The 72089-nt window shown below is 38.3% G+C and overlaps 1 protein-coding gene across 1 annotated transcript; it reads left to right on the top strand.

Moving 5' to 3' along the window:
- Positions 1-57074: 57074 nt before the first annotated feature.
- LOC137825863 (ABC transporter B family member 15) lies at positions 57075-65159 on the top strand. Its single transcript, XM_068631656.2, has 7 exons — positions 57075-57636; positions 57866-57920; positions 58069-58247; positions 58349-58806; positions 58932-59472; positions 60453-61319; positions 63418-65159. Exons 1-7 carry the CDS (start codon positions 57376-57378, stop codon positions 64828-64830), a joined length of 3774 nt encoding a protein of 1257 aa, XP_068487757.2. The 5' UTR covers positions 57075-57375; the 3' UTR covers positions 64831-65159.
- Positions 65160-72089: the final 6930 nt, after the last annotated feature.

The raw sequence follows: 72089 nt of genomic DNA, 5'->3' as shown, positions 1-72089 counted from the left end.
AATTGCTAAAATCCCAACTCTAAGTAAAGTGTCACCATAAAATGGAACCATCTAAAAATCAACTCACATCATGTCTAGTGTGGGTTTGTGGGGTAGACACACCCTTTCCTAGGCTCTTGGGAGTTTCTATTGATTTATCTTTTCAAATACTATTCTCCCTTTATCTTCTATGCTCTCTATTGTGATAAGAGTTATAGTAAGAACTCTCCTTGCAACTTGACCCTTTCTCAACTTTTGTTGCTCAACTTTTTTGCAAAGTTGAACCAAGTCATTCAAGTCCACATAGGACAAGATTTTTACTTTATCTCTAATCTCAAGATTGAGACCACTTAGAAACCTAGCAAATGGTGGTGATTTCTTCCTCCCTAATTGAGGCTCTCATCATGTATAACTCCATTTTCTGCCTATATTCCTCAACACTCATGCTCTTTTGTTGGAATCTTTGGAGCTTGTCCATTACCTCCCTATTGTAATAGGAGGGAATATGGCAGCGCCTCAAGGCTCCCCTAAGGTCATTCCAATACTCAATGGGAGGGTCCTTATGGAGGCGTATCTCTCTCTCAAGGGCAGTCCACCAATACATAATTGTTCCTGCCGGTTGACTCGTTTTGCTGGTTGACTCTAACGGCAACTTTCGACCCTTCTATCTCCACCTGATAATTGTACTTTCTTGATCAAAGAATCTCTCACCTGCAAAGACAAAAAGGGGCACCTTGACGGTCGTTTGCACTCCGACGCTCAAGTCAGTATAAGGGCAAAAAAACACCAAGTGTATAAAGTAGTTTCAGTCTTAGAAACTGTACGGACCAGTCCTCGGGCGTCGTTGACCACTAGTAGTGAAGGGGCCACGTAAGTTGGGTCCCACGAGCGGCGTGGGTCAGTGTCCCATGAGGCACGTGCGCCAAGGTACCGAAGACTGGTCAGACATCGGTCACCAGGATGTATCGATGTGTCTCTAGGCAGTGTAAAGAGGTCAGACATCGGTGACTTGAACAGCAGAGCTGGGCGACGAGAGGTTGATCCCAGACCACACACCAGTTATCAGTTAGGGAGAAGTCTAGGTCACGAGAGTCCATGCGTGTGGTGTGGACGACGCGTTCAGGCATAACACAAGTATAAAGCCACTGGAAAAGATACAACCTATGAGGGTCACGTTCCAGCGGTGAGCTGCATGTGTTGCATGTGAACAGCTAGGGCGCTCCCAAGATGGGTGACCCCAGAGATCAGGTGCACGACGAGGCATCCAGGTGGTCATCTCGTTAGAGGTTGCACTCCAGTTAGGGAACCCCACATGCTAGGTTGTCCTAAGAGTGGGTAACAACGGCGTTGAGGCCCACCCCCTCAGGAAACCTATTTTAGGTAACGGAAACAGTGGAAACCCTAGGCTATATAAAGGGAAGTAACAAACTTAGTAAGGTACGCTATTCATTTGCGCCGCTTAACACACAGTGACACAGAGCTTTAGGCTTAACAATTTTGGTGTTTCTTAGCCCTAAGATTGACTTGAGCGTCGGATTGCAAAAGACCTCTAGGGTGCCCTTTGTCTTTGTGTTTTCAGGTGTTCTATCGGAGGGAAAGCACGAGCAAACACAGGGATTCTTAGGCGTGAGATTGTCACGGACGTACGAAGACGTTTTCGGTCAACCGGCAGGAACATTTGGTGCCCACCATGGGGCACGATCTAAAACACTGTCCCACCAGCAAGAACCAGAAAGATCCAGAAGATGAGAAATACGAGGCAAGGATCTGTTGCACCAAACGGGGGCGAAAGTCTCACCCTGCAACAGATTATGGAAATGATGCAGGCCCTTCAAGAAGAAGTGGTTGCGTCAAGAGCGAATCAAGAACGCATCCAAGCTGATTTGGTTGCATCGCGGGCAACAAACAGAGAACTGCGCCGATCGAATGAGGAACTGCGCAGGGATCTGCAAAATCAGGCAGGCGAACGCGAGGAGGAAGATCAAGAACCTGCGACGCCGCCTAGGGAGTTCCCGATGCCGTTCTCGCAAGAGATCATGGATGCGTGATACCAGCCACATTCGTAGGGCCCAAAGTTACCTTCACTGGTACGGAGGACCCAGAGGCCCATCTCACGACTTTCCATACGCATATGATGCTAGTTGGGGGCTCCGACACGGTGAGATGCAAGTTGTTCATGAGCACCCTGGTGGGAACAGCGATGGATTGGTTCATCAGCCTCCTTGATGGCCACGTGACGTCGTTCCCACAACTCACTAAGCTGTTCAGAGCACAGTACATCGCAAATCGAGCCCCCCCCCCCCCCCCCCCCCACACACACACACACCTATCTCTTATGATCTCTTTGACATAAGACAGTATTAGGGAGAACGCCTGGTGTGAGTTCCACCAAGTGTTCGGCCACCCCATTCACAATTGTTTGGCGCTGGGACACCAGCTAGATGAGTTGGTGAAAAACGGTTTCCTGAGGGATTACTTGTAGGAAAAGAAGGATGTCGAGGACGTGGCGGTGACAGGGGGACCAGGGGCATGAAATCCCCGTGCATGGTGAGATTCACACCATTGCGAGAGGTTTTCCAGGAGAAGGTTGCACCGCTTCTTAGCGGAAGAGGTACGCACGGGCGGTGATGTCGGTAGAAGCAAAAAGGGCAGACGATGCTTTTGATGTTGACCTTGTCTTCACCAAGGTCGACCTCCAAGACGTTGTTCCCCATGACAATGACCCAGTGGTGATCTCAGTAGTAACCGCTGGGAGGAAGGTGCACCAGGTACTGGTGGATCAAGGAAGCTCGGTGGACGTGATGTTCTGGACGACTTTCAATAAGTTGCAGTTGTCTCTTGACATGCTAACGCCTTATACTGGCTGCCTCTACAGTTTCGCAGGAGACCAGGTGGAGGTGCGTGAGCACTTAGAGCCGAGGACCACCTTCACAGATGGTACCGTGTCCCGTACGGAGAACATTAGGTATCTCGTCGCCAATGCCCCCTCCGCTTATAACATGTGGCTGGGTAGACCTACACTAAATAGGCTGAGGGCGGTGCCATCGACGAGGCACATGAAGATGAAGCTTCCTGACTTAGCAGGAAAGGTGATTACCATCAAATTAGACCAGAAGGAGGTCAAGAGGTGTTATGAGAATAGCCACAAAATGAAGAGAGGGGTATTCATGGTCACTACACGCGCACTCTCGTGCTCAGAAGAGATCACCCAGCCCGAGATCAATCACGCAGAAGTTGCCCGGGGGAAGCGAGCACAGAGAACATAACCCACTATCGCCACCCGCGTAGAGATCGCCCGGGGGAGGCGACCTGAGCCGGCGACGATGTAGGGAAAAGAGAGATTGGAAGAAAGGTCTTCAAGCTTGGCAGCGCTCCCGAACAAACGGCGCAGGATCAGATTGCCAAGGTTCAACCTGTCCACCAGTGGGCGAAAGAACAACATTTTGCTGGTTTAGAAGAGTTATTCACGACAATAGCTAGGTACAGGCTGAAGATGAACCCCGAGAAGTGCATGTTCGGAATAGAAGCAGGGAAGTTTCTGGGTTTCTTGCTCACCGAGCGTGGGACAGAAGAGAACCCAGAAAGGTGCGCGGTGATGAGGCGCGTGGTTGTCCTGTCTGGATTCGTGTCAGCTGGAGGAGACAAGGGCCACTCTTACTTCCAATGTGTATGGACCCACTGTAAAGAGGCGTTCATCAGGCTGAAGGAGTACCTAGACAGCCCTCCAATTTTGTGCAAACTGCAGCCAAGCACACCACTTTGCCTGTATTTTTCCGTGACCGACCAGGCGATCAGTCCAGTCCATGTTCAGGAACAGGACCAGTTTCGGAAACCCATATGCTTCGAGAGTAAAGTATGGCAAGGGCTTGAGGTAAGATACCAGGTATTGGAGAAGGCGGCCCTGGCGGTCCCATGTCAGCTCTCCCCCATGTGGACTGGTCCTTTCAAAGTGACAAAGGTCCTTAGGAACAAAGCATACAGACTTGAGACACTGGAAGGAGGCGCGATTCCTCGCACATGGAATGCAGTCAACTTCAAGTTTAATTTCAGTTAAGCAATAACATTGTACATTGTATTAAGGGACACTCTTTTTCCCTTATAAAGGTTTTTTAAGGAGGTCACCCAATAAATTTCGATTGAAATATTTTCTCGAGTCTTGTACAAAGTAGTTACGAACTTGTTTCCCTTGTGTTAGAGGTCTCGTGAGTGGAAAGGTAGGTTCGTAGAGAACACCTCCCCCCTCGAGTGAGAACGCCAAGGTTGAATGAAATAGTTCACCAGATAAATCCTCCTCGCCCTTGTGCGAAGCTGAGGTAAGTTAAGAACTTGTTTCCCTTGCGTTAGAGGTCTCGTGAGTGGAAGGGCAGGTTCATAGAGAACACCTCCCCCCTCGAGTGAGAACGTCAAGGTTGAACGAAATAGTTCACCAGATAAATCCTCCTCGCCCTTGAGCGAAGCTGAGGTCAGTTAAGAACTTGTTTCACTTGCGTTAGAGGTCTCGTGAGTGGAAGGGTAGGTTCGTAGAGAACACCTCCCCCCTCGAGTGAGAACGCCAAGGTTGAACAAAATAGTTCACCAGATAAATCCTCCTCGCCTTTGAGCGAGAATGAGGTCAGTTGTAAGTTGTCCCTTGGGTTAGAAGTCTCGAGAGTGGGAAAGGTAGGTTCGCAGAGAACACCTCCCTCCCTCGAGTGAGAACGCCAAGGCTGAACAACCTAGTTCACAGTTACACCCTCCTGTGGCTTTAAACAGCAACGGAGGGTCAACACAAGTTAGCAGTCGAGTAAGACAGAAGAGCAGTTTTTAGTCAAATCAAGATTAAGGAAGTTAAAGCAGCTACGCATCCGAGCAAGTAAGTTACAAGCAAATAATAGAAACTGTTCGTTTAGTAACCAAGTACAAGTTAGGAGGGATGAGCCCTTAGAACAATATGCCCGTCTACAACACGGTTTGATGCTGCGAAGGGTAAAGCATCCATCTCGGGGTGCGCGCATGCAACCTGAGCAAGGGCGTTCTCAAACCCCGCGGCATAAGCATCAACAACATCCTCGGTCAGCTGAGCCTCAAATTTCTTGAACCTCTCGGCTTATTGAAGGGGCTCGGCCTCTGCACGACCCAGCTGCACTTCTTGTTTGGTAGATATTTCTTCAAGCCTCGCCATCTTGGCCTTAGTTTCTTTGGCCGCCTCCTCCAGCTCGATAGCCCGGTTTCGCAGGGGCAGGATTTTGGCCTCCAGCTAGACAGCCTCTTGACTCTTGTCATGAAGCCGTTTGGAGAGGTCCTTTTCATCTTGGCAGAGGCTGGCCCACTCCTGCTTCAGGGCAGTCTCACGGTTGGTGAACGCATGGGCCAGCAGGGTCGTTTACTCATTAGCTTTGGCCTCCACCAGTGCCACCTGTTCCTTAACCCTCACCTCGGTCCTGGTTGAGAAGGCGTTGGATTGAGCAAGAAGAGCGCCAAAGCTGAGACCCAGACTTTCCCTTGTCGTGGCCTCATCCGAGTCCTCCGTCACCCCTATTTGGAAGCCTTTGAGGGCATGTTGGAGGACAGCGGGCAGTTCGGGGGCAGATGGGGTTGCAGGGGCGCTCTCACCGCCACCTTCAAGCACAAGGAGGCTAGAGGGCGAGGAAGCGTTTGGCGGTTGGCCCCAGAGCGATGCAGTGGAAGAGTGGAAGGTCGTCGTCGTCGTAGGCCTACGCCTCTTGAAGACTGGCCCGTCTGCGGAGTTCTCATCAGATTCAATCTCCACCACCCTTTTCTCACGAGGAGGCAGAGCGGGTGATGCTTGGGCGGCGGCAAAAGGGACCGCGGCAATAGGAATGGAAGGAGTGGGGGAGGGCACAGCAGCGGCAGAGACAAGGGCGTGAGGAGCACAGGTGCCCACAGCCCCAGACACCCCTTGACGGCGAGTAAGGGCGTCAGCCAGCTTAGCCCGTTTCTCCTTATTCAGCACCATACCTATGCCCAAATTCCAGAATACAAGAGGTTAGAAAGCAATCTAGAACACGGGGGTAAACATACGAATATGAAGAGGTAGAATGTACAAGCATAATAATATAGTAATAGGCACAACCAAGCAAGACAGGGCGAAGACGATACCGATGTAGCCCTTGAGGGCCTCCGCATCATACTCATGCTTGATCAGTTGAACTGTGTTGAACACGGCTCCCAAGCTAGCAAGGACCTGGCAGAACTCGCGATCATGAGGATTTAGTTCCTCAAGAGTTCTAGGTTTCTTGAACCCTAATTTCCTCACCCAGTAGAGTGGGAAGCCATCTAGGAGGGTTCGGTCATGGTTAATGCAACACACTCTGAAGAACTTCCCTTTGAAGCCCTTATATGACTGTTGGAACAGCGTGAGGAGAACTCTCCCTGCCACACCATTAAAACTCACCCAGAGATTCTTCCCCAGATTCTTAGCCTCGAAAAAATGGAGGAAGACGTCCAAGAGGGAGGATGCCCAAAGTGGTTGCACATAATTGAGAAGGCCCTCATGAAGGCCCAGCTGTTGGGATGGACCCAGTGATTTCTGTCAGCAATATGGTTATTGACAGCACATCGAATTGTGATCCATTTGAAATTTTGTATGGATTAAATCCTTTAACTCCAATATATTTGTTAACTATGCCTAACATTTCTGTTTTAAAGCATAAATATACACAGGCTAAGGTTGACTATGTGAGATAGCAACATAAAAAGGTTGAAGCACAAGTTGAAGAAAAAGGTGAAGGTTATTCTAAACAAGTTAACAAAGGAAGAAAGAAAGTAATCTTTGATCCTAGAGATGGGGTCTGGGTACACATGAGGAAAGAAATGTTAACTAGTCAAAGAAAATTCAAGCTCCAATCTAAACGGGATGGACCTTTTCAAGTGTTAGAAATGATTAATGACAATGCCTACAAGACTCAAGAGGGAGGGAATGATGCGGACATCCAAGCCCAAGGGCCACACACAACAAGATTGGAGTATTAAAATAAAATAATATTAATATTTTATTTGGAGTTAGGATTTGAACTCAAGACCAAGTACAGAGTATCAACCTAACCACTGGGACAAATGATCATTCTTGAAATATAAGGATTGTAGTATTGTCTTATTTTCTTACAAACAAGAAAAGACCTTTGTAATTTATACACTATTGGAACTCAGATTAAGGGGACGAATATTTTGATAATTTTAGAGATTGTTTCTCTGCTAGGGTTTTTCCCTGTATCTTGCGATCTTATCAAGAATCCACCAATTCTTGTGGCGATCATCCTTAGGCTTATCAAACTTTGTTTGTGGCGCCTTCCTTTATCCAGGTTTCTATTGTTACTGTTTTGAATTTATTCCGTTCCGTAACCCTAAATTCCCAATTTTATTGTCATGTCTATTTGGATTCATATCATCATCCCCTGTTCCATCTCCATCACCAATCCCTCCTCCTTCCGCCTCCTTCTATAAGTCCCTATACCGCTGGGCACCGACTGCTCTTCTAAATGAGACCTCTAGCTTTACCTCCCTCGAGAGTATAGCTACTTATAGGAAGAAGCAGACCTTTCATAAATCGCGCGTCTTTGGCAAAGACCACGACAAGTTTGTGAGGATGGTGGCTTGCCGAGAAGGAGAGCCGGTGTGTGCTAACGAGTCTTCAAACCCCGAAGGCCCCTTCTGTTTCATTTATTCCGCTGTTTTTCGAAGGCTTGGGCTTTAATTACCCTTCACCCCCTTCGACCGAGCGCTCCTAATAAAGGTGAACGTCGCCTCCGCCCAACTACACCCCAACAGCTGGGCGTTCGTAAGGGCCTTTCCAATCCTCTGCCACTGTCTTGGCCATACGCCAGGTGGATGTGTTCCTCTTCTTCTTCGAAGCGAAAAGTCCAGGCAAGAAGTTGTGGGTCAGCTTCAACAATGTTGCTAGGAAGGTGCTGCTAATGCTCTTCCAGCAGTCAAACAAGGGGTTCAAGAAGCACTTATTCAAGGTGCGAAACAATCGAAGGGACCCCACCCTTTTAGGTGGGTTCCCCCTCTACTAGGCGGAGAAACCAAACCTCCAGAAGCCCAGGTGTCTCGAGGACCATCTTCCTCAGGAGTGGGAAGTATGCGAGCTCCTCTCTGGACTCCATACCCCATTTAGCACATTGGAGCTGCTCAAACTTGAGTTTACCCCCAAGGCTCTTAAGAAATACATCAGTACCCTTCTCATTCCTGTCTTACCTTTGCCTGCATTTTACTTGCTTTATTATTATTACCTACGTTGACTTGTTGTCTCCATGCAGATATGGGCTTCAACAAAGACAAGAAGAAAAAGTTGGCCAACCTGTTTGCCAAGCGCAGGGCGGCCGCTGCTGGTGTGGGCACTTCAACGCCCACAACTCCTCCACCTTCCGCTACCTCTGCCCCCAATACAACCGAACCAGCCCCTGTTGATGATAGGTAGAAAGGGGTGGTGGTCATCGATTCGTAGGAAGAGGACACGTGCACGGGCCTCGTCTACCCAAGGCAGAGGGTGGGCGAAACCGTGGCGCCCTCTCACTCTACATCTGGTGGGCTTACTCTCACCTTCAGGAATAACCCCCTGAGCGTTTCCTCTTCGCGGCACCTTATTGTTCATGAAGGCGGGGGGGAGAGCGCCCCTGAAGACTGCTCAGTGCCCCCTGCTCCCGAGCTCCCTGCGCTTCTCCAGCAAGCCCTCAAGCGCTTCCAAGACATTGGAGAGCTTGAGCGGTAACCTCTTCCAAGATCGTGTGGCCTACAGCCTCGGAGACTTCCTTGTCGCATCTAGCCTTATGCTAAGTAAGGCCCAAGAAACATAAGAACTCAAGGTTAGGATGGGGAAACTGGAGGAGGAGCTGGCCCTCAAGACCAAAGCCTTCTCCAACCGCGAGATCGCCATGTACAATGAAATGGCTATCCCTGCTTATCCGAGAAGGACGTCAAGAAGCTTCTTTTTTACAAGAGCCACGAGGCCGTCCAACTGGAAGCGAAGATCTTGCCTTTTCGCAACAACGTGGTCGACCTGGAGGAGAAGGTCGACGAGATGCAGGAAAAAATGGCCAAGTTGGAGGAGAGGGCCACCCAGCGCGAGGTCCTACTAGTGAAGGTAGAAGGGGAGCTAGCCGAAAAAGTTGAACTCTTCAAGAAGACGGAGGAGGAGCTCACCAATGATGATGTTGATGCTTACGACAAGGGGTTCCAAGATGCCATCGCTCAGTTTGCCTGGGTGCATCCTGAGGTGGATCTTTCCCCCTTCAATGAGTCCAAATGCTTCGTTGATGGGAAACTCGTGCTGAGAGAGTAACCACCCTGTAACTCTGTCTTTTTGAAGAACAATTTGCCCCTTGTACATGTACATATATCTTTATGAGTATTTATCTTTCCTTTAACTGTTTGTCTTAGTTGCCTTGGTCTGCGTTTCTCTGCCTTTACTTGCATTGATTTCAACTAAGAGCGTCGTCGACCTAGGTTCGCCCTTTAGGTAGCACGTTTTAACCTCATATGTTTTATCTTGTGTGCGCGGATCCCTTAACTGGCTCAACCTTTGTTCGAGGATAAACCCCTTTTTCTATCTTGATCTTCTTCTTGCGAAGTAAGGCGATTTGTTGATCTCATCCCTACCCTCCTTAGATCAACAGGAATGTCTTGCTGGTAACACTGGTGAATGATACCGCTCTCGACCTTGGCTTACAAACAAGGGAGAAGTGTATCCTCCCGATTTTTACCCTGCATCATAAGGGTAAGGGTGAACTTAACCGATGAGCCATGTTGTTCGACCCTGGAGTTCCTACACAAGATGGAGGCTCCCTAAGGAAACATATTGTCCCCATCTTGGTCTTTCTAACTCGAGTGAACGGCTCTTACCAACCTCAGCCTTACTGTACGAAGTCAAGGGACAGGTTTGAATAACTGACCGCAACCTTGCTATAAAAAGTCAAGGGGCAGCCCTTTAACGTTCGAACCATACTGTTCTTAGCCTTGGTAAACTTACGCAAGAGGGAGGCTCATCGAGGAACCATACTATTCCTGACCTTGACGTATTATTTTAAGGGAGAGGTTCATTGACTGGCGAACCATACTATTCTTCACCTTGGTGAACTTACACAAGAGGGGCTTATTGGGGAACCAAACTACCTCAGCTCTTGGTGTATCACTTCAAGGGAGAGGTTCATTGACTGGCGAACCATACTATTCTTCACCTTGGTGAACTTACACAAGAGGGGCTTATTAGGGAACCAAACTACCTCCGCTCTTGGTGTATCACTTCAAAGGAGAGGTTCATTAACTGCAATGCACACATATTTCTCAACTAAATAACTGAAACTTTATTTGGGTGACCTCGTTAAAAAACCCTTATGAGGGAAAAAAAGTGTCCCCTTAAAACGTGTACAATCCAAAACATCTTTAACTAAAATAAAACTTAAGATTGGTCGCGTTCCAAGTACGCGGGATCGTGCCACCCTCTAATGTTTCAAGCCTGTATGCTCCATTCCCAAGGGCCTCCGTTATTCTCAAAGGGTCGGTCCACTTGGCAGATAGCTTGTTTTCCAAATGGTACAGGTAGGCCTTCCGCATCACTAGGTCAGCAACCTGAAACTGCCGAGGTCTCAGCTTGGAGTTGTACTTGTACTCTACCCTCCTTTTCAAGGCTTCAGCCTTAATCCTCGCTTCCTCCCTTACTTCATCTAGTAGGTCCAGGTTCACCTTTCTCTCTTCATTGGACTCCTCGACCATGAAATTCTGGAAACGCAGTGAGTTCTCCTGGATTTCCACTGGAATCATTGCATCTGAACCATACACTAAGTTGAATGGTGTTTCCCTGGTTGTGGATTGAGGAGTGGTGTGGTAGGCTCACACGATTCTAGGAACTTCTTCCGCCCAGGTCCCCTTAGCTTTGTCTAGCCTTCTCTTCAGACCTCTGAGCAAAACTCGGTTGGCCGACTCAACCTGTTCGTTCGTCTGGGGTGTTCTACTGATGCGAACACCTGTTTTACTCCCAGCTCTATACATAGTTTGCCAAGTTGTTGGCTTGCAAATTGGGTACCATTATCAGATACCAACCTCTTCGGGATTCCGAAGCGGCACACTATGTTTTTCCACACGAAGTGCTGGATTTTATGGGTTGTGATCTGTGACACTGGCTCAGCCTCGATCCACTTCGTGAAATACTCTATGGCTACCACAAGGTACTTCATATGCCGTACTGCCAAAGGGAAAGGCCCCAGAATATCGATTCCCCAAGTATAAAATGGCCATGGGCTGTAGATCGATCTCAACTCCTCTGGGGATGCCTTGTGCCAATCAGCATGTTGTTGGCACTACTTGCTTCGCTGGGCGTATCTCGTGCAATCTTCCCTCATGGTTGGCCAGTAATACCCTGCACGAATGGCCTTTGACGAGAGGGATCAGCCACCGATGTATATATCCCTTCTTGTAGTTCTTCCATGATGCGCGTGCATTGTTCACCGTCTACACATACCAATATAGGATGGGTGAATTCGTGCCTAAATAGTTTGCCATCGATCAAGGTGTACTTGCTCAAATTTTTCTTGATTTTTCGAGCTTCTATGGGTTCTAACAGGAGTATTTCATCGGCTAAGTAGCGCTGGTAGGTCGTCATCCAGGTTTCTCCTGATTCAACCTGGTAAACTTGCAGCGCTATTTCCCCAGCAACTAGGTACCTGCTTATTCTAAGCGTTTTCACTGTCTCTTGCGTTAGCGATCGATGACTCCTCCTCCTCCCTTCCGATGTGCTAACCTGTTGAATTTCTGCCATATTGTCTGTGGTGGTTCGAGGTGTCTTTAGGGTCTCCTGAATTATCGTCCTCTGCCTGCCCCCCTTGCCTGAACTGGCTAGCTTTGCAAGCAAGTCGGGTCGGGCATTTTGTTCTCTAGGCACGTGGACTAACTCGAACACTTTGAACGACTCCTTCAGGACCTAGACATATTCCAGGTATGCGGCCATCTGAGGGTTTTTAGCTTGGTACTACCTCGTGACTTGGCCTGTAACTAACAAAGAGTCACTCTTTGCCAACAGCCCCTTCGCTCCCATCTCCTTAGCAAACAACATTCCCACGATCAGGACCTCATACTCTGTTTGGTTGTTGTTGGCCTTGAAAGCGAAACGTAGAGCCTGCTCAATCAGCAACCCATCTGGTCCTCCCAAGATAACACCAGCTCCACTACCTTATTGGTTTGAGGAACCATCTACATAGAGCACCCACCTAAAACCTGCCCCTGATTGGTGTGTGGCTACCGAGGAGAGTTCCATTACAAAGTCAACATAGATCTGGCCCTTGATGGGGCCTCTGGGTTCGTAGTGTATGTAGAATTCAGACAGTTCTACCGCCCATCTTGCCATTCTGCCCGCTACATCTGGTTTTTGCCGGCCCTTGCAGATTGGAAGGTCTGTCATTACTATCATAGTAAAGCTCTGGATGTAGTGGCAGAGTCTTCTTGCTGAGAATACCACTGCTAAGGCTGTTGTCCCGACCAGTCTTCAGTCATCGACTCAGAGGTTGACCTTAGACGTCGCGCACCGATGCTTGGTAATGGAAGGGAGCCACGTGAAGTGGGCCCCAGACGCACCTACCAGGGGATTAGTTAGTCTTTGATATTGCCATTCTAAGCCCGATGTTGGAGATCGATATACCTCTCCAGTAGAGGGAGAAGATCGGACATCGGCCATCAGGATGTAGTAGAAGGCCACGTAAAGTGGGCCCTAGAGTTTCGTTAAGATAACAGTTAAAGACAAGAGATATGTGGGAAGCTTAAGTCACGAGGGATCCATGCATGTGGTGTGTATGACGCATGGAGGCGCAACACATATAGATAACTCTGAGAGGTGTTAAGGCCCACTAGAATTAGGGTTTTCAGGGAAGTTTCATGCATGGCACGTGGATACTTAGGGCACCCACAAACAGATGGCGCGGGAGATTAGGTGCACGAGTTGGTACCCAGGAGGCCACTCTGTTATTCGTTGCACTCCAGTTAAGGGAGGTTCATGTGCCAGATACGCTAAGATCCTATGAATAGCAGCGCAAGGACATTCTCCAAGGAACCCTAGACAAGGGTAACAACACAAAGGTAAACCCTAGTTTCAACCTATATAAAGAGTGTCAAGAACCCTAGTAAGGTACGTAGTTTTTAAGACTGAAGCTATTTTATACACTTAGTGTTCTTAGCCCTAATACTGACTTAAGCGTCGGAGTGCAAACGGCCGCTAGGGAACCCCTTTGTCTTTGCAGGCGAGAAGTTTCTTGACGGAAAGGGGCACGGTTCTTCAGCAAGGATAGAAGGGCCAAAGTAGCCGTTGGAGTCAACCGGCGAGGCGAGTCAACGGGCGAGAACATTTGGCGCCCACCTTGGGGCCCTTTAAACCAAGGTTCCACTCACATTTACATAAGGAGTCTTTACCCGCAATATGAGAAGTACGAGGCAGGCAGCTGCTGGATCCACGGGAAGGGCACCCACTAAGGGGACAATGAGACCACGCAGCAGATCTTAGATACGATGCACGCTCTCCAAGCAGAAGTAGCAGCTTCCCGAGCGGACAACGCAGAATTACACAGAGCCAACGAGGAACTACGAACGGACTTACAACAGGTAGGGAACGCGCGGCGGATGAACGTGCACCACCGGTGCCACTTAGGGCACGTCCCATGCCATTTTTGCGAGCAATCATGAATGTCGTGTTACCAACAACGTCTCTAGGTCCGAAAGTCTCCTTCACAGGACTAGAGGACCCAGAGGCCCACCTTACAGCATTTCACACCCAGATGATGCTCACCGGGGGATCTGACGTCGTCTACTGTAAGATGCTGATGAGCACCCTATCAGGCGCGGCGCAGGAGTGGTTCATCAGCCTTCCCGACGGACACATCACTAGTTTTCATCAGTTTGCCGCACTGTTCAGGGAACATTACCTTGTAAACAAGGCCCCCACTCGACTTTCTTACGATGTTTTTTATGTCAAGCAGTACCAGGGAGAATCCATGAAGGACTACCTGAACAGGTTCGGGATTCAAGTGGTCCGCTTGAAGCCCCACCGATGAGGCCAGGATAGTTCATGCCTTTGTCAAGAGAATGCTACCTGGGCCTTTCAGCGAATCATTGCTAAGGGTTTTGATGGAGATCAAGCTCAAGTGGACATGGAGGCCAATCAACAAGATCAAGAAGAGGTAGATGCACAAATGGAGGACGCCCATGGAGGTCAAAGCCCACCTCAAAGGCTTACAAGAAGCATGTTCAAAGCTTTAGGAGCTAGGGGACAATTATTTTCTCTTTTTGTAATTTCTTTGGTTGAAGGTGCTTAGAGGGAAACATTAGAAACCTCTATTGTTATAGCATCTTTTAGGCTTTAGTTAGGAGCTTTAGGAGGGGGGGTGCGTTAGTAGATTGGAATTTAGAGTAAAGAAACTATACTCAAATTTTGAGTGAGCATTGGAGAGCTTTTGAGCCTTCTTCTCTAGTCTTATCTTGAAGGATCCATGGTGTCCTCAAGTGGCGGCAGCACACTCATCTAGGAGCAACCATCCTTCTAGTGGCGTGATCATCCAACCTTACATCCATCTTCATGAGCTTTCTCCTCTCCTTCCTTTCTTCTCTTTTGTTGTTCATGTTTTGAGTTTGTGTTCTTGAGATTTTGGTTCGGCTTTAAGTTTTCCAGCAGCTGTTCTTATTCTTCTTTGTGTTTGGTTCGGTGCATTTCTGTTTCCAGCACTCCTTTTCAGTTCACTTGCCTTTTAATTCATTTTGTTCGGTTCATTTTAGTTCTTGTTCAATTCTATTCGGTGCTTTGATTTTTACCTCTTTTGTTGGTTCAATTTGACAATATGAGGAACTTCCATATGAGTTTGGATTTGGTGCTAGTTTTGGTGAGTTCTTGACTTAGAACATTGATCCAATTCTAAGAAAAAGTGCCTAACAATTGTCCAACTCAAGTTGATTCCTAAGAAAGTCAAGAATCATTCTCTTCTTTGCTATTGGAATCACATCATGTGGTATCAAGAGTTTAGGTGTGTTCTTGTTTAATTGTTGAGTTGTGTAGCACTTTATTTTCAAGAGCTATTGAATTTCTTGCAATTTAAGGTTCTGTTTTAGGCTTATTTGAGTATTGCTTGCTGTTTTAATTTTTGTGCCTATCATATGTTTGAGTATTTTCCTTTTTTGAATCCATACAAGTTTTGTCTTAGTCTTGTTTTTCCATAATTGTCATCACTTCTAGTAGTACTTTTATTGCTTTTGATTGTTTCTTGCTTTAGTGTCATATAATTTTTCTGAATTTGATATTGATCCTTTGTGCCTTTTCTGTTTTAGAATTGAGTTCATACTTGTATTCTAGACCTATACAAGTTCCATTATGTCTTTGCTAGTTCATAATTCTGTTTTTCATTCCTATTAGGATTCCTCTGTTTCTGAAAACGTGCTTACTGTTTTTCCTTATTGCAATTGATTTACTCACTGGAAAATTCTGAAATTCTGGATTTGTGTTAGAAAAGAGTAGAAAAAAGAAGTACTCAAAAATTCAAAGTACACAAAAAATGATAAATAAAATAAAAAAAAGTGTACAATTCTGCCGAAAAGAATACGGTAATCTGGCAGCGATTTTGAAAAATTTATCTCAATTAATTGGATTACTGTTTTTAAGTGATTCCAGTGCCACTATTGAGTTAACATCTTGAAGTTTCTGTGGTTTAAATTTCATAATCCAGTTCGCTCTATATCATTCCAGTTAAATCAGTGAACATCAAGCACAGTTTGCATAAAAAAATATCTTCCAGTAGCTAATTTTAGTTTTCTTCATCTACTCTAGTGTTTTTCTTTAAGTATTCTTTTGTGTGCCTACTTTCTCATTGAGTTCTTTAATTTTCTTGCTTGTCTTTTGTTCATTAATCTTTGAGTTTGTCAAACATCTAGTATTCCTTTTGTTCTAGCCTTTCTTTGCTTATACTTTTTCTTGTTTGTCTTTATTGCTTCATTGGTTTTGTGGTGGTTGACTTTGAGATTGGTGTGCTTGCTTTGACATCTTTCATTTGAGGATTCCAAGGCCTCAAGATCAGATTGGTGCAAGGACATTATTTCTTTGAGAGTGACCTAAATTTTTCTGCCTAAATTCACTTCGGCAGTTTGCTTTGAAACACTCACTGTTTTTGCTAATTTTTTTTTGTTTCTTGACTTGTTTGTTGTTTTGTGTGTTTGCTGTTTTTAATTTCAAATGGCTGGATTTTCAAGTGATGCATCCTACAAGCAGAATTCTCCTTCCAAAGCTTCAATCCTTGGTGAATTACATGAAGCACAAAGAACTATTAGACGCTTGGAAGAGAAAATGCAAAAGATGGAGGTCCAACAAGCTAGGCCATCTCCTTCTCTCCATGATGGGCATCATTCTCATAGACCATCTTCAAGAGCCTCTTCAAATGATTTTGGCCGTGAAGAAGAGCATAGGAGAAGGAGGAATCCACCACAATTTCATGGACAAAGACCTCATCATCAAGGAGAAAGACATCACTATGGCAATGGCTTCTATCAAGATGCAAAGTCTAGGCTTCCTTCGGTCAAGCTTCCTTGTTTTAATGGCTCTAGTGATCCTAATGTATATTTAGATTGGGAGGCTAAGTGTGAACAAATATTTGAGATCCATGAGATCCAAGATGAGCATAAGCTTAAGCTAGCCACCCTAGAGTTTAGTGATTATGCCATGAAATGGTGGCATGGAATTGTAAAGGACATTATCTATCACAAGGGTCCTCCCGTGGACTCTTGGAACTCTTTAAAGGATCATATGCGCGCTAGGTTTGTGCCCCCACATTTTAGGAAAGACCTCATGTTGAGACTCCAACGGTTTCAACAAGGCACGCTAAATGTGGATGAATATTATAAGGAGCTAGAGACGCTTGTGCTTAAAATTGAATTAGAAGAAAGTGAGGAAGCTATGATTGCTAGGTTTGTGAGTGGACTTAGGAAGGATACTCAAGACATTGTTGAGTTACAAGAGTATTCATCATTGGGTTCTTTAGTTCATCTTGCAATGAAGGTGGAAGCCCAACTTGCTAAGAAAAATTCTTTCAAAAATGCTCCCAATGATGGTTACTACAACTAGTCTTGGAGAAACAAAAAGTCTTTTTCTAAATTTCCTTCCAAAGAGTCTTCTATCATACAAAGCCCTACAAATTACAATGGCTTAGTGAGGTAGGAGAAATAATTGTCAATAAACAAGTCCTCATCCATTTCTCCATTGGAAAATACAAAGATGAGGTATTATGTGATGTTGTGCCCATGGAAGCCACTCATGTTCTTTTGGGAAGGCCTTGGCAATTTGATAGAAAAGTTTTACATGATGGCTTTACCAACAAACTATCTTTTGAATTCCATGGTCACAAGGTTTGATGTGATTCCAATAGCATAGAAGAGAATGATTCTTGACATTCTTGGGAATCAACTTGAGTTGGACAATTGTTAGGCACTTTTTCTTAGAATTGGATCAATGTTCTAAGACAAGAACTCACCAAAACTAGCACCAAATCCAAACTCACATGGAAGTTCCTCGTATTGTCAAATTGAACCAACAAAAAGAGGTAAAACTTAAAATCACCGAATAGAATTGGAAAGGAAGCAAACTGAACCGAACAAAATGTAATTGAAAGGCAAAGAACTGAAAATACTTGCTGGAAAATAAGAACAACCGAACCAACAACTCAAGAACACAAGACAACATGAACAATTGAAAAAGAAGGAAGGAAGGAGAAGAGAATGCTCATGAAGATGGATGCATGGTTGGATGATCACGCCACTAGAAGGATGGTTGCTCCTAGATGAGTGTGTTGCCACCACTTGAGGACACCATGGATCCTTCAAGATAAGACTAGAGAAGAAGGCTCAAAAGCTCTCCAATGCTCACTCAAAATTTGAGTATAGTTTCTTTACTCTAAATTCAAATCTGAAAAATACAAAGGGAGCACCTCTATTTATAGCCTAAGGTGCTGAAAAATAGGTGGGAAATTTCAAATAAACTCATTTGAAATTCCCACCAAAAACAAGTCACATGGGAGGTGTGACCTTTTTCTACTATGACACCTCCTAAAAAACTACACCTACACCACTCTCCTAAGTCACATGGACAATGTGACTTTATTTTACATTTTCACACTCCTTTATTTAATAACCACACCTCCTAAAACTATACAAGAGTATTTCAAACTTGGCCTTGCCCCTCATGGGATGGACTTGGGCTCTTTGGGCTTTGGCCTTCTTGGGTTTGGGCTTGGGCTTTGGGCTTGGGCCTCATCTTTATTTTATGTCTTCTTTTAATTTTGAGAAGACTAAAAGGAAGAACTTCAAATGTGAAGGTGGATGTCCTCTTCCTCCATTAATAAAAGCCTCCTTTATTTGATTCTCATCAAGGTTACTTTAAAATCTCTCTCTCCAAGAGAAGTCCATGAGGACCAAGTTATCATGAAGAAAAAGAGGGAGAGTGAAAAAGATAAAAAAGATAAAAAAAAGATAAGAGTTCTAAGCCTACACTCCTTGTGTCTAGGCGTGACATTGAAAGGGAAATAGTGGCTCATCATCCTCTTTTCTTAGCCATCCCTAGAACTCTTAGAGTAGAATCACTTGTTGATAGTCCTCATTGCTTGGAAAATTTGGTAGAAGAGTTCCAAGATGTGTTTCAAGATCCTCCAAATGGACTTCCACCTTTGAGAGGGATTGAGCACCAAATTGATTTGATACCAGGCTCTTCTTTACCAAACCGTCCAGCATATAGGACCAATCCAAGTGAAACCAAGGAAATTCGCCAACAAGTTGAGGCTTTGATTGAGAAAGGGTGGGTGCAAGATAGCATGAGTCCTTGTGCTATGCCTATCATTTTAGTGCCCAAAAAGGATGGCACATGGCGAATGTGTTCGGATTGTAGGGCCATCAATAACATAACAATTAAGTATAGGCATCCCATACCTAGACTAGATGATTTGTTGGATGAATTACATGGTTCAAAAATCTTTTCAAAGATTGATCTTAAAAGCGGCTACAATCAAATCCGTATCAAACCGCGTGATGAATGGAAGACGGCTTTTAAGACCAACTTTGGTTTATATGAGTGGTTAGTTATGCCTTTTGGTCTAACTAATGCACCAAGTACCTTCATGCGCCTCATGCATCATGTTCGTAGACCTTTCATTGGTAAGTTTGTTGTTGTTTACTTTGATGACATTCTCATTTATAGCTTATCTTTGAATGACCATAGGTTGCATGTTAGGCAAGTTTTAGAAACCCTTAGGAAGGAACATTTGTATGCTAATCTTGCTAAATGTATGTTTGCTCTTGATCATATAGAATTCCTAGGGTTTGTTGTGAGTTGCAAAGGGGTCCTTGTGGACAAAACAAAGGTGATGGCCATTCAAAATTGGCCTGCACCGAAATCTTTGAATGAGGTCCGAAGTTTTCATGGACTTGCTTCTTTCTATAGAAGATTTGTCCCAAACTTTGGTACCATTGCCGCACCACTCAATGACATAGTGAAAAAGGATGTGGTCTTTCAATGGGGAGAAGCACAACAAAATGCTTTTGACACTTTGAAAGAAAAATTGACTAATGCTCCCATCTTAGCCCTTCCTAATTTCACTAAGACATTTGAGATTGAGTGTGATGCTTCAAGCATAGGTATTGGGGCTGTTCTCCTTCAAGAGGGCCACCCCATAGCCTATTTTAGTGAGAAATTGAAGGGAAGTCATCTTAATTATTCCACCTATGATAAGGAATTATATGCACTTGTTAGGGCTTTGTTTACTTGGCAACACTATCTTTTTCCCAAAGAGTTTGTGATACATAGTGATCATGAATCTCTTAAATATTTGAAAAGCCAAAACAAACTTAACAAGAGGCATGCTAAGTGGGTGGAATTCATTGAGCAATTTCCTTATGTGATCAAACACAAGCAAGGCAAAGTAAATATTGTGGTGGATGCTCTTTCTAGAAGATACACTTTGCTAAATCTTTTAAGCTCTCAATATCTTGGTTTTGATCACATTAAGGAACTTTATCATGATGACCTTGATTTTTCCCTCATCTATCAAGAGTGTCTTAAGGGAGGACACAAAGACTTTTTTATACAAGATGGCTTTCTTTTTAAAGGAAAACGTCTTTGTGTTCCCCAATGCTCTATTAGATTATCTCTTGTTAGAGAAGCTCATGAGGGGGGTTTAATGGGACATTTTGCGGTAGCTAAAACTTTGGATGTGTTGCATGAACATTTCTTTTGGCCTCATATGCATAAACATGTTCATAGTTTTTGTGATAAATGCATAGCTTGCCACAAAGCTAAGTCTAAGATGCATCCCCATGGTCTATATACTCCTCTTCCTATCCCTTCAATGCCTTGGGTAGATATATCTATGGATTTCATCTTAGGCTTACCCAAGACATCAAAGGGAAAGGACTCCATTTTTGTGGTAGTGGATCGTTTTTCAAAGATGGCTCACTTTATTCCTTGCCACAAAGTGGATGATGCATGCCACATTGCAAACCTCTTCTTCCAAGAAGTGGTACGCTTGCATGGGATTCCTAGATCTATAGTGTCCGATAGAGATCCCAAGTTCTTGAGTCACTTTTGGAAGACCTTGTGGGGCAAGCTTGGGACTAAGCTTTTATTTTCTACCACTTGCCACCCACAAACTGATGGTCAAACCAAGGTGATGAATAGAACTTTGGGACAACTATTGAGATGTTTTATTTCGGGGAATCCTAGAGTGTGGGAGAATTTACTACCCCATGTTGAGTTTGCATATAATCGTGAAGTAAATTCTACCACCTCACATTCTCCTTTTGAGGTTGTCTATGGGTTTAACCCCCTAACACCTCTTGATCTTCTTCCTATTCCCCTTCTTGGAGATGTCTTGTGCAAAGATGGGGATGAAAAAGCTTCTTTTGTGAAAACTTTGCATAAAGACATCAAGAAGAGAATTGAGAAGAAGGTTGGCAAGTATGCTGAACTTGCCAATAAAAGGAGAAAAGCATTGTTGTTTGATGAGGGCGATTGGGTTTGGCTTCTCTTGAGGAAGGATCGTTTTCCTACTCAAAGGAAGTCCAAACTAATGCCTCGAGGGGATGGACCTTTCCAAATCCTCAAGAGGATTAATGACAATGCTTATGAGTTAGATATGCCTGATACATTCTTAGGTAGTCATACTTTTAATGTCAGCAATCTAACTCCTTTTTCTGTAGGTCTCCAGAATTTGTGGTCGAATTCTCTCCAACTCGGGGAGTATGATGGAGATCAAGCTCAAGTGGACATGGAGGCCAATCAACAAGATCAAGAAGAGGTAGAGGCACAAATGGAGGACGCCCATGAAGTCAAAACCCACCTCAAAGGCTTACAAGAAGCATGTTCAAAGCTTTAGGAGCTAGGGGACAATTATTTTCTCTTTTTGTAATTTCTTTGGTTGAAGGTGCTTAGAGGGAAACATTAGAAACCTCTATTGTTATAGCATCTTTTAGGCTTTAGTTAGGAGCTTTAGGAGGGGGGGTGCGTTACTAGATTGGAATTTAAAGTAAAGAAACTATACTCAAATTTTGAGTGAGCATTGGAGAGCTTTTGAGCCTTCTTCTCTAGTCTTATCTTAAAGGATCCATGGTGTCCTCAAGTGGCGGCAGCACACTCATCTAGGAGCAACCATCCTTCTAGTGGCGTGATCATCCAACCTTACATCCATCTTCATGAGCTTTCTCCTCTCCTTCCTTTCTTCTCTTTTGTTGTTCATGTTTTGAGTTTGTGTTCTTGAGATTTTGGTTCGGCTTTAAGTTTTCCAGCAGTTGTTCTTTTTCTTCTTTGTGTTTGGTTCGGTACATTTCATTTTCCAGCTTTCCTTTTCAGTTTTCTTGTCTTTTATTTCATTTTGTTCAGTTCAAAGTTGTTCTTATTCAATTCTATTCGGTGCCTTTGGTTTTTACCTCTTTTTGTTGGTTCAATTTGACAATATGAGGAACTTCCATATGAGTTTGGATTTGGTGCTAGTTTTGGTGAGTTCTTGACTTAGAACATTGATCCAATTCTAAGAGAAAGTGCCTAACAATTGTCCAACTCAAGTTGATTCCTAAGAAAGTCAAGAATCATTCTCTTCTTTGCTATTGGAATCACATCAGGTTTACCCGAAGACGTTCATAGAGATTCGACACCGAGCGTTAGCACACATTACCACAGATGATCGAGTAACGCAAAATCAAGGCCTTGTCGCCCCTGTCCGACCGCGAGCAGCCATCCGACCTCAGCCTATGAGAGTCCACGAAGCAACAACGGAGAAGAAGGGAGCGGAAAAGCCCTACGAGCAGGCCCAGAGGGGGGCACGCCCGCGAAGGGATCCTCTCCCAAAGCATAACTTCCGAGTGGAGCTCAAAGAGTTGATCGTCATCCCTAACATAGCAGCAAAATTCAAGGTACCAGCAAAGACTGATAGGAAGATGGGGCCCAACAAGAACGGTTGGTGCGAATTCCACCAAGCGAATGACCACTACATACGAAATTGCCTAGCCTTGGCACATCAATTAGACGAGTTAGTAAATAGCGGTTTTCTGAAGGATTACGTGCAAGAAGCAACGGATGACCAGACGTTGGTGGTTGCGGGAGCATATCAGGGGCACGAAATGCCTATTCACGGAGAGGTAAACACTATCTTAGGCGGATTTTCAGGAGGGGAATGCACCGCCTCCCAACGAAAAAAATATGCACAAGGGGTGACCTCTGGCGGATCTGCTCCCCGATGTCGACCTCGTCTTCTTGAAGGCTGACCTCCTAGATGTCGTACCTCACGATAATGACCCGGTGGTAATTTCTCTAGTCGTTGCCTGGAGAAGGGTGTGTCGTGTCCTTGTAGATCAGGGAAGTTCGGCCGACGTTATGTTTCTGACAACCTTCAACCGCTTACGGTTGTCCACGGACAAATTAAAGTCGTACACCCAACGTTTGTATGGCTTTGCAGGAAACGAGGTGGTGGTTCGTGGGTACATCGAACAAAGTTCCACGTTCACCGACAGCATGTCTTCACGCACCACTAATATCAGGTATCTTGTCGTCGATACACCCTCGGCTTAATAACATACTACTGGGAAGACAAACCTTGAACAGATTGGGGGCAGTTCCCTCCATGAAGCACATGAAAGTGAAATTGCCCTCCCTCGAGGGAGCAGTAATCACTATCGCATCCGACCAAGGAGAGGCTAGGGAGTGTTACGAAAACAGCCTCAAGACGAAAGGAGGAGTATTCTCTGTCACGACCAGACTGCCGAAGGAAGACGGGGTGACCCGTGAAGAGATCATCCGGGAAAATCGGCCCGAGCCGGCTGAAGGTGTGGTGGAAAAAGAAATCGGAGGAAAGATGTTTAAACTTGGGCAGTCCTTGAGCAGGGAGTCACAGGATCAAATCTTCGAGGTCCTAACACGGCACCTCAACGCCTTCGCGTGGACCGCCGCCGACATGCCCGGCATTGACCTCGATTTCCTATGTCATCGCCTCACTATGGACCCCAGCGTCCAGCCTGTCCGCCAGAGAAGACGAAAGTTCAACTAAGAGAAGCGTTAGGTCATCCGGGAGGAGACGGAGAAACTATTGAGGGCTGGCCACATCAGGGAAATCCAATACCCTAAATGGCTGGCCAACGTGGTGCTAGTAAAGAAAGCAAATGGGAAATGGAGAATGTGAGTCGATTTCACAGATCTCAATAAAGCCTGCCCAAAGGATTCTTATCCACTGCCCAACATTGACGCCTTGGTAGATAGCGCCTCCGAGTGCAGATTGCTCAGCTTCCTGGATGCCTTCTCTGGCTACAACTAGATCATGATGCATCCCAGGGATGAGTGTAAGACCGCGTTCATGACCGAATCGTCTTGTTATTGCTATAATGCCATGCCCTTTGGGCTAAAGAACGCAAGGGCCACCTACCAACAGCTAATGGACAGGGTGCTAGCACCAATATTGGGACGAAAGGTCCAAGCGTATGTAGATGACATGGTGGTCACGACCCAATAGAAGGAACAACACGCGACTGACTTGGAATAATTATTCACTACAATAGCAAAGTACAGGCTAAAATTGAACCCGGAGAAGTGCGTGTTCGGAGTAGAGGCAGGGAAATTCCTAGGTTTCCTGCTCACTGAACGAGGAATCAAGGTGAACCCCCGAGAAGTGTGCCGCCATAATAAATATGAGAAGTTTGATCTCGGTGAAAGAAGTGCAGCAGTTGACAGGGCGCATGGTCGCTCTATCCAGGTTCGTATCGGCGGGAGGGGACAAAGGTCACCCTTATTTCCAGTGCCTGAGAAGGAACAACAAGTTCGTCTGGACCCGTGAATGTGAGGAGGCATTCATTAAATTGAAGAAGTACCTAGCCAGTCCTTCGGTATTGTGCAAACCCGAGCCAAGTACCCCGCTCCATTTATATTTCGCAGTTACAGAAAGGGCCATCAGTTCAGTCCTATTACAGGAGCAGGACCAGGTACAAAGACCAATCTACTTCGTCAGTAAGGTGTTACAGGGGCCCGAGGTAAGATACCAGGCTTTGGAAAAGGCGACCCTCGCAGTAGTATTTTCGGCAAGAAGGCTCCGCCACTTTTTCCAGAGTTTCACCGTGATGGTAATGACGGACCTCCCAATCCGTAAAGTTTTGCAGAAACCTGATGTGGCGGGAAGGATGGCACGATGGGCAGTGGAACTGTCTGAATTCAACATACATTGTGAACCTAGGGGCCCCATCAAGGGCCAGATCTATGCCGACTTCGTAGTAGAACTCTCCTCAGTAGTGACACATAAAGAAGGGGTGGATTTCAAGTGGGTACTCTCAGTAGACGGTTCCTCAAACCAACAAGGTAGTGGAGCAGGTGTCATTTTGGAGGGTCTGGATGGGTTGCTAATCGAGCAGGCCCTCCGTTTCGCTTTCAAGGCCAGTAAAAACCAAGCAGAGTATGAGGCCCTGATCGTAGGAATGCTGCTAGCAAAAGAAATCGGAGCAAGGAGATTGTTGGCAAAAAGTTATTCTTTGTTAGTTACGGGCCAGGTCACGGGGGAGTACCAAGTCAAAGACCCTCAGATGGCCGCATATTTAGAATATGTTCAGATACTGAAGGAGTCGTTCGACGTGTTCGAGTTAGTCCATGTACCCAAAGAACAAAATGCCCGAGCTGACTTGCTTGCGAAACTCGCCAGTTCGGGCAAGGGAGGCAGGCAGAGGACAGTGATTCAGGAAACCCTGAAGATACCTCGAACTACCACGGGCAATATGGCAGAAATCCAGCACGTTAGCACATCGGAAGGGACGAGGAGGAGTCATCGGTCGTTAACACATGAGACGATGAAAACCCCCAAAATAAGCAAGTACCTGGGTACTGGGGAGATGGTGTCGCAAATTCACCAGGTCGAATCAAGGGAAACTTGGATGACAGCCTACCAGCATTACTTGACCGATGGAGCACTTCCGTTAGATCCCACAGAAGCCTAGAAAATCAAGAAACACTCCAGCAAGTACACCATAATTGATGGAAAGTTATTCAGGCATGGATTCACCCATCCCATACTGGTATGTGCGGACGGTGAGCAATGCACGCGCATCATGGCAGAACTACACAAAGGAATATGCAGTAGCCATATCGGCGGTCGATCCTTATCGTCAAAAGCCATCCGTGCAGGTTATTATTGGCCAACCATGAGGGAGGACTGCACGAGATATGCCCAACGATGCAAGCAGTTTCAGCAACACGCTGATTGGCACAAAGCGCCCCCAAAAGAGTTGAGATCAATATACAGGCCATGGCCATTCCACACATGGGGAATCGATATTTTGGGGTCGTTCCCTTTGGCGATACGGCAGATGAAGTACCTTGTGGTCGCCATAGATTATTTCACGAAGTGGATCGAAGCCGAACCAGTAGCACAGATCACGGCCCACAAGGTCCAGCACTTCGTATGGAGAAACATAGTATGCCGCTTCGGAATCCCGAAGAGGCTAGTATCCGATAATGGTACCCAGTTTGCAAGCCAGCAATTGGGCAAGCTATGTACGGAATTGGGGATAAAGCAAGTATTTGTGCCAGTAGAACACCCCCAAACGAACGGACAGGTCGAGTCGGCCAACCGAGTTCTGCTCAAAGGCCTGAAAAGAAGGTTGGACAAAGCAAAATGGGCCTTGGCAGAAGAAGTTCCTAGAATCGTGTGGTCCTACCACACCACCCCTCAGTCCACAACCAAGGAAACGCCATTTAGCTTGGTATATGGTTCGAACGCTATGATCCCGGTAGAAATCCAGGAGAACTCACCATGTTTTCAAAACTTCGTGGTTGAAGAGTCAAACGAGGAAAGAAAGGTGAACTTGGACCTACTGGATGAAGTGAGGGAAGAAGCAAGGATTAAAGTAGAAGCCTTAAAATGGAGGGTGGAGTACAAGTACAGCTCCAAGCTAAGACCTCGGCATTTCTAGGTCGCCGACCTGGTGATGAGGAAGGCCCACCCGTACCAGTTAGAAAACAAGTTGTCTCCCAAATGGACCGGTCCTTTCAGAATAACGGAGGCCCTTGGGAATGGAGCATATAGACTCAAGACATTAGAAGGTGGCGCGATTCCTCGTACTTGGAACGTGACCAACCTGAAGTTTTATTTTAGTTAAATCTGGCACTTGTACATGTTTATGGGGACACTCTTTTTCCCTTAAAAGGGTTTTTTAACGAGGTCACCCGAATAAAAGTTATTCAGTTAAAAGTACATTGCAAATAAACGAACCTCTCCCTTGTAGTGATTAGTCAAGAGCGGAAGTAGTATGGTTCCCCGAGTGGACCTCCCTCTTGCGTAAGTTCACCAAGCCCGAGAATAGTACGGTTCATAGGAATATGGTTCGATAGTACGGTTCCCAATAAGCCCCTCTGGTACGAATTCACCTAGGCGAAAAAGAATATGGTTCGATAAAAGCTAAAGGAACTCCCTTCCTTGAGATATTACGCAAAAACAGAGGTAATTTGACCTACCTAGATAAACCCCTCTCATATAAATACACCAAGGAAAGTGTAGTACGAGTATCAAATTCTTAGCTATACCCAGACTCTATACAACAAGGGTGAAATTGAGAAAGTAATTACCCACTTGGGGTAGCCAACATTGAGAAGAGGATGGCGTACACCCCCTCTCACGTATTAAACTCCAAGGACAAACACGCAAGGCGAATAGAGGTAACAGCTAGAAGAAATAAATAGTTATAAAGTGTGCATACAAAGAGGTTTGGTTGACAACGAAATAAGATTACAAAGAGTCATTCTCGCGGCACGATCTGGCCGTCCACAACGCATTTGGACTCGTCGAAAAGGGAGGGGTCTACCTCAGGATATGTGCAAGCGAACTGAGCGATGGCGTCTTGAAACCCCTCACCATAGGCCGCAGCGGCATCATTAGTGAGTTCCTCCTCCGTCCTTCTGAGGGATTCGATTTCCCGGGCCAAGGACTCGGTTTTCTTGACCAATTCGCCTTCAACCTGCCCCAGGAGGATCTCACGTTGCGTGCTCTTATTCTCCAGATTAGCCACCTTTTCCTTCACTCCAGCCATGATGTCGTCTAGCTCAACCGTGCGAGTACGTAGAGGCAGGATCTTTGCTTCTAGTTCGACCGCCTCCAGGTTCTTGTCTTGAAGGTCCTTTCTGGCGTCTTTCTCAGACCGACAAAGGCTTGCTAGCTCCATGAACAGAGCGGTTTCACGATTGGGAAAGACTTTGGCCCTGGCGGCAAAATCCTCCTCGAGCTTCACCATCTTGACCTCGAGGTCCTTGGATTCTTGGGTCTTGCTAATTGCCAGGTTGGAGGCAAAAAAGAGATCCCCCAGAACCTCAGCCACACACTCCCAAAGAAGATTGTCGTCTAAACCCTCAACCTCGCAGCTTTGGAAATGACTAAACACCTTTTTAAGCAGCAAAGGGAGGGGCGTGGAGGAGTCCGTCTCTTGGCCTTCGGGGGCACTCTCTCCCCCACCCTCGAGAGCAACAGCTGGAAGAAGGGAGGAGGCGCTGGGAGGATCGTCTATGAAGGTCGGGGTGCCAGCCGAGACAGAAGCAAAAGGCGTCGCAGTCGCACCCACCCTCGGTCGCTTGAAGACCAGACCGGTAAAAGTATCTTCGTCATCTGACTCTACCGCCAATACCCCGCTAAGTTCAACGGCGGTAGGGGCTGGATTAGTAGGCTGAGAAGAAAGGGCAGCCGATGTCGAAGGGGCCAAGGGTATCGAAAGGCTCGCCCCAGTATCAAAAGATCTGCCAATTTCTTCTTCTTATCTTTGTTGAGACGCATATCTGTGTAAAAGAAACAAATCAATATGGAACAAGCGGACAAGACCAGAATACAAGAAAAATCAGAACAAATTAAGAAGCAGAAGAACAAAAGAGTACCAATGTAGCTTTCGAGATCCTCGAGGTTATACTCACGCTTGAGCAGCTCCAAAGTGCTCAGAGGGGCAGAGAACTCAGACAAAAGCTTACATACACCTCGCTCCTGAGTAGAAAGATCCTCAGGACTCTGGACCCTCCGTAGGTTTGGCTTCTCTGTCTAGTACAAGGGGAACCCATCTAAAAGAGAGGGGTCCCTCCGGTTGCAGCGAACTTTAAAAAAGTTCTTTTTAAACCCCTTGTACGAATGCTGAAAGAGTGTCAAGAGTACTCTCCCAGCCACGCCATTGAGGCTAACCCACAACTTCTTCCCCGGGTCTTTGACCTCGAACAAAAAAAAGGAAGACGTCCACCGACGATGTAAGACCAAGACTACAGCAAAGAATGGCAAATGCTCTCACGAACACCCAACTGTTAGGAAGAAGTTGGGCGGGGGCAACATTTAACTCGGTCAGCAAGGTACGTTCGAAGGAGGTGAAGGGCAACCGAAACCCCACCCTTCGGAAGAGGGTTGAGTAAACGAAGAACAAATGACCCTCGGGGTCGGAGGCCTTATCGGAACACACCGGTTCCCCCTCGCGGCAAGCCACCATCCGCACGAACTTATCATGGTCTTTACCAAAGACGCGCGACGAATGGCACAATTGTTTCTTTCTATAAGCTACTACGCTTTTCAAGGTAGCGAAGGTGGATGTCTCCCCTAAGAGGTCCGCTAGAGCCCAGCGGTATAGAGACTCGTAGAAAGAGGTAGGGGGAACTGAGGTAGAAGGAGGAGCAGAGGACAATGACGAAGTTGAAGCAGAGTTAGAATCTGAAGGAGAAGCCAGTTCGGGAACTCGCTTCGTTCGTTTAGTCATCTTAATGAGAAATCTAAAAAGGAAAAGAAAGGAGAAACTTTAGAGGAGGAAGGCGGCGCGACTTGACAGCATCAGAAGAAACCCAGAAAATAGAGACCCGAAGCATGAACAGTAGAAATGAACGCACAGAGAAATGTAGAAATCATAAACAGTCCCAGGCAGGTGTAATCATGTTGCAAACAATAAAATCGTAAGTGGCAATGCAAGGCAATCGGGAAATAAAAACCATACCTTTTGAGTATTGAAGTTCGAAGGCTTGAATTTCGGAGGAAAGAGAAGAAAGCGTTTTTCTGCGCAGAAAGCTAAGTGGAGGCTCGATAAGTGAAAGTGATGAAACAGTGGTGGGAGCGCAAGGGTTAAAATGTTTGAACAATGAATGAGGAAGTTCGAGCGCCAATAGGTCTCAGCCATCAATCTCGACACGTGTATAACGATTACGCGGAGAATGATGGGATGTCACTTCGGTGTACTGTTCACACTCGCTACCCAATGCCACGTAGGTCGCGCAGCGCGATCACTTAGTCTCTTCACTGAAACAAGTTACAAGATCGAGACTAGGGGGGCTTGTGTCCCGACCAGTCCTCGGTCATCGACTGAGAGGCTGACCTTAGACGTCACGCACCGATGCTTGGTAATGGAAGGGAGCCACGTGAAATGGGCCCCAGACGCACCTACCAGAGGAATGGTTAGTCTTTGATATTGCCATTCTAAGCCCGATGTTGGAATTCGATATCGGACCTCTCCAGTATATCACAAGCCCAGAAAGAACAGATTTATTATTGATTGAAAAGATTTATTTCTTGACAGTTTAACAGTTATGCAGAAATTTAAGTGCAGAGATTAAGGGAGAATGAACACAAGGCAATTATACTGGTTCACTCAACTGAGCTACATCCAGTCTTCACCTAAACCAAGGTGAAATTCACTAAATCACAATTCAAACAAAACACAAATCCCACTGTTCTTGAACCCTACAAGAACTTAGGTACACTTGCTGAAAAACCCTATTTCAGCACACACACACTCTTCAAGAACCCCTATCAAGAAGAGTGTACAACCAAACTTTTACAAGAAAAGAAATGTGAAACGAATACACCTGATTGAGGATGTAGAAATCTGCCTTAAACCAGTAGAACAGATTGCTAGAACAGTAGCAGCACCTCTCACCAAGCTTTTGGAACCAAACAAGAACAAACACTTTGTGATTTTCGAAATCTTTTAAGAACAGATGTTAATTCCTTGTAAATCCTCAATTCTCTGATGCAAAACTTGTTTTTACAATTGTATGATCGATGTTTAAACTCAGAAACAATTTTTCATTTTATAGAAAACCAACTTATAACAAATTTTTGAAAAACAATTAAAGTTGTTATAAAATGAACAGATTGAAAATAAAATGAACAGATTTATTTTCAAAAGCAGTTAGAGAATTTGTTATGTGAGGAGACTTAGTCAGCCATTCTGGTGCAGGGACAAAACTGAAAAACCGTTTAAGCTAGACATGGCACCAGAGTCAAAAAAAGAATCTATTCATTTACAGATGAACAGATTTATTTTTCAAAACGAAAACAGAAAAAGCTTAACTATTTAAAACACAGTCGTTTTGAAAGGTAGAAGACTTAGTCAAAAAGTTTGATGCACAAAATCTAATTTTCACAAGACTTAGCCAAGGCATCAGTTTAAAAATGAATTTGTTTATTTAGAAAAGAACAGATTTATTTTTATGCAGTAAACGTTTTTTTTGTAAAACATGTGAAAAACAGTTTAAGAAATTTTGTGCTTGCTCTTATCACATGGTCAGTGGTTAAGAGGTGAGTTACTCAGCAAAAAGCCTACTCTTAAACAACCTCTAAACACTACCTAAGACACACTTAAAGCAAAAGGAAATATACATGAATTGTACATAAAAGTCTTCATCAAACACATGTCTTGAAGGGGCAGCAACCATCTTCAACACCCTTGACTAAGGTTCCTTGGAGAATGTCCTTGCGCCGCTATTCATAGAATCTTAGCATATATGGCACATGAACTTCCCTTAACTGGAGTGCAACGAATGACAGAGTGGTCACTTGGGTACCAACTTGTGCACCTATTCTCTAGCGTCATCTGCTTCGTGGGTGTCCTAAGTATTCATGTGCCATGCATGCATCTTCCTTGGAAACCCTAACCCTAATGGGCCTTAACGCCCCCTAGGATTATCCACACGTGTTGCGCCTTCATGCGTCCTACACACCACGTGCATGGACCCCTCGTGACTTACGCTTCCCACACATCTCTTGTCTTTAACTGTTATCTTAACAAAACTCTAGGGCCCACCTTATGTGGCCCTCTACAACGTCCTGACGACCGATGTCCGATCTTCTTCTCCTATTGGTGGGGTTCAATATCGATCTCCAACATTGGGGCTTAGGATACAAATATCAAGGAGTAAACAATTCCCTGGTAGGTGCGTCTGGGGCCCACCTCACGTGGCTCTCTTCCATTACCAAGCATCAGTGCGTGATGTCTGAGGTCAGCCTCTGAGCTGATGACCGAGGACTGGTCGGGACAGTTACTAAAGCTTGATCGTTCTGCTGCTCTTAAAGATAATTCTTTAAGAACTCGCTCTCTAGCTCATTTAGTTTTTGTGCCAGGGCCAAGCAATTGTGTATGTAGTGGTCATTTGCTTGGTGAAACTCATACCAAGCGTTCTTGTTAGGCCCCATCTTTCTGTTGGTCTTTGTGGGCACCTTCAGCCTTGCCGCTATGTTTGGGATAGCGATTAGCTCCTTGAGCTCCACTCGAAAATTATGCTTCGGGGCGAGTCCCTCCGTGTGCGTGTCCTCGCCTGGGACTGTTCGTAGAGTTTTCCCTCTCCCTTCTTCTTTGTGGCCGCCTCGTGTACCCACATGGGCTGAGGTCGAACTGCTGCTCAAGGTTGGATAGGACCAACAAGACCATGTTTCTCCGTTACTCGATCATCTGCAACGATGTGTGCCAACGCCTTACGTCTGATCTCGGTGAATGTCTTCGAGTAGAACCTTAGCAGCGATTCGCTAAAAGGTCCTGGCAACATTCTTTTGACGAAGGCATGCACCATCGTGGCCTCATCTATGGGTTTCAACCTCACCACCTAGACCCCAAATTTGTTCAAGTAGTCCCTCATGGACTCCCCCTAGTACTATTTAATGTCGAAGACATCATAAGAAAGCCGGGTGGGGGCCTTGTTAACAAGGTATTGTTCCCTGAACAATGTCGCAAACTGGTCAAATGTGGTGATGTGTCCATCGGGAAGGCTAATGAACCATTCCAACTTCGCGCCTGCCAACGTGCTCATGAGCAACTTGCAGTACACGACGTCAGATCCTTCTGTAAGCATCATCTGAGTGTGGAACGTCATGAGATGTGCCTCTAGGTCCTCTACTTCTATGAAGGTGACCTTCGGGCCCAAAGACGTGGTTGGCAACGCTGTATCCATGATCGCCTGTGAGAACGGCATGGGACGTGCCCTGAGTGGTACAGGTGGGGCACGTTCGTCCACCGTGCGCTCCCCTACTTGTTGCAAATCCCTGCGCAATTCCTCATTGGCCCTGCGCAATTCTTCATTGTCCGCTCGTGATGTGGCAATTTCAACCTTAGATGCCTCCACCTCTGCTTGGAAGGCACGCATAGTCTCCAGTATTTATAGCGTGGTAACGTTGTCCCCTCCAGGAGGCACAGTGCCTGTGGCTACCGCAGATCCTTGCCTTGTACTCCTCATATCACTGGAAAAAACTCTCAACACGATTGTGAGTGGGACCTTGCTTTAACGGGCCCCACGGTGGGCGCCAAATGTTCCTGCCGGTTGACTCGCTTCGCCGATTGACTCTAACGGCAGCCTTCGACCCTTTTATATCTGCTTGAGAATCGTACTTTCTTGATCAAAGAATCTCTCACCTACAAAGACAAAAAAAGGGCGCCTTGACGGCAGTTTGCACTCCGACGCTCAAGTCAGTATAAGGGCAAAGAAACACCAAGTGTATAAAGTAGTTTCAGTCTTAGAAACGGTGTACCTTGCTAGGGTTCTTGGCACCCTTTATATAGGTTTAAACTAGGGTTTACCTTTGTGTTATTACCCTTATCTAGGGTTCCTTGGGGAACGTTCTTGCGTCGTTATTTACATAATCTTAGTGTATCTGGCATATCAACTTCCCTTAACTGGAGTGCAACGAATAACAGAGTGGTCGCTTGGGTACCAACTTGTGCACCTAATCTCTAGCGCCATCTGCTTTGTGGGTGCCCTAAGCATTCACTTGCCATGCATGCAGTTTTCCCTGGAAACCCTAACCCTCATGGGCCTTAGCACCTCCCAAGATTATTCTCCCGTGTCGCCCCTACATCCGCTATACACACCACGTGCATGGATCCTTCGTGACTTAGGCTTCCCACATATCTCATGTCTTAACTATTAACTTAGCATAACCCTAGGGCCCACCTTACATTGCCCCCTTCCATTACCAAGCACCGATGAGGTCAGTCACAGGGTCGGTCAGGACAATAACATTTCCTTGAAAACTTAAGGTGGCTAGGGGTACTTTTCTCTCCTCACTCACATGGTGGCAAGCAAAAAGTTGTTCTACCTTCATCTCCCAATCTAGATATGTTTCAACATTTTCTTCTCCATAGAAATGAGGTAAATCTACCCTAGTCTCCTTTGGGTTTTCCCTTCTAGTTCTCCTAGGTTGAGGTTGATAGTATTCATTCATTGTAAGACTCTCCTCAGCATATGAGTCACTCAACCTAAAACTACATGCATGTGAAGATATTTTTGTTTTTCTTATGTATTCATCATTTTCTTTAACAATTTTCAACTCCTATTCTAAAGTAGCAAGATAAGCATCCCTTTCTTTTTTATCTTCTATGATTTCGGCCTCATTTGCAATTGTCTATGTGATAGTGATTGAAAGTCTTTGGCTAATTGTTTTAAAGAGATTTTTGTACTGGACCAGGCCTCGAACATCAACATCAGACAATGTCGTCGAACATCGATGGTTTGGTCGCAATAATAGTCCACGTAGGCACAGCCTCATAAATAGTATGCGCGGAATCTAGATATAAGAAAGGCCTAAGTCACGGGAGGGTTCATGCATGTGGTGTATATAGTGCATTCGAGCTTAGCACAAGCAAATATTCCTTGAAGGAGCCTAAGCCCACAAGAACTAGGGTTTCCAGGGAAAGTTGCATGCATGGCACGTGAAAAATTAGGGCACCCACAGGACCTATGAGCTCACATCGTTGGTACATGAGTTGGTACCCAAGTGGCCATACTGTTAGTTTTTGCACTCCAGAAGAGGAAGGTTTTGCGTCGTTGTTCCAAACATTCACGTTACTACCAATAAGTCACCTTCACAAGGTATCTTACATTCATTTTCACTAAGGGTTTTGTAAGGGGTAGGGGAATTAGACTTAGAAGATTGATCACTATGGTCACTTACTACTATCCCCCCTTTTACCATCATGATTCTTTTGTTAGGGCAATTTGCAGCAATATGGCCAAAACCTAAACATTTAAAACATTTTTTTATTTGAGGTTTTGGTTGGCGATTTAGTCCTAGAAGGAGAAGGATTGTCTCTAGAAGTGATGGAGATCAAGCTCAAGTGGACATGGAGGCCAATCAACAAGATCAAGAAGAGGTAGAGGCGCAAATAGAGGACGCCCATGGAGGTCAAAGCCCACCTCAAAGGCTTACAAGAAGCATGTTCAAAGCTTTAGGAGCTAGGGGACAATTATTTTCTCTTTTTGTAATTTCTTTGGTTGAAGGTGCTTAGAGGGAAACATTAGAAACCTCTATTGTTATAGCATCTTTTAGTCTTTAGTTAGGAGTCTTAGGGGGGGTGTGTTAGTAGATAGGTGTAAGAGTAGAATAGGAGGTGCCAAAGTGAAGGAAGAGGTCACACCTTCCTCATGCATTGTTTTAGGCGCCGATTCTAGTAGCTTTTAGGAGGGAGTTTTTGAATTTGTGTATCTTGCATTTCAGCACCTTAGGCTATAAATAGAGGTGCTCCCTTTGTATTTTTCGGATTGGAATTGAGACTAAAGAAACTATACTCAATTTTTGAGTGAGCATTGGAGAGCTTTTGAGCCTTTTTCTCTAGTCTTATCTTGAAGGATCCATGGTGTCCTCGAGCGGCGGCAGCACACTCATCTAGGAGCAACCATCCTTCTAGTGGCGTGATCATCCAACCTTACATCCATCTTCATGAGCATTCTTTTCTCCTTCCTTCCTTCTCTTTCAATTGTTCAAGTTTAGCTTGTGTTCTTGAGTTTTGGTTCGGTTATTTTATGTTTCCAGCAGCTGTTCTTCTTCTTCTCTGTTTTTGGTTCGGTGCATTTCTGTTTCCAGCACTCCTTTTCAGTTCACTTGCCTTTTAATTCATTTTGTTCGGTTCATTTTAGTTCTTGTTCAATTCTATTCGGTGCTTTGATTTTTACCTCTTTTGTTGGTTCAATTTGACAATATGAGGAACTTCCATATGAGTTTGGATTTGGTGCTAGTTTTGGTGAGTTCTTGACTTAGAACATTGATCCAATTCTAAGAAAAAGTGCCTAACAATTGTCCAACTCAAGTTGATTCCTAAGAATGTCAAGAATCATTCTCTTCTTTGCTATTGGAATCACATCAAGAAGTTTGTAGGGTGGATTGTTTAGAGGAATTGGAAGGATTATCTTATGGAAGAGGGCCAAGCACCACTTGAAAGGAAGTTCATACACAAAGACATATATAGGGCCAACTACAAGGGCAATGAACAAGAGGCTTGATGAGGATTGGGACACTGCCACTGATGGCAGAGAAACCTACCTTTACATGTTCCAAGAAGTCCAAAATCAAGCGTAGCCTAGTCTTTAAATTCTTGTCAAAATAGTATAGAATTTCCTTTTGTAAAATTGTTTAAATTGTAATTAGGATAAAAGTTGGTTTCTAAAAACCAACCTAAGTTAGCTTACGGTTTCTAGAAGCTACTAAGCTAACATAGGTCGGTCATGTGAGGCATAGGCGCACCAACGGTCATCTTTGGATCACGTTTACCATGTGATCTCTTAGGTGCCACATTTACATGTCATTTGGCTAGCATTTCCTTTTCATTTCTGGTCCTCCAAGGCTATATAAGGAGGAGCCTACCTCATGTTTTCACAAGATTATTTTGAGTATAGAAATGCTACCAAATTTGTGCCATTCATACTCCCTTGCCTCAAATCTCTTTAGATTTAGGTCGTTAATCTTCAATTCTTTCACCTCAAGGAGAGTTGGCCGAACCTCTCTCATCTTCATACTCTTCATGCACCTCTAAGGCTTACACAACTCCTAGGAGAGCCTTATTCCACCTCAATCCGTGAATGCTTCCGCCAAAACCACCACAAAAACCGCAAGATCAAGAGCTCAAAGTCATCATTATCTTGCTTTGCAAATTTATTTTTATCCTTCCAAGATGAGTTGTAAAATCCATCATTTTGAGTATGTTTGAAAGATGTTTTCTTTGTGATTCAACCTTGATGGCTAGGTGAACCATGTTTTCCAATGATGTATACTCATAAAGTTCTACAACATTTTGAATTTTTCGTCTTAATCCACTCACAAATCTAGCAATCTTTGACTCTTCACTTTCATGCATATTAATTTTAGTTAAAGTTACTTCTAAATCTTTGAAGTATTGATGAGCAGATGCTAACATATCATAAAACTTTTGTGCTTTAGCATTAGGTTGTTCTTCTACATCTTCAATAACTTTGACATAACGAGTTCTTATATCACTTTCCTGCATGTATGCATTGTTCACCATTTCGGCTAAAAACCCAAAGTGATATCATCACGCCTGATGTTATCATAAATGGTGGATGCAATGTTTAAGTTAACCTCATTTATCCCCACTTCTCCGTGATAAACCCATGTCCTGTAGTTGGGTTGAAAGCCATGTTGAAGTAGATGACTTCTGACATGAGAAGGTTTGAGAATTTTCCCACAAAAACATTTTACACACAAACACCTTACCCCTCCATCTAGTATGTATGAAACTTGATCCATTTCCTTAGAAACAAAATCATGAACACCATCTATGAAGGGTTGTCTCAATCTTCTTGAAGAATCAAACATTTCATACATTCAATCTCGATACATTACTTTGCATGTTGATGATGAAATTATCAACACTCAATAGTATACGTATACCCTGCAAATGACCTAATACATGAATCATGAGGATATCAGTGTCCAATGCATTACATTTGTCACTGGTGAACTTTGTTGATGGAAGAAGGTCAAGCTCAGGCTCAATCACTAGGTCCATGGCAAAGAAGATTCAAGAATACTAGGACTCTGCTACTGATGGCAGAGACACCTTTCTATACAAGTTCAAAAATACCATAACCTAGTGTAGAATTTCTAAAGTAGAATTTATTTTCTTGCTAAAAGTAAAATAGGAAATTTACTTGTAATTTTTCTTAAATCAAATTAGGGTTGGATTTCAACATCTAAAAACAAACCTAGGTTAAATTAGGGTTTCTAGAAAACTCCTAATTAACCTAGGCCGGTCATTTAGATCTAAAAGAGTCACATGAAGCATACCTTGTCATGCTTGCCTTGTGAGCTCATTTTAGGCACCTAATTCAAGCTTAATTGGTTTGAAGTTTCCCATTCTTTTCGTTGTACAATGGTCGGACCTCATCACTATATTGAGGTGCTTGGCTCTCATTTTTCTAAGATCAATATATGAGTGAATTGTTGTCCAAGTTTGCAAGCTTTCTCACTCCCTTGTCTAGGATAAACACTTTGATCTTCTTCTTCACCTCTCCAAGTGATATGGCCCAACCAATCATTCTCCCTACCTCTCATGCACCTTCAAGGAAACCATAGCTCCATTGGAACCATCCTTGTCCACTTCATTCATTTGCTTCCACCATTCATCTCAAAATTCCAAGGAAATCAATCGATCATGAAGGCTACACCATCATTTGTTGTTCAAACTTAATATGTGGATATTTAAAACATACTAATTCATGTAATTAATTATTGAGTTAGTGTAAGAATTTTGTATTTGTAAATCCTAAACGAATAGGATACAATAATGTTCGAGCTAAATATAATACGATAATACATACATCATCATTCATACATCGTAATTTTAGTTAACGGGTATGTATAAACACCGTAACTCATACGTCGTAATTTCATTAAAAGCGTACGTATAATAAACATCGTAATTTTATTTAACACGTACGTATAAAAAATTAATAAAATTTATTCTCTTTCTTAATTCAATTTTTATCTATCACAATTTTTAAAATATTTTAGTTAATTGAAACTTGAAAGTTATTTAAAAGTCATATGTAATAAAGCAATATGTTTTGAAAAGCTTGTGCCCATTTTAAAATTATTACTAATTAATACTTTAACTTTTCAGACCCCCTCTATTTGATATTCTCACTTCCAGCAGTTTACTATTTACAGTATGTTTTGAAAAAACTTGGGTCTATTATGTTGTCCATGACTTTTACTCTAAACAACCTTATTTATTTTATACACTCACCACTTCACTATTTGTAACATATTTTGAAAAAACTTGAGCCCATTCTGCTGCCCATAACTTCTACTTTATGCATTCCCAATTTATTTTATACACCTACTACTTCACTATTTGCAATATATTTTTAAAAAACTTGGGCCCATTCTTCTTCCAATGACTTTTACTCTATGCAGCCCCTATTTTTTATACATCCACCACTTTACTATGTGCAACATATTTTGAAAAACTTGAGCCCATTCTGCTGCCCGTGACTTCTACTTTATGCATCCCCAATTTATTTTGTACACCCACCACTTCACTATTTGCAACATATTTTGAAAAACTTGGGCCCATTCTTCTGCCAATGACTTTTACTCTATGCAGGCCCTATATTTTTATACACCCACCACTTCACTATGTGCAACATATTTTGAAAAACTTGGCCCATTCTGCTGTCCATTACTTTTACTCTATGCAGCACCTATTTATTTTATACACCCACAACTTCACTATTTGCAACATATTTTTGAAAAACTTGGGTCCATTCTGCTGCGCATGACTTTTGCTCTATACAGCCCCTATTTATTTTTATACACCCACAACTTTTAATTTCTTTCAAAATTATATATATATATATATATATATATATATATATAATAAATATTTAAAAAAAATATATCAGACTTATTATTTATTACAAATTACAAATAATATTTCTAATCAGAGTATTCTTTCTTTAACGAAGATATCTAAGAACAATGTGCTCATGGGTTCACTAGCATGTTTTTGCTTAAATGTAAAATATTTTTATTTCTAACATTTTAATTAAGAAAATATATAACTTTCCTGTTATCCCAAATTATTTTAAACATTTGTACAGCAAATAAAATTAATAAATTTTTATAGCAATTTAAAAAGTACTATTTTGAAGAATATTTTATAGAAGTAAAAAAATATAGCTTCCTTACCTTTCTCTTGAAACCTCAACTTCTAAATCTATAATATAGTGAATTATTACGAGATACCCAATGATTTTTAAATACAAGTAAATGTTAATTATATAATCAAGCCCTATAAATATTATGAATATTTGAAATTTTACATTAATAATTATCAAAATCATTTTATTCGTGATTAGATTTGCAAAATATGAAATCGTTTATAAGTGTTGATTGATTAAATTCACACCCAATATAATTATTAATTACCTAAGATTATAACATATGCAGTTATATTTTTTTTTGGAATTTGGAGAAAAAATATGCTAAGTAATCCAAATTTCCTATAATGGCATATTTAAGAACTAAGCCTAGTAAAATCACTAGATGTCAAAGACCTGTTATGCAATCAAGATTGTTTTATGTGGTACAACATCTATGTTGCTTAATAGGAGGTCAATGATATACACTAAAAGAAGCTAAATCTATGAATATGTTTTTTAGTGCATTGAGGAAAAGTATTAATGTACTTATAAAGAATAGTACACATGTGTCATTTCATGACTCAAAACTTACTACATTATTATGTGGTTCATTTGGAAAATGTCAGGTTCATTTGGAGGTCAGATTCACTAAGTATAAGAATTCAAGTTTTCTTTTTGTTTATTTCTTTTATTACTATTACTATATTTACATTAAAAATTTCGAAATTGCATGTTATGTCCTAAGTAGTTGCTTGTAAAACACACTCATATCCTGAATTAGTCACATGTTCCTCAATAAGAGATTGGAAAGGAGGACCAATAATTAAAGAATAATTTTGTTATATATTCAATTTGCATTTATAAAACATGTGAAGTTTGGATACTTTGGGTATGGTAGTAATTTAACAATTAAGAATAAATTGTTCACTCACACTCACTTTTAATAATTGTATTATATATTTTGTGGATAAATCTTTAAAATGATTATGCTTCATTTCTGAGAAGTCACCTCTTTGAACTATAACGGACATCAAAGGGAAATCTCGAGTTCAAAATAAATTATTCCTTTATACATTACAAATATTATGAGATTCATATTTTTTTAAAGTTACCAATCAATGGTTTTATCCTGACTTTTTATTTTCTTAAGTTTGCTTTCAAATTTTATCACAATAATTGTTTCTTTATTTTTAAATACATTCATTAAATTTTACATTAATTATTTCATGTCAAATTTATATCCCTAAATTTATACATATTTTATATAACATTTGCAAAAGTAAAATAAGTATTTTTTTCTTTACTCAATTATTATTTTTCTATTTTTTTCAATTCTTTCTTAACCTTTTCAAATAATTTCTTTAAATAGTTTTAATATTAAACACTTTAATCAACTAAATAATTTAATTTAATTAACTTATATCAAAATTTAAATTTCACTCCAAAATAAATTATTTAAAACTAAAATATTTATTGCAATATTATAAATTTAAAATAAATAAATTTATGCATACAATAAAAAAATTTAAAAGGATTATACCTATGTGTCGGCTAGACTGACGCATCAAAGATTATTTGTTTTTTCTTGACATGTATCGTCGGTCTTGGTCGACACACACTTCAAATTATTTCTGTCCCATGAGTGAGTATAGCCAACCCAATATTATTATTATTATTATTATTATTATTATTATTATTATTATTATTATTATTATTATTATTATTATTATTACTATTATTTAACTCTCTCTTTGCGTCCTCCATGTGTCAGCTGACCCACACAACATCTTCTTTGTGTTGGCTTTTCGTGAGTTTGACCTGCGCAATTCGCATCCTGCTCTTGGCCGACACAAATATTACATAGCTAATACCCCATTTTCTTGTAGTGATTTATATTTCTCTGTTGTCCTCTTGGTTGTTGTAGTTCACTTTGATATTTTTGTACTTGGCCTAATTTTTTATATTTTGACTCACTACAAGAAAATCATGAAATAGAAACCAATTTTAGAGACAAAAAATAATTAGTTGTTATAGTGACTAAATTAGAGACCATTTTAGAGACTAAAAAAAAAAATTGGTTTCTAAATTAGTTTCTATTATTGTTAAATGGTTTCTAAATTTATATCTAATTAGCTACCAAGATTTTTGCTACCAAATTTAGAATTTAAATAATTGGTAGCCAATTAGATACCAAATTAAAAATTATTTAATAATAATATAAACTAATTTAGAAACCAACTTTTTTTAGTTTCTAAAATGGTCTCTAATTTAGTCACTATAACAACTAATTATTTTTCGTCTAATTATTTTTCGTGTCTAAAATTGGTTTTTATTTCATGATTTCTGGTAGTAACTTGTTTAGTAAACTTTCTTAATATGAAGACATCTTAAGAACAAATTATAAATTATTTTATAAATCAAATCACGAATAAGTTGTATAGATGAATTTGATCGAGGTGGAAGTGGTAAAAGATGTGAACATTATAATAATGATATAGATATGTAACGAGGTGAATTGCAACATGTGGAGCGTAACCTACTAAGAGTTAGGTGTAACCACAAAAATAAGTTATATGTATTTAGGATTTGGATGTAACTCTTGTAGGGATATTAAGAACAAAACATCTTAAATATTAAAAATGTGAATGATTAAAAAAATATAATTATTTGTGCTTATTTTTACCATCTTATTTTCTATTATTTATATATTTTCTATTTTTGTTTATTCTCGCATTATTCTTTCTTTTGAGTATTTTTTCAAGTTGTATTTGATGATCTTTAATAATTTTAATTTTATTTAATCTTTCAAAACCTTTCACTAGAAACAGTTTTGATTTTAGGTTAACTAACATATTAGGAAGTTATATATATATATATATATTATTTTCATTTTACGAATATGAGTTTATAAGATAAAATAAGTTTTTAGTCTATATTATGTTAATTTTGTAATTCGGATAACTTTATTTAATATTAATTAGTTTTAAGATTGAATCTAAAATTTTCATTATATTTTACTACTAGTTCCTACAAGGATCTGTATCTTAATTAAATTAGTAAAGAGTTAAAGAAACTGTCTAATCAAATTAACACACTAGATTTGTGATCATAGATTTGTTAAGAAAGCTAAAAAACAGATAAAAAGGTATAAACAAAAGAATGAAAATATGTGGTTATTATTTGGGTTGTCCTTGACTTTGTGTCTAACTTCAAAAGCCGTTTTAATTAGAATATAATAACAGTTATAGGGTGTGTTTGACTACAGTATAAGTTAACTAAAAACTTTACAAGTTGATTCAAATTAATAAACTATTATCTAACAGCTAATAAAATTTTAAGAACATGTTTTATTTAAAGAAATTGGGTCAAATATTATACTCTGAAAACTTGACATAGTTTTGAAAAAAAAAATCAAATACTTGACATTGATGTTTACAATTTACTAAAAATTGAAAATGATTAAACGGCCTTTCTTATATCTTCTGGTATAATTTAGCGAAACAAATGTATTTAAATGGAATCCAATCAATTTTAAGAAATTATATTTAACTCAGATACTTAAAAAATAATAATTAATTATTAAATTAATTAAAATAGATACTAGAGATTAAAAAATTATTAGTATCTAAATTAATTTTTATTATTAATAAAATTTATAAATTAATATTTAATTAGTTATCAAATATTTAATTATATTAATTAATTTAAATTTTAAAATTGATAATTAATTATATATCAATTTAAAAATTAATTTAATTTTTTATTAATAATAAAAACAATTTTAAATATAATAAAAATATTTTTGAAATAATATCTAATTTAATTAATATAATAACTAATTATTTTTTTATTTTTAAATTGATTTTTTTTATAGTAATAATGAAGTTATTTGTTCAAGTTTTGTAAATAAATACAGTCAGTAAAATAGTCAGTGAAGATGATACTAGAAGTTTCAGGTTAAATATCATGCAAAGTGTTTTTTTTTATGAGTAGTAAAATTATATATAAATAGTAATGGTTAAAATAAGAAATAAAGAGAATAGTTATGGAGGGTATTTATGGAGGTTGAGAAAGGCAAGGTAGTTGATCCAATTGCGAGAAGGTAAATTGTTAGTGCTTTCAATTATAGAAACTTTCAATTACTTTTGTTGAAACTTTCAATTCTATTGTTACTCTCAAGGTAAAGGTGGACCGAGTTGTTCCAATGCATGCATTGCATGCATCTGTGTCATCAGAAAATTAGGCATTTTTTTTGTCAATGTTCTTCTGTTTGCAACATAAACTTTAGCACTGTAAATTGATGTAAAAGATAGTGCATAGCCTGTAAATGTTTGTTGGAATTTACTTTGGCTTGGAAAATATGAATGGTCCCTTTACACATACCTATATACTCATTAATGAACCTTTGCTTACTTCTAAATTTATATATTAATAGAACCTTCATTTCTTGGAAACTGAAATCATGCAAAATGTCAATTTCATAACGAAGTTACTTACCAAAATTTGCCCCCACCTTTTACACTGCCACCTCTTTTTCAAATTAAAGATGCTAACACCATTTAATAATTGAGAACTTCAAAAAATAAAGTATTCTAAAACAAATAAATCACATTGTAGACAAATAAATATATATTATCGTAACATCTTTTGATTACGTAAAGTAGTCAACAATTGTGTTTTCAATTAAGACTTACTTATCTTTAAATTAATATCACCAGATATAATTATTTATATTAAAATATTAAAAATCTAATATCACTAATTAATCTTCTGAACAATCACTTTATAAATATAGCAAGTAAGCAATGCTTATATTTATTATTTAATTTAAAACTATTATTTTAACTAAACATAATAGATAAATAACGCTTACATTATATTTTAAATATTCATATGTAAATATTAATCATGATTTCTTATTAGCATTAGAAAAAAATCATTTTTCTAAATAAAAATCAATTTTAGAGACAAAAAATTAATTAGTTTCAACATTGATTAAATTATACACTATTTTAGAGATTAAAATATTATTAGTTTCTATTATTGATAAATTATTTTTAAATTGATTTTTAATTCGTTACCAAGATTTTAACTACTAATTTAGAAATTATTTATCAATAATAAAAACTAATTTTAAAACTAATATTTTTTTAATTTTTAAATTAATTTTTAATTTATTTATTATAACAACTAATTATCTATGTTCTATAAAATTGATTTCTATTTAATAATTTTTTTAGTGTAATGTTATTTTATAAATTGACATCATTATAACTTTAATAAACAATTAATATCTGGTCAAATAATGGTGTAAATAAAGAAAATATAAAAGTAACGGTTCACTTCTTTTTGAAAAATTCGATTTAATTTTTTCTCTTAGAATAAATATTAAAAGTATAAAATAACTGCATTACACATAAAAATCATCAAATAAAGATTAATTTAGAGAAAATAATAATAATTAACTACTAAATTACTAAATTAAATATTATTTTAGAAATTAAAAAATTATTGATATTTAAATTAATTTTTATTATTAATAAATAATTTTTATATTAATATCTATAGCTAATAATTTTATAAATGAAATAATCATTTATTAAAATTTTGATAACTAAATATATATCAATTTAAAAAATATATTAATAATTGAAATTAATTTAGATACTAATAAACTTTTAATCTTTAATATATATCTAATTTAAATAATATAACAAATTAATTATTTTTTTCTAAAATTATTTTTTATTTAATAATTTTCTATATTCTAATGTTGGATATTTAAAACATAAGTGAAAGATGAAACTAAGATAGAAATTAAATTGAAATAATGATTAGGATACATTATTTTATTAATATCATAAGCATAGTCAATGTATAACTTTCTAGCAACGATCTATAACATTTATACGTTGTTATTAAACTTGAACATAGACTACAAAACTGTCAAGGTTATTCAAATTTAGCAATTTTATTCAATTCTTGTTCTGTTACAAATTGTTTCTAATAACCACAAAAACAATTGACCTTTCAGAACTTTGTTTCTACATTAATTTTTTAGGAGAACATAACATGGCAATAATATTATTAGGGTAATAAACTGGAATGAAAGGTCGAATAAAATAAAAAATTGAACTAAGAACATGATAAATAGAATTAAAATTTATTGAATAAAAAATCAAATTATCTATAACAACCTTTACTAAAAAATCAATTTTGAATTAAAAAATCTTGCTTTGGAAATAAACAAAATATAGAAAAAAATTCATAAATTCGTTATTGTTTTGGGTGGAATGTAAGTTACTTTGACTCTTCTCAGTATTTCTTGGAAGAACCACTTGAAACAAAAATACAAAAAAAAATATAAAAAGTTGAAACAATAACGGTGTAAATAAAGATTAAAGAATGACATTTATGATTCATGAAACCAAAACTTGTATGAATTAATTGGACAGTTATTAATGACTAGGACTAGTTTTACATGTCAAATTACAATTAATTAGTGAGAGCGAAATTAAAAATTAGAAATAAAGAAATTAAAGGTGAAAAAAAAACTGTCGGACAACAGCACAAGCTCAATAACACATAGCAACATCACATAATAAAATAATTTATAATATATCTCATCGTGTATTAGTGACTTCACCTTCATCTTAAAGGCTATAATCTCCATTGACGTTCATTATCTCATATTTGTGTTTATTTGAATGAATAGTTCCTACCCTTTTAGTACTTACATATCACATTTTTTCACCTTAGTAGGTCCACTCTCATTATTATTAACTATTATGTCATGTTTCATCACAAATCTTTATCCATTCAATATGTATCGAATTTCATGTATTACACATAAATCACACTTTTTTTATTCCATATCAACGTTCTTAATTCTTATATCATAATGATAATATTTTCTATCCACCAAGGTTATTAAATCACATATGAAACACAATATTAATTAATAAAAAAATTAAATATTTATTTTGACTAAATAACCAGTAACAATCAAGCATAAATAACAAGAGTGGAGTGATGGTTAAGCAAGACTTATGTTTGGTCAAAGAATAACCAAATTTTTTACTTTTATTTTCTATTGAATTTTGAATCTAATTTAATTTAATTGACTGAATAAGATGGAATTTGTAATTCAATTTATATATAGAGAGGATATCGAATTTGAGAATTGAGAGAATCCAATATGTGACACGATAAATCTAACTAGTCTTAATATGTGAATATATATATATATATATATATTTTGACCAAAAGTTAAACAATCACTTTTCTTTCCATTTGAAGGTTACAATATTTTTTTTTTTATCTCTCAAAAGAAAAAAAGAGAGACCAAAATCAAAACATCAAAGAAAGTAGGGGTGACAATGCGAGCTGACCCATCCCACATAGAGCCGCCCCACACTTGGCCCACAAAAAGTGGGTCGGGTTGGCTCGCCCTGCATAGAATTTGCGGGCTGATTTTTCTAATCCGCTTCGCATAAGGGTTGGTCTGCATAAAAAATATTTTTTTAAAATAAAAAATTTGAATTTTTTTTTTAGATGCATTAGGTAAATGATCTTCATAATATTATTTTCATGAAACATGCGTAGTAAAATGTTATTAAAAAATTTGGAATGTGAAAAATGAGGCTACATGAAGAAAATATAGGGCGCATAAAAAAATTTATACATTTTAAAGTTATATGGGTTATGCGAGCCAACCCGCCCTGCCCCGCACTTGGCCCGCGCGGGCTGCAGGTTATGCAGGGTGGGCCTAAGCGGGCTAGTAGGTTGAAATAAGTAACCTGCCCCACGTTTTTTTCAACGGGTCACGAGCCAGCATGCATAACCCGTCCCACTTTGTCACCCTTAAAAGAAAGAAAAAATAATAATAATTAGAAAATAGAATGAGAAAAGTAGGTAACGACAAATTTAAATTGGATAGTAATGCATCAAATGTAAATGTGAAATAAAAAAGAGAAAATCTCTTTATGAGTCTTGGCTTGACATCAGTCTTTTTAATAAAAAAATTTAATGCAAAATGGTCACTAAACACAATGATTATGGAGCCAAGTAAGTATGACTGAAACTTATCTAAAGCAAACACAATAGCTAACAACTATTTTTCAATAGTATAATTTACCTAGGTTGCGCCAAGAGTTTTAAAGGCATAAACAATAACATGAGGAAATTTACTTACCCTTTTGTGAAAGAAAATTCCTAATGCATAGTCTGAGGCATCACACATGAGTTCAAATTGCATTTCCCATTTAGGTGGCTACATAATGGGTGTAATGATGAGTATACTTTTTAGTTCTTCAAATGAATTCTTGTGTGAATCATAGAATACAAAGGATACATCTTATTGAAAGTGGTTGGATAATGGCAGAACTATTTCACTAAAATCTTTTATAAAAACTTACATTCCTAAGAAATGACCACACCTTCCTCACATCAATTTTGGATTTATTAACTTGTATACCTCTTTTAGAAATAAGATGGTCAAAGACTATACATTCTTTAACCATGAAATGACATTTTCATAATTAAGCACAAGGTTAATCTCAATACATATTTCAAAACTTTTTATAAATTATGCAAACATTCAGCAAATGAAGAGCCATAGACGGTGAAATCATCCATAAGTACATTCATGAAACTCTCAATTAAATTTGAAAATATACTCATCATACAATTCTAAAATGTAGCAGGTGTGTTGCATAGGCCAAATGACATCCTTGCATAGGAAAAACTGTCATAAGGATAGGTAAAAGTGGTCTTATGTTTTTGTTAGTCCTCATGTGTTATGTGTATTTGCATACAACCAAAAGAATCATCAAGGAAAGCAAAAATGTGATTTACCTACTAATATCTAAATTACTTAATCAATGAATGGGGGAGGAAAATGATCTTTTTGAGTGGCCTCATTGTACTTCCTATGATTTATACAAACTCTCCACTTATTAGCTACCCTTGTTAGCACAAGTTCATTATCTTTTTTCTTCATAATAGTTAACCCCAGACTTCTTTGGAACAATTTGGACAGGTGAAACCCACGTACTATCAGATATTGGGTAGATGATCTCAACCATCAGTAGCTTGGTCACCTTTGTTTTCACCACATTTAGTAATGTATGATTGAGCCTTATTTGGGTTATCTGATCTGTTTAGACTCATTCTCCAGAAGAATTTTGTGCATACATATGGCTGAACTTATTCTAAGAATATTAGCTAGTGTCCATCCAATGACTTTCTTATGCACTTTTAGAACTTGTAGTAGCTCATCTTTTTGTTGTTTCAATAAACTACTGAAATAATTACTGGTAATCTTTCCTCATCATCCCAATAAATATATTTCAAGTGGTTTGACAAAGGTTTCAGCTCCAAGGATTGTTGTTGTTTTGATGTTAAATTAATAGATTGTGATTAATGGTTAAAAGATAATGGAACAATAAATGTTGTGGATGTAGACGGTATGAGGGTAGTAGACAGTATAGGGTGGATAAATGATGTATGAATATCAGACGCTATAGAAGGGTTAGACATTTGATGATGGAGAATTTAAAAATATTTTCTCGGCAAGTGGATCGAGTCAACTGTACAATTGAGGATTGTTGTATCCACATAAATTAAAGATGACTAGAGTAAAAATAACTTTCAAAATAAAGTGAGAAAATGATAAAAGTTTGAGGTATAGATGTTGTGAAATAACTATAATAATCCTAATAATTATTTAGCAAGATTAAAATAAAACACAAACATAAGAGAAGGTTAACAATTTCAACACAAGTGTTGGGATTAAAGTAGCTTTTAAATCTTTCTTATTATTGTTACTTATAAATTCTATATTTATTCATGTTCATTGTTCTTTATGGTCAAACCAGGTTAATTCCTTGATCAAGGCTATCTAGAACAACAAACTATCATTATTAAGATGGAACAGTTCAAGCCAAGTACTAAATTATGTTCCCAAACATTGACATACTTAATTGATTTGAAAGGGTTTAGATACATGAATGTGTCTCTCGACATCATTCATGTTCCACGGGCATTAATGGTCGTTCCTCACCATTAAGAATTAAGCATACAATCAAACCAATAAAACTTGAATCTTAAAGAAAATAAGCATTCATAAATAACAATAACTCAAAAGAAATTAAATTGCTCTTCAATCCCAACAAGATATGTTTAGAAACTCATGATAAATCTTATAGTAAAGCTCATAGAGGAGTTGTTAAGAACAACAAACATGGATCCCTATAAGTTGCATGCCAGCCTCAGGCTTTAGTATTCTACCTTAGTGTTTGTCTTTATTTCATCTTACCAATGAAGTGTCTATACCTCTCTATTTATAGAATTTAGGGAGGAGCTCCAAGAGATTCATCTTCTGCTCAACGCATAGTCAATCCGCTCAGTGAATTAGCTTTCTTTATTCTGAAGGAAGCTTTTGGCTTCAAGCCCTTTTTTTGGGCTTTAAAAAATTTCGAGGTTTTACTTTTGCAGGGATTCGCTCCAAGGTAATCCCATCAAAATCCTTTCTTAAGGATGAAGTATTCCAAGGCTTGGGATTCACTTCAAGGCAGCGAATATGCAACCTCTCCTCTTTGGTTCAGGTTAGCTCTAAGTCCTTTCCAAGAAATTTTGGGCGTTCTTCATTATGAACTACTCCTTTCGCTCAACCCCTTGTTGTTCGGTCAACCTTCTAAACTTTGCAAATCTTTTGGCACTCAGAGCATGCTCTTGGTGGTCAACGTTCTGGAAGTTTTTTAGTTCTTACTCTTTGAAATCAATCTGCTTAGCCCTTTTCTATGTGCTAGGCGGATTGGTCATTTCTAATAATTTTGTTTGTTTGCTATTTTTCCTTCTTTTTCAGCAAGATTCATCAAATTCTTCTTCTTTTGAGTCAAGTTTGTTTTGTGAGGGAATTACATGCTTTTCAGGTTGTTTTTCCATATATTCTACTCATTATGCATTCCTAATTTGCTATGATTTTTACAACAACTTGACTCTTATTAAACTCCCCCCAACTTAGCTTTTTGCTTGTCCCGAAGCAAAAGATATTGCAGACTTAGTTTGTGAAATGAAAAGAAATACACATGACAAAACTACAGTTTGAATTTTTAAGAGTTTGTTTGAAATTGTGAGATAATCAAACTTATGCAATTAACCCTAGTACAAGACCTTCTAGGTTACTAAATAATAAGCACACAAAATTCACTTTCATCACAGAAGATTCTACCTAAGCACAAAGTTAATTCTTTTTCCTAGTTTTCCCATTCTAGTACTTATGCTTAAACCCTTCCTAGTTAGTTGCTTTCATTCTAGTGATTTCAACAACTCCAAGACAACTTTGTATATCATTATATTCCTTAAGTCGACATAATATGAATGGATCACTAAGGACTTTTATAGGTAAGTAATGAGGTTGAGTTTAACAAGAAATTTTGATTTTTCTTTAGAAGGTCTGTGTCATATTCGTGGTCCAACAAGTAGGTTGTATCGAAGGCAATGGGAAAGCTCGTGAAGAATTTGCAAACCTTCTGATCGGCAGGGGCTAATTTGTCTAAAACCCAAGTAAGCTTTGAGTTAGGCTTCTCGGTCCAATATAAAGGAAACTCGTCCAAGAGACCGAGGTGTTTTTTGTTAGCTCGAATTTTCAGAAAATGGCCTTTGAAGTTTTTGTAAGAGGATTGGAAGAGGGTAAGGATTCCTCTTCCAGGGATGCTGTTTACAGAAACCCGAAGCTGAAGTTGTAGCTTCTTCACCTCAAAATGGTAAAGAAACACATTAAGGGAAGGCTAGACACCGAGCTGGTCACACAGGATGGCAAAGGCTCGAGCAAATGCCCAACTGTTGGGATGTAGCTGAGCTGGGGCTACGTTCAACTCGGTTAGGAGTTGTTTTTCGAAAACAGACAAGGGAAGACGGAGGTAGACCTTTTGAAAAACGATGGCGTAGATATAGCAAAAAGGGTTGTCTGGGGATAAGGTTTCATCGTAACACACATGTTCGTTGGGTGAGCAAGGGTCTAGGAAAATCCAGTTGTCCTCCCTACCAAAATAACATTTCTTTTTCCTAAGGGCCACTATTTTTTCGTGAGAGGTGTAGGAAGAGGTTTCAGAAATAAGGTTTGGGATAGCCCAAGGGTATAAGGTTTGATAATCCATGCGGGTTCACGACTAAGGACAGAGGTTCACAGCTAAGGACAGTCATACGAAGAAAGCAAAATAGTTTAGACCCAGCACAATGCAAAACAAGTATCAATTCAAAAAGAAAATCAGGAAAGCAAAACCTAGCTACACATGCCGGAGATTATACGATAACACGCTAGCAGGAGGTAGTGAACGTAAATCAGATATAGATAGAAACAGAGTAATTCCAGGCAGAGCAAGTAAAGGATGAACAAATGAGAGGAAAAGAAGGAGTACCTTCGTGATCGATAAAGGGAAGCTCGAAGAAGTGAGTAGAAGATTGTTGAGTGAGGCAAGGGAGTAAGGAGAAAGCCCTGAATAACAAATGATGGAAAACGAAGGGTTTTAGGGGTTTTAGAACTTCTGCAAAAGGAATTCGAACGGTTGAGTTTAGCTACCACTAGCACTGGAACACGTGTATAGGTGGGGTCTGCGAACAGTAAAACATCGCTTCAGAAACGCTTTGAAAACCGCGCTCACCTACCTCTGGAAACCGTCACGTCAACGATCGACAGGGCTCGAGAGACTCTTTCCTCAGCCAAACTCAGCTCGAGTATGGGGGGCTTGTGTACTGACCAGTGCCCGATCCTCGGTAATATTTTCGTATGCTCAGTTCTTTTGTACCACGAGGTCTGCTCGGTTCTTTTGTACCACAAGGTCTGCTCGGTGCTTGGGCCTAAGCAAACTTGGGCCAACGACCTTGGTCAGGTTGGGCCCAGATCGCATGATAGGTACACAAAGTAATTCCACTTATGCACCCCTTAAAAGATATATTTGGTGGTAGATATAATTTTGTTATTATTATTAATATGTGGCAATATTTTCCTGTTACATATCTGTTGCATGTTTCTGTTGGATATCTGTTACACGTGGCTAGTTGCTATTAACCCTAGTGATATAGGGAGACGCTTGGGTAACAGAAAGTGGGTATGCGGATAGCACCTGAAGATCATTGGTGCCCGTGGCAGGTGGTTTTCTGTTACCAATAAAAGTTTAATGAAATTATTTTCATTTAAGATTTGCTGAGCTCTAGGGAGATTGGTTGCATGTTGCATGAGCAGTGATAAAAAGGAGAATAGGTTTCCAGGAAAAGGTATGCTGTTTTTTGCACATTTTACTAAATTGTTACTTTTCGGTGAGCCCTAGCTGACTTGATTGTCGGAGTGTCATCAACAGGTAGGGCACCCTCTATCCCAGCGGAGCCATACTAGAAACAATCAAGAGAGAGATATTGAAGACGATGCATTCATTATAGGTGAATCAGCAGTACAGTCAACCGACAAGAACAATAAATAAAGAAACTATTAGAAGAGAAAGTAAATGTTTAAAAATGCACAAAACACATTAAAGATAAAGTGTCATTTTTTTAAGCACGTAAGGCATTTAAGATAAGGAACAACGTGGCAAATTTGATCATAATATTGAGTTAAGAGAATTACAACTACAACGTTCATAATTGAGGAATATAAAGAAAGAATTTGGAATGTCTCACACATTCAAGATGTGTAAAGAACAATAAGAGCAAATGTTTCTATATTTAGCGTTTAATGACTATAATGACCTGAAGAGGTGTATGAATATTTGTGTGGTGCCTGAAGAGATAGAGAATACTTGTGGACTTGAAGAAGAGTAAGAATATTTGTAGACCTAAAGAGGTGTAAGAATACTTGTGTACCTAAAGAGGTGGAGAATACTTGTGGTAGTGAAGGCTGTTGAGCGGGTTGCTTGAGGAGACTAGACGTAGCCTTAATTGTTGGATAAACCAATATAAATATATATCTATATCTCTCTACTCTATACTCTTTTAGACACTACAATTGTTTGTTTGTTATTTTACAAATTGAGTTTAGGCTTCATTCAAACCCGGGCCAATTCTTTAAGAAAGACGTTGAATGTCATTAGTGTATAATAATTTAACGTGTTCCTAAACTTCTGAACATGTTTAATAAGTACGAAATATATGTTTCAAAGATGAGTGAATAGTAGAGTTAGGAACAATGCATAATTGAACAAGTTTTAATCCACGAGAAAGCTCATTTTAAACAATATTGATCACACTCTGAATAAGATGAACGACATAACCTTGACACTACAAGAAATTTCAAAATTATTCACGAATTATTACATACGGATACAATTTTATAGCTAAATTCAACTTTACATATGAATATTACTCACAAATCTTTATCCATGAATAAATTTAACATTACATACAAATTATTACCTACAAATACAAATTTATAGATAAATTATCCAAGAATTTATAGATAAATTATCCAAGATAAATTATTCAAAAAATAATAATGCTATCATTATTATTATGATTAATGCTAATATTATTATTAATATTATCATTATTATTATTATTAATGCTAGTATTATTAATATTATTATTATTCACATTAACATTAATATTAATATTAATAATATTATTATTATTATTATTCACATTAATGTTGTTAATGTTATTATTATTTATATCAATAATCCAACTAATATTAATATTCATATAATTAATAATTTAATATTATTAAGATTATTATTTATATTATTTTTAATATTAATATTAATATTAATATTATTATTATTATTATTATTATTCTTAATATTACTACTACTATTATTATAAATATGAATATTCTTATTATTTATATTATTAATAATATTAATATTATTAAGATTATTATTCATATTATTTTTAATATTATTATTATTATTATTATTATTCTTAATACTATTCTATTATTATTATAAATATGAATATTCTTATTATTTATATTATTAATGTTACTATTCATATTATTATATTTATATTATTATTATTATTATTATTAATATTAATATTATTGATACTACTATTATTATTAATATTATCCTTGATTCATAGGTAAATATATCTACGAATATAGATTCATAAATAATTTACCTATGAAACCTACATTCGTCGATAATAATTATAATATTATCAAGGGATATATAGATTCATATGTAAATTATCTTTAAATAGTAATTTATCTATGAATCTATCTGTGGGTATTATTTACCATTCTGTATTCATATATTAGATTAAAAATATTAATATTAATAGATTTATTATTAAAAAAATAATATTAATGATAATATTATTAGTATTATTATTATATTTATTAATATTATTATAATTATTAATACTAATATTATTATTATAGTTAATAGTTTTAGAATCTAATTAGTTGGTAGCTAAAATTTTGGTAACTAATTAGAAATTAATTTAAAAATTATTTATTAATAATAAAAAATAATTTAGATATCAATAATATTTTTAGTTTTAAAAATAATATTTAATTTAATTAATATAGTGACTTAATTAGTTTTTAAATTAGTTTTTATTTAATGTTTTTTAAGTATAACGTGAGTCATTTGACCATTTTATTGAATTTAAATAATTTTTAAAATCTTTGTAAGATAACTATTTGTGCATTAAACATTAAACATTAAGAGTTATGTAGTGAAAAAAAAAAATACACTCTTAGTGCCATTCTTTTCTATTTTAAGAAAAAAATGTGTTTCTATTTCTTTTCTAGCACACTTTTCCCATTACTTTCCACTTAGTTAAAGTTGTGCATTGTCATTCTTATTCCTGTCTTTCTTGTTTCACTCACCAAATTTAAACACAACCAAACTAAACAATACTAATAATATAAGACCACACAACATCATTATTGTCTAGCTCAGTAAGAACCACTACAAGAATTTTTTTTAGAAATTAATTTATTAGTATCTAAAATGATAAAAAATAGTCAACTAATTTAATTAGAAACTAAATTATTAGTATTTAAAATAATAAAATTAATCAATTAATTTTGACTTTAATATAATAGTAAGTAACTAAAATATTAATAGTTAATGTTAAATATAATTTAGAAACTATTTTATAAATTTTTATTAATAATAGATATCACTTTAAACATCAATAATTTTTTAATTTATAAAAAAATTAACTTAATTAATATACTAATTGATTTTTTTTTTTAAATTAGTTGATATTTAATAATTTTTTTTATAATGAATATTATGTAGTCTAACTCTGTTTCCTAACAAATTTAATAAGGGAAATCATGTTTATTGCCCAAGTCATAGAAATCATATCAAAATGAAATATGTCATTCTCATTTTGCGTGTTACATTCTTATTAGTTAGAATCATAAATGGATAGTGATCCTAATACAAATGATAATTTCTTACGAGATACATTATTTAGATTAGAAGAAAATAATAAATATTAATTTAAAAAGGAAACTGTGGGTATATATATATATATATATATATATATATATATATATATAATTAAACTTTGTTAATTATTTTAGTCAAAGCTCATAACAATTGAAGATTTCTAAATAGAAATTAGACTTATTAATTAAATCATGTTATTGACATATGGAAGACTTGATTTAAGAGAAAACAATTGATTATGTTGACCTTTGAAACTTTAACGTTTCCAGAACATAATATTAAGTTTTGTACTCGAGTTTCCATCTTTGTGAAATATAAATATTCACATACATTTTTTAATGTTGTTTAATATAAAATGTTTTTATAACAATTTGAAATTGCAGCAGGAATAAAGTAACAAAAAATATGATTAATTTTAAAAGTGGTATTTAAAAGTAAACTTAAATTAGTGTAACGGAAATTCATGCCTACTTAAAGACAAAAAAAGTGCTGATAACAAAAAATTGTTAACAATCATGTACGAGATTACATTTAGATTTAGAAAGAGAAATAATTTTTAATGAAATAGAACAATTTTAAATATTATATTGATTAAATCACAATAAACTATGTATTTGATTTTTTCAGAATTATAAAGCGATGTATTTAATTTTTTGGGTCAAAGTTACGTATAAGAAATATATAGTATAAAATGGAAGTTTTTAGAGGCAACCGCACACGGTTCTTATTAAGCTTAGTCTTAAGATAACAAATGTCAGATGAAGGGTTAATATAAATTAAAATAAGGCATTGAATATAAGAAAAGAAAGGGGCCAAAGTTGAGCGATCCCTTATGAAAAGAGAAAGAATCGTGTCAGCAAAAAGCAGTAAAAGGGGCATATCTCAGGAAATAATTTTGAAAGTGGTATAAGATGAGAAAAATGCTTTTATAAAAGTAGAATTATATATTTATGGCTATGAAAAAAGTCCCGATGCTTTAGCAGTGTGATAATTATAAAGTCAAACAGGAGCTAATTCTCCTCCTCACATCACATGTTCCTCCATCCTCAACAACACAATAAACCTCTCCACATGCTATTAAGAATTCCCCAACCCTGACCCTAGCTATTCTGGTCCCTATAAGTTTTGTCCCACACCACTTTAACCCACACTGATTCCTATAAATTCACCAGAATGTTGCAACAACATAGCTCAAGGTAACCAAAGGAAAGCTGGTTTTGGAGCCAAGCCAAGAGGCCAGAGAAACCATGCTCCATTAACTACAGAAGTGGGTCTCCGAATCTCACTGTTGTTTGTTTCTCAAGAAAAAGGGTCGTGTGTCTAAAAATGGTTAGGAATCAGAAAAGTGTAGTAGGTATGGTTAGCCAGGAGAGAAAGAAGAAGATCAAAAACGGGTCTCAGGGGTTTGGGTCAATTTTCATGCATGCCGATCGCAAAGATTTGTTTTTTATGATTTTAGGTACCATTGGGGCTGTTGGAGAAGGCGTCACCACCCCTCTCGTGTTGTATATCAGTAGCCGGATGATCAATAGCATTGGGAGTTCATCCAACACGGATGGAAGCACCTTCATCCATAACATCAACAAGGTTCAATTCTATCTCTCTCTCTATACACACAACAAATTTTTACATCTTCCTAATCACCATCATCTCAATTGTTCTCAGCATCACACCTACTTGAGTGTCATATAAAATTAATTTAAAGCATGATGAGCACGTCACACTCTGAAACTGTCGTAATTTATGAACTCACATGGAAAGAATATAACATGAGCGAAGCTTGGTAACGGTTTTGGCTTTATTATTGGTGATGCAGAATGCATTGGCGTGGTTATATTTAGCTGGTGTCTCTTTTGCCGTTTGCTTCGTCGGTGAGTTTCGGTTTCGCAATGATTTTGCTTTTGCTTTTTCTCTTTTCATTTACGCCACGCAAATTAAAGTGATGATATTGTTGCATCCTCTTTTTTTTTTTTTTTTTTTTTTAACAATTATTATATATTTTTTGCAATTTTTTTTCAGAGGGTTACTGTTGGACAAGAACAAGCGAAAGACAAGCAGCGAGAATGAGATACAGGTATCTGAAAGCAGTGCTTAGACAAGATGTGGCGTACTTCGATTTGCATGTCACAAGCACGTCAGAGATCATCACCAGCGTCTCCAACGACAGCCTCGTAGTCCAAGATGTTCTTAGTGAAAAGGTAGGTGTTATGTTATATTACAGTTACCAAAAGAAAAAATAAAAATCGTAAGTGAAAGGTGGTTGGTTATTTTTGGTTAGAACTAATGACATGCGTTACAGGTTCCGAATTTCTTGATGAACATTTCATTGTTCGTTGGGAGCTACATAGCGGCGTTTGCAATGTTGTGGAGGCTGGCCATTGTGGGGTTTCCTTTCGTGGTTCTTCTGGTGATCCCGGGTATAATCTACGGCAAGACTTTGTTGGGGTTGTCTAGTAGAATCAGAGATGAGTATAATGAAGCAGGAACAGTGGTGGAACAAGCAATTTCATCCATCAGAACCGTTTATTCCTTCGTTGGGGAAAGCAAGACCATGAACGCTTTCTCAAACGCGCTTCAAGGGACGGTGAAGTTGGGCCTGAAGCAAGGCTGGGCCAAAGGCTTAGCCATTGGTAGCAACAGCGTCGTTTTCGGCATTTGGTCTTTCATGTGCTATTACGGCAGCAGACTCGTCATTTATCATGGCGTAAAAGGAGGAACAGTTTTCGCAGTTGGAGCAGCAATCGCTGTTGGTGGATTGTAAGTGATAATTATCATAATGATTATTATTATTATTATAATTAATACTACTGTTGTCGTGATGTAATTTGTTTTATAGTGAATTGATTGAATGGAGGTTAATTGAGTTTGTGTTTGTGAAAAAGGGGTCTGGGAGCGGGTTTAACGAACGTGAAGTACTTTTCGGAAGCGGGTGCGGCAGCGGAGCGTATAAAGGAGGTGGTAAAGAGGGTTCCTTGGATTGATTCTGAGAGCGAGGAAGGGGAGATTCTGGAGAGAGTTTACGGGGAAGTGGAATTTGAGGGTGTGGAGTTTGCGTACCCGTCGAGACCAGAAAGTGCAATATTGAATGGGTTGAGTGTGAGGTTTCCTGCAGGGAAGAGAGTGGCGTTGGTTGGGGAGAGTGGGTCTGGGAAGTCAACGGTGATAGCGCTATTGCAGAGGTTCTATGACCCGGTGGTAGGAGAGGTGCGTTTGGATGGGGTTGGGATTCAGAAGCTGCAGGTCAAGTGGCTGAGATCGCAGATGGGGTTGGTGAGCCAGGAGCCTGCTCTGTTTGCGACAACCATTAAAGAGAACATACTTTTCGGCAAAGAGGACGCCACGGAGGACCAAGTTGTTCAGGCTGCTAAAGCTGCCCATGCCCATGATTTCATCTCCCTTCTGCCTCACGGTTACCAAACACAGGTCACAACTCTACTCTACTACTCTCCACCCCACTGCTCTAACTCACTTCTCTTACACTATCTTTCTATTATTACCAAAAATTATTAAAAATAATAAAATGCATAATCCTTCACTAAAATATCCCCTCAACTCCTTTAAAATCTATACCTAAGGAAATTTTTCAATATAACCATTTTTTTTTTCAATTTTAGTATCTCATTTTATTAATATAATAAAATATTTTGTTATTTTATATGAATTACTTAAAAATTAAAATTATTTTTTTATTTTTTAAAATTAATTTAATTTAATTTTTTTAAATTAATATTAATGTTCAATTTTTATATGATTCTCCTATTTTTTTTTTAATTCTCTTATTTTAAAATTATAACCGGAAGAAATAGAGAACATACTTTCACACATTTCTACATCAAATATCATATATTAAATAAAATAATTTTTATTTTCATATCATTCTCTTCACTTCTCTTTTTCTTTTTCAATTTCCACTTATCTAAAATTATTATTATTTTTATATATGTGTTAAGGAAGAATTGAAAAGGTGAATACAAAACGGTGTTGCACTTGTGTTTTCGTAGTATCATAATTTGTCTCTTCTATTTTTGTCACTCTAGTTTTAAGAAATTCAAAATAATAAATATGTTAAAAAATCTAATACAAACACGGTTAGTCTTTTCTAATATTTTAAATTGACTTTAGGTTAAAGATTTCATTGAATATATTCTAGAAAATATAAATAAAAAATTATAAATTAAAATTGCTTTATATTAGTAAAAATAAAAATTTAAAGAAACTACTGAGAGAATTGACACTATTAAGTATTAATTTTATTTTAATACTATAAGAAGAAAGTTATGGTAAAATTTAAACATAAAATTGTGATTTTAGTTATTTACATGAAATATATGCATGTTAAATAATTATTTTTATGGTATTGAATAATATGAAGCATAATATAATGGTTTTGATTCCACTTGCAGGTGGGAGAGAGGGGGGTTCAGATGTCAGGGGGACAGAAACAGAGGATAGCAATTGCGAGGGCAATAATCAAGAAACCGCGAATTCTCCTTCTGGACGAAGCAACAAGCGCGCTAGACAATGAATCGGAGCGACTCGTCCAACAGGCATTGGACGACGTCGCCGAGGGTTGCACCGCTATCATCATCGCCCACCGTTTATCGACCATCCAAAACGTAGACCTCATCGCCGTCTTCGGGGGCGGAAAGGTCATAGAGATGGGCTCGCACGACGAGCTCCTCCAAAACGACACCAGCGCCTACGCCTCCGCGTTCCGCCTCCAGCAACAAACGGAGAAAGCGAAAGAAGACGAAAGCGCGGAAACCGTTGCTCCCGGAAGTGTTCCCTGCTCGATAACAACCACCGACACAGAAAACGACCACCTAGTGGGGCCATTTGGTGGGAGTTGTAGTGACGTGGCGGAAGCAAAGAAGGTACGCGCGCCGTCGTTTCGTAGACTTGTATCACTGAGCGTCCCCGAGTGGAAGCACGTGGTTTTGGGGTGCTTAAACGCGATGGTGTTCGGTGCCGTTCAGCCAGTTTACGCATTCACGATGGGGTCCACGATACTGTTGTATTTTCAGGCGGATCATGAGGAGATGGTGAGGAAGACTAGGATCTACTCGTTGGCCTTTCTGGGCCTCTTTGTGGTGTCTTTCATTGCGAATATTGGGCAGCATTATTGTTTCGCGTACATGGGGGAATACTTGACCAAACGGGTCAGAGAGACCGTGCTTTCCAAAATCCTCACTTTCGAAGTTGGATGGTTTGATTTGGACGAAAACTCCAGTGGCGCCATCTGTTCAAGGCTTGCCAAAGACGCCAATGTGGTAAGTTTTTGCTTCCCTTTCCTCAATTTCTTCTGCTTTAACGTTTTTAAGTTTTTCTTTACACCACTAACGATATCAATCATTTCCCATTTCCCATTTCCCATTGGAAAACAAACACCATAACAAAAGATGGAACATAATGCATATGATAAGATATGTTTAGAAAAACAAAAAAAGTCTTGTTTATCAGTACCCCACACTTGTCTAAGTCAAAATAATAGGATCTCGAATAAATGCCATTTTTCTCATTTTAAAAAAAATATAGGTAGGCCACATGATAAATAATACCTTTTATAAGTGATACACAATGAGTGAAAGGTTATTTTTTTTATGTGGTAATTAAGTTCAAAAAGAGTATTAAGCGTTCATGTTCAGTTACTAAACTGTTTTAACCAAACATTTATCAAAATTTCCACTCTAAAAAAGATTTCCAAAGTCTTCTAGCTTATAACCTTTTCCTAGGTTAGGACAGCGAAAGATATCAAGTTTCAGTTATTCTTTTTTCTTCTTATTTTTGCTGTGAAAGTGATAGTGGGAGGTGTATAAGATGAGAAGAAAAGGTACGACGGTATTGTTACTATTTAAGGTTTTATTATGTCGTACGATAAATTCTTAGCTATAATGCATATATCTCTCTACATGCAACGCTACGGTTGTCGGTGAGAATTTTGTGTGTGCTTGAGAAAAGATAAATCTTGTGGATTAAAGATGGAGAAACTGTATTGGTATATCTTCCCTTGTGGTTACATCCTTTCCGTACCCTTTTTCTTTTGAAGAAAAGGGATGACCCAGGCTCCATCTCACTTTCCGTTCCCTTATTCTCCTTTCGGCACTCTTCTTTTTTATTTTATCTTTCAGGGACAAGGGTACTTCTAAAGACATAAATATATACTCCAAGTATAATTTTTATTCACTCTGCTTCTACACTTGGATTAGTTCGTTCAACTAAACACTCATTCATTGAATACATTCAATTTAGAATAGATATTTTCTTAAGAATCTATATAAGATATATAGAAATCTAATTTGTGATAAAAACAAAGTATAACCAAATATAAATAGGTCTCATAGAAAATATGAGAAAATTAAAGTGGTTTAAAAGCATTTTCCCATATTAAATGAGGAGGGAAATAGGTGTGGGCCAGAGGAGAGGGGGCCGAGAAAGAAAAGAAAGTGATTTTATCACAACAGTAAAATTTAATATGATAATATTTACTTTAAATCATTCGATAGGAATATATAATAACTTAAGAATACATTCTATATATATATATATTCTAATTTACTTATTGAAATCAATTTCATTTTATATACTTGTCATCAACGGAAACCATATTTGTTATCATAATATTCTAATGAAAGCATCTTTTCGTTATCCTAATATTCTTAAGATAGGCATCTTTTGGTTGTATCTTTTTCTTAAAACATCTTAATAATTTATTAAAACCTGACTTAAAATTATAAATTTTACCTTTTTAATTTTATTTATAGTAAACACTTTGTAGTACCAGTTAATTATCCGTACATACTTACTTTTTTACTAGAAGTTTGCAATAAAGACTGTCTATTTTAGCATATTTTTCCTTAACTATAACAGTAAAAGCGTAAATTGAGGAGCACTTAGTATTAAATAACATTAACATCACTACTGCTAAAAATCTCATTGTACTTTAAAATAAATTAGTTTTCATTTTTTCCAAGTGGGATTGTTTTACTATTTTTGATTATATATTGGCATCTTATTAGAAAACAATACAAAATATTTAATTGATTTCATCAAATGTTGTGATGAACGAATGAAAGAGAGGACTGTGAGGCTTAGAAGGTGGCATTGTGGCTCCTGTCACGACTGAGGAAAGTTATGTACTTTATTTGGGTACGCCAGATAATTTGGTCGTGGCTACATGCCGTCTAAACCGGCTTTAATGCACGCACACGTGCTTGTGTTTGAGCGTGTTCTTGAGCTTTTTGTGTGCTAATTGTTGGTAGTTTGGGGGCTACACAAGATCTGCGTAGTGGTTAGTGTGATTGTGACTGTGATTGGATCCGTGAGTAGCGTGTGTTTTCATATTTGATTGTGTTGTGGTGTTTGAATCAGGTGAGGTCTCTAGTGGGAGATAGAATGGCATTGCTGGTACAGACATTTTCCGCGGTGCTAACAGCCTACACACTAGGTCTGATAATTTCCTGGAGGCTTTCTATTGTTATGATAGCGGTACAACCTATCATCATTGCTTGCTTTTACACAAGGCGTGTTCTTCTCAAGAGCATGTCCAACAAGTCCATGAAGGCCCAGCAACAAAGTAGCAAACTAGCATCAGAAGCGGTTTCCAATCTCCGAACCGTCACTGCCTTTTCTTCTCAGGACCGGATTCTGAAAATGCTTGAAGCAGCCCAAGTGGGCCCAAGCAGAGAGAACATTCGGCAGTCATGGTTTGCTGGCATTGGGCTTGGATTCTCCCAAGGCCTTGCATCTTGCGTTTGGGCCCTAAACTATTGGTACGGTGGGAAGCTCATCTCGCACGGGTACTTAACAACAAAAACCTTCTTTGAGAGCTTCATGGTTTTGGTGAGCACTGGGAGGATAATTGCGGATGCGGGAAGCATGACCACGGATATTGCTAGAGGTGCTGATGTTGTGGCCTCTACTTTTGGCATCATAGATAGGTGTACAAAAATAGAGCCTGATGACCCAAATGGGTACAAGGCAGAGAAGTTGGTTGGTGAAATAGAGTTTCATGAGGTGCATTTTACGTACCCTACCAGGCCTGATATGGCTATCTTCCAAGGGTTCTCTATGAAAATGGAGGCAGGGAAATCAACGGCATTGGTGGGGCAAAGTGGATCTGGGAAATCAACGATCATAGGGCTAATAGAGAGATTTTACGATCCACTTAGGGGGATGGTGACAATAGATGGGATGAACATAAGATCGTATAACCTAAAGTCACTAAGGAAGCACATAGCACTTGTGAGCCAGGAGCCAACGTTGTTTGGTGGGACCATAAGAGAGAACATTACATATGGAAGAGGTGGGAGGGTTGATGAGAGTGAGATGATAGAGGCAGCACGAGCAGCGAACGCTCATGATTTCATAGCGGGTCTGAAGGAGGGTTACGAGACATGGTGTGGGGAAAAAGGGGTACAACTTTCAGGGGGTCAAAAGCAAAGGATAGCAATAGCGAGGGCCATACTGAAAAACCCTAAGGTGTTGCTGTTGGACGAGGCCACAAGTGCATTGGATGGTCAATCAGAGAAGGTGGTGCAAGATACCTTGACGAGGGTAATGATAGGGAGGACCAGCGTGGTGGTGGCACACAGGTTGAGCACCATTCACAATTGTGATGCTATTGCTGTGATGGAAAAGGGGAGGGTGGTGGAGACTGGAACCCACTCCTCCTTGTTGGCCAAAGGACCATGTGGAGCTTATTACTCTTTGGTGAGTCTTCAGACTAGACATGCAGCCACACCCAACAACACTTCTACTAAAGCTACCCACTCTGTCAGTTGAGCTTCCCAAAGTACCAAGTTGTCTTTGTCCGCTCGGCTTGCTAGCTACTTGACCTTATTTTGGAGATAATAATAATAATAATAATAATAAGAATAATAATAATAGTAGTCTTAAAGAAGATATGACATGGGTTTGGTTGGTTTGGTTTGGTTTGGTGATAGATGAAAGCAACTTAAAGAAGTGGATGAGATGGTGAAGGAACTTTCAAATTTAGTGTACCTTTCTTATTTCGCACTTTCTCTCGTGTTCCCAACAACATCGATCCATGTTTAAATAATGTATGTATATATAATAATAGGTCTTAATGATATCAAGCATACTTGTGCCAATGGTGTCAATATTTCTCTCTACTTTCCAGGTCGAAATGATTACTAACTTACCAGATATTAGACCAAACTACCACCGCACTCCTTTACAAAGTTTTAAGAGTAGATTTTTTATATTTTGTTAAACTTGTTTAGACATTCTTACACCAACTTTCTAAATTATTTGAAAATATTACACAGTATATTTTTATATATAAAAATTAGTTAATATTAAAAACAAAAATAATATTTACATTCTCGTGCAAGTATCATTTACTTATTTTTTAATTAGAATCTACTTTAAAAATGATAAAATATTATATTTCAAATTTTTTTAATTAAGCCCTTACTGTTAAAACCGTGCTAAAAAAATTTAGAATAATATCCTAACAACAATATGATTATTTCAAAATTTATAAAATAACATTCAATTTTCTATGATAATAAATATAATTTGTACCACAATATGACATCGGAGGAAATAAATCTAAAGCTACATGAGATAGTTTGAAAATAAATAGTCACTACATTTGATCAAAGTTATACAAGTTCGTTTGATAATAAACTATCATCACATAAATATTTATTACTTTAATTACACTAAGCTCGGACCATCGAGCTATATAAATGATCGCAAAGTCCAAAATGGAGTTGGTGATGAAAATATGACTCATTTTCCAAAGCTTGACCATAAATATGGTTGGAGCTAAAATTCAAAATAAAGTCTGATTACCCTAAAAAGGGGTTCCCGAGCTTGGGGAGATTATGTGATGCAATCAGTGTGGATTGTTTTGGAATGGAGTTGAGGTAGCAGCGGAAGAGAATGAAGATGCACTGAAGATTGGAGGTGATTTGGTGAAGAATGGAAGTGATTTTGGTATTGAATTTAGAAAGAGGTTGGGGCAACTTTATAAGGTTTCACTACGCCTCTAGGCTCTCTAACAAAGGGGAGATTTAGGAGAGAATGATTCTGAAAATTCACGAATTTCATTCAATATATGCCAAATCTTAATGAAAATGGTAGAAGTCACCTATTTAGAGGTGAAAAGGATGAAGGTTGCTTGCACTAGTACAAAAATAAGAAAAGAACGCTCCTTATTTAATGCGGTTTAGCGCTTAAACGCATTCGTAAAAAACGCGGTGACATTTTTGAAATTATTTTGATTTACAAATGCGGTTATTTGAATAACCGCATTTGTAAATCAAAAAGCTTGATTTACAAATGCGGTTATTTAAATAACCGCATTTGTAAATGGTTTTTACCCTAAAAATTTTAGGCGCTCAACAGTTTCGTTCATTCTTCGTTTGCGCTCACATCTGTTCTTTGTTTTCTCTGGTTGCGAAGTTCTTCATTTTCGAAGGTACGTAACTGCATTGCCCCTTATTCTCTTGTTTCCATTGCTCCTAACAACTGCATTGAACTCCAATGGCTTTCGCTTTCCATATTGCTTTCGTTTTTAATGGGTTTCGCTCTGCATTTTGAAGGTGTACTCTTCCATTGCTTCCGCCGTTGTCGCATTTCGCTCTCGCCGCTCCGCCACCGCTTCCGCCGCCGCACTCACCGCAGCTGCCGTGTTTCCTCTTCTCCCCTTCCACTCTTCACCAACAACGTGCCCCTAAAACCCCAGCTCATTCAGAAGAATATACAAATGCGAGCTCATTCAAAAGAATATACAAATGCGGTTATTTCAAATAACCGCATTCGTAAATCGCATTTACAAATGCGGCTCTATAGCCGCATTTGTATTTCTCTGATTTACAACTGCGTGCTGATCAAATGCGGCTCTATAACCGCATTTGTAAATGTAAAATAGCCGCATTTGATTAGCATTTCTGCGCTAGTGTTGCTTCTTAAGCTAGTAGCTTAAAGAGGTGCCACCCAAGTCTCCTAAGATGCTTTAGAAACCCTTGTTTGTGGTTTAGCGAGGGAAACTATAACCTTGGATGAATGACTTAATAAAGGTTTCAACCCTAGATAATGTAAAAGTCAACCCCCGTAAAAACCATTTTTTCTTGTAGTGACAACTACAATACATAGAGAAAAAAAAATATGAAAACAGTGTTGATCAAGAGTGATCAAGTGCTTTGAAGAATCCAAATCCAAGGTGTTTGATGAAAGACTAGTGTTGCTGCGGTGTGTGGGTGGAATATGGGTAAATTAAAGTGTGATCCACTCTTTTGTTAATTCTAAAACTATTGTGAATTAAAACCTTTTTGAAATTAACTGTTTTTCCTACTAGCTAAGTGAAAAACAACCTGTTGTTTTCTCGAATCAACCGGTTGTTTTCCTCTTAGGAGCTTTGAAAAAGGTTGAAAGTTGTTTGACTTGGTTGACTTAACTCTCAAACCAAATCAATCGGTTTTTTCGTGGTTTCAACCGATTGTTTCTTTGAAAATCCTAACAAAATTCAGTTTTTGATTGGTGAATTTGTTTTAAATGATTTCTAACTGAATAGGCTCTTTCATTAAATGCTTTGAGCAATCTTTGGAAAATATAAATAGTTTGTTTATGTTTCCAAATAAGTAAGACACAGTTTTGAGAAATTCACGAGGAGAGAAAATCATGAAAATAACAAGAAAATAATGAAAATAGAAAGGGAGATAGGAGAACGAAAAGAGAGAATGAGGGAGAACAAAGACAATTGGGATTTGATGGGATAAGATTAAATATTCCCACATTCAAAGGGAAAAGTGATCTGAAGCTTACTTAAAGTGGGATATTAAAGTAGAACATATGTTTACTTGCAATTAGTATAATGATAAAACCATTTTTTCTTGTAGTGACAACTACAATACATAGAGAAAAAAAAATATGTAAACAATGTTGATCAAGAGTGATAAAGTGCTTTGAAGAATCCAAATCCAAGGTGTTTAATGAAAGCTGGTGTTGCTGTTGTGTGTAGGTGGGATCTGGGTATATTAAAGTGTAATCCACTCTTTTGTTGAATCTAAAACTAATGTAAATTAAAACCTTTTTGAAATTAAGTGTTTTTCCAACTAAGTGAAAAACAATATGTTGTTTTATCGAATCAACCTATTATTTTACTCTTAGGAGTTTTGAGAAAGGTTGAAAGCTGTTTGACTTGGTTGACTTAACTGTCAAACCAAATCAATTGGTTGTTTCGTGGTTTCAATCCATTGTTTCTTTGAAAATCCTAACAAAATTCAGTTTTTGATTGGTGAATATGTTTTAAATGATTTCTAACTGAATACGCTCCTTCATTAAATGCTTTGACCAATCTTTGCAAAATATAAATAGTTGTTTTATGTTTTCAAATAAGTAAGAAAAAGTTTTGAGAAATTCATGAGGAGAGAAAATCATGAAAACTACAATACATAGACAAAAATAAATATGTAAATAGTGTACATCAAGAGTGATCAAGTGCTTTGAAGAATCCAAATCCAAGGTGTTTGATGAAAGGCTGGTGTTGCTGTTGTGTGTGGGTGGGATCTGGGAAGATTAAAGTGTGATCCCCTCTTTTGTTGAATCTAAAACTAATGTAAATTAAAACCTTTTTGAAATTAAGTGTTTTTCCAACTAAGTGAAAAACAATCTGTTGTTTTGTCGAATTATCTGGTTGTTTTACTCTTAGGAGTTTTGAAAAAGGTTGAAAGTTGTTTTACTTGGTTGACTTAACTGTCAAACCAAATCCAATGGTTGTCTCAACGCATTGTTTCTTTGAAAATCCTAACAGAATTCAGTTTTTGATTGGTGAATCTCTTTTAAATGATTTCTAACTAAATACGCTAATTCATTAAATGCTTTTACCAATCTTTGGAAAATATAAATAGTTTTTTTATGTTTTCAAATAAGTAAGAAAAAGTTTTGAGAAATTCATGAGGAGAGAAAATCATGAAAATAACAAGAAAATCATGGAAATAGAAAGGGAGATAGAAGGAGGAGAGAGAGAATGAGGGAGAACAAAGACAATTGGGATTTGATGGGATAAGATTAAATATTCCCACATTCAAAGGGAACAGTGATCTGAAGCTTACTTGGAGTGGGATATTAAAGTAGAACATATGTTTACTTGCAATTAGTATAATGATAAAACCATTTTTTCTTGTAGTGACAACTACAATACGTAAAGGAAAAAAAATGTAAACAGTGTTGATCAAGAGTGATCAATTGCTTTGAAGAATCCAAATCCAAGGTGTTTGATGAAAGACTGGTGTTGCTGTTGTGTGTGGGTGGGATCTGGGTAGATTAAAGTGTGATCCACTCTTTTGTTAAATCTAAAACTAATGTGAATTAAAACCTTTTTGAAATTAACTGTTTTTCCAACTAAGTGAAAAACAACTTGTTGTTTTGTCGAATAAATCGGTTGTTTTACTCTTAGGAGTTTTGAAAAAGGTTGAAAGTTGTTTGACTTGGTTTACTTAACAGTCAAACCAAATCAATCGGTTGTTTCGTGGTTTCAACTGATTGTTTCTTTGAAAGTCCTAATAGAATTCAAATTTTGATTGGTGAATCTTTTTTAAATGATTCCTTACTGAATACGTTCCTTCATTAAATGATTTGAGCAATCTTTGGAAAATATAAATAGTTTGTTTATGTTTGCAAATAAGTAAGAAACAGTTTTGAGAAATTCATGAGGGGAGAAAATCATGAAAATAACAAGAAAATCATGGAAATACAAAGAGAGATAGGAGAAGGAGAAGAGAGAATGAGGGAGAACAAAGACAATTGGGATTTGATAGGATAAGATTAAATATTCCCACATTCAAATGGAACAGTGATCTAAAGCTTACTTGGAGTGGGATATTAAAGTAGAACATATGTTTACTTGCAATTAGTATAATGATAAAACCATTTTTTTCTTGTAGTCACAACTACAATACATAGAGAAAAAAAAAATGTAAACAGTGTTGATTAAGAGTGATCAAGTGCTTTGAAGAATCCAAATCCAAGGTGTTTAATGAAAGTTGGTGTTGCTGTTGTGTGTAGGTGGGATCTGGGTAGATTAAAGTGTGATACACTCTTTTGTTGAATATAAATTAATGTGAATAAAATCTTTTTGAAATTAATTTTTTTTCCAACTAAGTGAAAAACAATCTGTTGTTTTTTCGAATCAACCGGTTGTTTTTCTCTTAGGAGTTTTGAAAAAGGTTGAAAGCTGTTTGACTTGGTTGACTTAACTGTCAACCCAAATCAAATGGTTGTTCCGTGGTATGAACCTATTGTTTCTTTTAAAATCCTAACAGAATTCAGTTTTTGATTGGTGAATCTGCTTTAAATGATTTCTAACTAAATACGTTGTCATTAAATGCTTTGACCAATCTTTGGAAAATATAAATAGTTTGTTTATGTTTTCAAATAAGTAAGAAAAAGTTTTGAGAAATTCATGAGGAGAGAAAATCATGAAAACTACAATACATAGAGAAAAAATAAATATGTAAACAGTGTTTATCAAGAGTAATCAAGTGCTTTGAAGAATCCAAATCTAAGGTGTTTGATGAAAGGCTGGTGTTGCTGTTGTGTGTGAGTGGGATCTGAGTAGATTAAAGTGTGATCCACTCTTTTGTTGAATCTAAAACTAATGTGGATTAAAACCTTTTTGAAATTAAGTGTTTTTCCAACTAAGTGAAAAACAATCTATTGTTTTGTCGAATCAACCTATTGTATTACTCTTAGGAGTTTTGAAAAAGGTCGAAAGCTGTTTGACTTGGTTGACTTAAATGTCAAACTTATTCATTTGTTGTTTCATGGTTTCAACCCATTATTTCTTTGAAAATCCTAACATAATTCAGTGTTTGATTGGGGAATCTGTTTTATATGATTTCTAACTAAATATACTCCTTCATTAAATGCTTTGACCAATCCTTGGAAAATATAAATAGTTTGTTTATGTTTTCAAATAAGTAAGAAAAAGTTTTGAGAAAATCATTAGGAGAGAAATTCATGCAAATAACAAGAAAATCATGAAAATAGAAAGGGAGATAAGAGGAGGAGAAGAGAAAATGAGGAAGAACAAAGACAATTGGGATTTGATGGGATAAGATTAAATATTCCCACATTCAAAGGGAACAATGATCTGAGGCTTACTTAGAGTGGTATAATAAAGTAGGACATATGTTTACTTGCATTTAGTATAATGATAAAACCATTTTTTCTTGTAGTGACAACTAGAATACATAGAGAAAAAATAAATATGTAAAGAGTGTTGATCAAGAGTGATAAAGTGCTTTGAAGAATCCAAATCCAAGGTGTTTAATGAAAGGCTGGTGTTGCTGTTGTGTGTGGCTGGGATCTAGGTAGATTAAAGTGTTATCCACTCTTTTGTTGAATCTAAAACTAATGTGAATTCAAACCTTTTTGAAATTAAGTGTTTTTCCAACTAACTGAAAAACAATCTGTTGTTTTGTCGAATCAACCGGTTGTATTACTCTTAGGAGTTTTGGAAAAGATTGAAAGCTGTTTGACTTGGTTGACTTAATTGTCAAACCAAATCAATTGGTTGTTTCGTGGTTTCAACCCATTGTTTTTTTAAAATCCTAACAGAATTCAGTTTTTGATTGGTGAATCTATTTTAAATGATTTCTAACTAAATACGCTCCTTCATTAAATGCTTTGACCAATCTTTGGAAAATATAAATAGTTGTTTTATGTTTTCAAATAAGTAAGAAAGAGTTTTGAGAAATTCATGAGGAGAGAAAATCATGAAAATAACAAGAAAATCATGAAAATAGGAAGGGAGATAGGAGGAGGAGAACAGAGAATAAGGGAGAACAAAGAGAATTGGGATTTGATGGGATAAGATTAGATATTTCCACATTCAAAGGGAACAGTGATCTGAGGCTTACTTGGAGTGGGATATTAAAGTAGAACATATGTTTACTTGCAATTAGTATAATGATAAAACCATTTTTTCTTGTAGTGACAACTACAAAACATACAGAAAAAATAAAAATGTAAACAGTGTTGATAAAGAGTGATCAAGTGCTTTGAAAAAT

This window comes from Phaseolus vulgaris, chromosome 8 (assembly GCF_051622355.1).
Source record: "Phaseolus vulgaris cultivar YP4 chromosome 8, ASM5162235v1, whole genome shotgun sequence".
NCBI lineage: Eukaryota > Viridiplantae > Streptophyta > Magnoliopsida > Fabales > Fabaceae > Phaseolus > Phaseolus vulgaris.
The sequence above is the reverse complement of the archived record's forward strand: the minus strand, read 5'-3'. Positions and strand labels throughout refer to the sequence as shown.

Bases quoted from the DNA above. Each gene is read 5' to 3' on its own strand.
- LOC137825863 (XM_068631656.2), top strand. From the start codon at position 57,376: ATGGTTAGGAATCAGAAAAGTGTAGTAGGTATGGTTAGCCAGGAGAGA. The intron at 57,637-57,865 runs GTTCAATTCTAT...TTGGTGATGCAG, and splicing joins TCATCCATAACATCAACAAG to AATGCATTGGCGTGGTTATA. The intron at 58,807-58,931 runs GTAAGTGATAAT...TTTGTGAAAAAG, and splicing joins GCAATCGCTGTTGGTGGATT to GGGTCTGGGAGCGGGTTTAA.